The 72,089-nt window shown below is 45.8% G+C and overlaps 1 protein-coding gene across 1 annotated transcript; it reads left to right on the forward strand.

Annotated features, from left to right (window-relative positions):
* Positions 1 to 10,393: 10,393 nt before the first annotated feature.
* Positions 10,394 to 33,735, forward strand: RFK (riboflavin kinase). The gene is made up of 4 exons (XM_082245935.1): positions 10,394 to 10,843; positions 17,002 to 17,153; positions 21,674 to 21,776; positions 33,469 to 33,735. Exons 1-4 carry the CDS (start codon positions 10,576 to 10,578, stop codon positions 33,591 to 33,593), a joined length of 648 nt encoding a protein of 215 aa, XP_082102061.1. The 5' UTR covers positions 10,394 to 10,575; the 3' UTR covers positions 33,594 to 33,735.
* Positions 33,736 to 72,089: the final 38,354 nt, after the last annotated feature.

The raw sequence follows: 72,089 nt of genomic DNA on the forward strand, positions 1-72,089 counted from the left end.
GGTGAGTTTGATCCCTAAATATTTCAAAGAGTGTCATTCCCATTTATAGGGGCAGTTAGCTTTGGTGAGATCAATCATATGAGGGGGAAGAGTTAGATTCATAGCTTCTGATTTGGAATTATTGACCTTGAAGTTAGATAAGTACCGGTAATGATTAAATTGTAGGTTGAGATTAGGGATGGATATATGTGGTTGTGCAATAAAGAAGAGTAAATCGTCTGCATAGGCTGCTACTTTGTATTCTTTCTGTAAAACCTTGATGCCCTGAATGGAGGCATCTTGATTTATGGATCGAATGAGAGGTTCCAGGGAATAAAATAAAAAGAAGGGGGGAGAGGGGGCAGCCCTGTCTAGTGCTATTCAGTAACTCCAGTGGGTCCGAAAAAACTCCATTTACTTTTACTTTGGCCTTGGGTGATGAGTATAGTGCCTGAATCCAAGACATTACATTAGAGTCGAAACCAATGTGCTCGCATGTTGCGAAAAGAAAATCCCACGCAACTCGATCAAAGGCCTTCTCCGCGTCCGTAGACAGGAGAAGGCCCTCGAAACCGCCTTTACGGGCCCCGTGGATCAAATTGATAGCTTTAATTACGTTGTCCCTGGCTTCTCTGCCAGGCATAAAGCCCACCTGGTCAGGACCAATGATTTTTTCAAGTAGGGGTCTGATTCTGTCGGCTAATATTTTGGCTAGCAATTTAAGATCCGTATTGAGTAGTGAAATTGGTCTATAATTAGAACAAATGTTATTATCTTTATCTGGTTTGGGGATCACAGTTATGTGGGCTAGCAGGAAGTCATTTGAAGGTGGATGGTTATTCTTAATTGCATTTAAGGCTTTAGAAAGATTGGGTGCAAGAGTGTCAATGTATGTCTTGTAGTATTGTGAAGTGAAACCATCTGGGCCTGGGCTCTTCCCAGGTTTCAGCGATTTGACTGCCAACTTTACTTCATCGATGGAGATCTCACTTTCAAGGATATTGAGGCTCTCTGGTTCCAGTGTTGGTAGGCCACTTCTTATCAAATAGTCCTTTATAGCTTGTGATCTATGTGTTGTGACACCTGCAGGTTTATTCTGGGGTGGAATGTTGTAGAGCTTGGCATAGAAGTCTCGAAAGGTATTTGCAATTTCCCTAGAGTCTTGTATGAGGAGTCCCTGTGAATTTGTAATCCCAAAAATATTATTTGCGTATTGTGTGTCTTTTAGAGCTTTGGCTAGAATTTTCCCAGATTTGTCTCCCTGCTCGTAATAGAGAGATTTTTTTAAAGAAAAGAATACGCTTAGTATTTGTGTCTAGGAGATCGCGCAATTCTTTTCTCGATTTAAGCAATTCTTCTTCAACCTGTCGGGCTTGGGATTGTTTATGTTTTGTCTCCAAATCTTTGATCTTGGTAATTAGTTTTGTTCGAATCTCCTCTTTTTCTTTTTTCCTCTGCGCGCCTATACGGATTAGCTCCCCCCTGCTCACCGCCTTGTGGGCTTCCCACAGTTTTTTTTTCATGTAATGTAAAAAAGCTTATAAAATGCTACTACATGCCAACACAAAAAACACTATTATCTGCATTTTTCATCCAACATTGTTTAATAGTAATTTTTGAGCTTATACAAAACGCTAGTGTGCAAGGAGCCTAAAGCCCCGTACACACGTACCGATTGTCAACCGTAAATATTTGGCCAACGTCCGATCGGCCGATTGTCGGCTTGTTAGTATGATGCTTCCGACAACCGACTGTGACTTTTCGGCCGAACAAAATCTGGTGTGCAGGCTATAAAATTTTTGTTGGCCAACAAAGAACGGCCGATTGTTCGTCAGTCAGTACAGATTTCGGCTGACAAAAGCCAGATGAGCAAGACTGGGCATGCTCAGAGAAGAAAAAACACACGGAAAGTAGACCAGAACATGACATCACTTCTGCAGTTGGTTTTTGTTGGCCGACAAAATTCGTGTGCAGTCTAGAGCACATTTCAACCAACAAAACAACACTGGACAAAAGACGGCCGATCGTTCGGCTGACAATCGGTACGTGTGTACGGGGCTTTAGGCCTAATGCACACTTGGACTCCAAACTGTTGCTTTTACAGGTGCTTAAGCTTTTTATTTTGTCTCTAAATGCCCCTCCATGTTAGCCTATGTGTCCATGCACACATGGGGGTTTAGAGGCAGGAAAATTAACATCACTTCAGGAGAGAACCTTTCGAGCATAAGAAAATGAAAGTGCCTTAACGCGCATTGACACTAGGCGTGTTCACACATTAATGCATTCTAATGGGTAGAATTCCGGCTAATATAATGTATCGGTGACAAACGTAGGAACGTGCATAAATGCGCATGCAAAAGCGCAGCTTTTTACCATGTTTTTGCTGTAGCTAAACTATAGAAGAAAAAACAGAAGTTTTGTTACTCACTGTAAAATCACTTTCTCTGAGTTCATTGATGGACACAGCTCTTCTGATTCTTGACCATAGGCTTTATAGCACCACCTACAGGCGTAGGACACTAGGCAGAAAAAGAACACAGGACTGCCTATGGGCAGTCCTAGCTGGTATAAACCCCCTCTCTGCTATAGGCAAGCCAGTTAGTCATAAAGCAGTGTCAGAAGTATAAACTCCAAAAAATTAGGGTGAATGCTGTGTCTGTCAATGAACTTAACCACTTAAGCCCCGGAAGATTTTACCCCCTTCCTGACCAGGGCCAATTTTGCGATTCGGCACTGCGTGACTTTAACGGACCATTGCGCGGTCGTGCGACGCTGTACCTAAACGAATTTGGCGTCCTTTTTTTCCCACAAACAGAGCTTTCTTTTGGTGGTATTTGATCACCTGTGCGATTTTTTGATCATGCGCTATAAACAAAAAAAGAGCGTCAATTTTGCAAAAATAACAATATTTTTCACATTTTTTTATATGAAATTCCCCCCAAAAAAATGTAAAAATCAAAATTTTTAGGCCAATTTTTTTTACCATATGTTTGGTAAAAAAAATCGCAAAAAGCGTATTTTGATTGGTTTGCGCAAAAGTTATTGCGTTTACTAACAAAGGGAAAGATTTTTGTCATTTTTGTTGTTTTTTTTTTAAACGCGTAATGGCGGCGATCTGCGATTTTTTTTTGCGGGACTGCGACATTGGGGGGGACAGATCGGACCCTTGACTGACATTTTTGACACTTTTGGGGTTACCAGTGACATTACTACAGTAATCAGTGCTATACATATGCACTGTTACTGTAAAAATTACACTGGCAGTGAAGAAGTTAACTGTATTGGAAAGGGAGGGGTGAAGTGTGTCCTAGGGGCGTGTTTCTAACTGTGATTGGCTGTGGCTTGATGTGTAAGAACAATGATCAACGGTCCTACATAGTAGAACCGTTTGATCACCATTCTTACACAGGGAGAACTGACAGGCGGCTTTGTTTACACTAGCCACCTGCCTTTCTCCCGCTGTCACGGACGATCGCGAGTACCCGGCGGACATCGTGTCCACTGGGCACACGCGCAGGGGGGTCCGTGCCGAGCGGGAGCGCGCATCCGGCGGTGCGCGCGCGCTCCCAAAACCCTTACAGGCTAGCGACGTAGCCCTACGTCGCTCTGCCTGTGAGGGGCTGACTGCCGATGTAAATAGTCGTGCGGCAGTCGGCAAGTGGTTAAAGAAAGAGATTTCACGTTAACAAAAATCCCGTCCTTCATTGAAAGACACAGCTCTTCTGATTTTTGACCACAGGGATGTCCCAAAGCACTGTCTCGAGAAGGGGTGGGCAAACCAAAAACAAGAAATCTTAAACAGGAGCCTGCAGAACCTTGCAACTCAAACAAGCGTCTAAAAGCCCAGTAGGCACTAATCCCCCTGGTGGAGCATGCTGCAATGGGGAAAGGAGGAGCCCGATCCTTAATGGCGTACGCCAGAACAATCGACTGCCGAAGCCAGGCCTATTCTTGGACCGTCCATAAACACAAAGAGAGAAACAGGCTGTAGTAGGCAGGCATGTACAAACCTCCTGGACCACATCCAAGGAGGGTTTGCAACCTCCTTAGGATGTGACAGCCGTGGACACAAGCCGTGGACACAAGGAAGGCAGAACAATGTCCTCATTCAGGTGAAAATCCAACACCACCTTCGGAGGAAAGGAGGGGTACGGACAGCGAACCACCTTATCCTTATGCAAGACCAGAATCACTCGGACACCCCCTGCATGGAAGTGATGGCAACCAAGAAAGCATCCCTTGAAAAAAAGTAAGCAAGGAAATATATCAAATTCTCCCAAAAGGAGGCTTCTGGAGGACTGAAAGAGCCAAGTTTAACTGGGAACACACAGGAGGTTCTACCTGACAAACCCTTTGGATGAAAGTATGGATCAAAGAACGCATGGCCAAGGGATGCTGGAAAAAGACCGCAAGGGCAGAAACCTACCTTTAATGTCACTCGAAGCAAGCTGTTGTGCAACGCTCCATTGGAGAAAGGCCAAAACCCGAGCCACCGAAAAAGAACCTGGACAGACACCCAGAACCTTGCACCAGGCAATATAAGCCTTACAGGTGTGGACAGTAACCAGTTGTTTTTGTTATAGACTATATTGACCAGACAACGCACTGACATCTTTGCTGCCATTGTGCAATAGGCTAGATGTTCAGTGTGCCCCTGTGCCTTTAAGAAGGGGTGGGCTCCCTTCAGGTATATCTGTCCTACACCTGTCCATTAAATGCATGTGCTTCCATTGTTGTAGACTCTCAGAATTTAGAGTTAGGACCACAGATAATGGGGTGCCTTGACGGGGCTCTGTGGCTTACGCATGTATTTGCAAATGTGTGCAACTAAACCCCTGTTTTTAACGTGTACTGTTGGACAGGTCAATTTGGTTGTTTGCAGATTGGTCGGTAAGGAGAGCTTGGAAATTTTTTTGTCTTGTTATATGCAACGCCCTTCCAATGCTCCTTGCTGCAGAGACCAGTTACAGGTGTGGACAGTAACCAGTTGTTTTTGTTATAGACTATATTGACCAGGCAACGCACTGACATCTTTGCTGCCATTGTGCAATAGGCTGGATGTTCAGTGTGCCCCTGTGCCTTTAAGAAGGGGTGGGCTCCCTTCAGGTATATCTGTCCTACACCTGTCCATTAAATGCATGTGCTTCCATTGTTCTAGACTCTCAGAATTTAGAGTTAGGACCACAGATAATGGGGTGCCTTGACGGGGCTCTGTGGCTTACGCATGTATTTGCAAATGTGTGCAACTAAACCCCTGTTTTTAACGCGTACTGTTGGACAGGTCAATTCGGTTGGTCGCAGATTGGTCGGTAAGGAGAGCTTGGAAATCTTTTTGTCTTGTAATATAAGCCTTCCAGGTGCGACGATATAAGCCTTCCAGGTGCGACGATATATCTTTTGAGAGGAACTTGAGTGCCTTAAACATTGTAGGGATCACTGACCCCGTCAATCCCTTGTTCCTCAAAACCTGGCCTCAATAGCCATGCCGTTGAAAACCAGACACAGTAAAGCCGGGTGGGAGACAGGACCCTGGGACAGAAGGCCCTCCCAAAGAGGCAATGGCTAGGGCGCGTCCGTGACTAGCCACACCACGTCGGCATAGCACGGATAATGAGGCAATTCTGGAGCTATAGAAGGACTGGAATGCCTTCAGCCTCTATCCTGCACAGCAAGGGAGCAACTTGAAAGGAGTAAAGGCGTAAATGGTCACCAGTGCATTTGTTGCTTCCACCAAGGGGTTCCGTGCACTTGCCACAAACCTCGATACCTTTCTGTTGAGGTGGGACGCCAGAAGTTCAACATCCAGGTTCCCCCATCAAGAGCAGAATGGATGGTACATGTCCAGGTGTAGGGACCACTCCCCCTGATTCATTGTTTTAAAAAAAAAGGGTGAATTTAACGGCCAAGAATTGAGTAACTGACTTTGTCTAGAGCCATAGCATCTTGAACAACATTATCACACGAGCAAGCAAGATCATGACCATATGCCATTGAAAATCCAGGTTATTTTCCCACGCTTTGACCTCTTTTTTTGGTCTTTTTGAATCCAAGGTGTTTATTTGGCCAGGTTGGCCTTTGCCTTTACACCTGTAACTTTTATTGCAAAGAATGGTTACTTGCTGAGCAAACGAAAGGACATCATTGGTTTCTGTGTTTAATTGTTTTGAGTTGATTATTCAGGTTTTGTGATTCATATGATAAGATAAACACTATTCATACTTTGTACCCCTGAAAAAATGGGATTTTTTACTTACCGTAAAACCCATTTCTCTGAGTGCACCGACAGACGTAACTGCTGCTTTAAATACTAGACGGATGGGTAATAAGCCCCTTCCACTAGGAGTGACCAGGTAGAGCCAAAGGTTTTGACATGCCCAGGGGGGCGGGATCCCTGGGTTATTACCCCTGGCCTCCCCGTTGCATCTTCAGTTTAGTTGCAAGCAGTGAATAACAACCAAAACCCAACTCTTCAGAGAAAAGAGGGGTGGGAGCTACGTCCGTCGGTGGACTCAGAGAAATGGATTTTACGGTAAGTAAAAATTTCCATTTTCTCTTTCGTCCACCGACGGATTTAGCTGCTGCTTTAAATCATAGACGGATGGGACGTCCAAAAGCAGTAACCACTGAGGGGTGGGGAAAGGACAAACTTTAAAGAATACAATTCCCACGGCTAACAAAGCCAACTATATAACATGGAGCCCAACAAGCAACAACTGGGGCTCAATTGTAGCAAAACCACAAAGGAGAAGGAAAAGTAAATTGCTCCTTAGGTGGCGGCCTGCAAAACCTTGCAGCCAAAGGACGCATCCGAAGATGCTAACACATCCACTCTGTAAAACTTGGTGAACGTATGTACAGACAACAAAGTGGCCGCCTTGCAAACCTGCATCACTGACGCCTGATGGCGGAAAGCCCAAGAGGCACTTAACGCCCGCGTAGAGTGAGCCGTGACAGGGAAAGGAGGAACCTTGCCCTTAAGAGAATACCCCTTCACCACCGTCTGTCTGATCCATTGAGAGATGGTCGCCGCAGACACAGCCTGACCCTTACAGGGTCCATCCAGATTCACAAACAGAGAGTCCGACTTACGAAAAGGACTCAGTAGTCTCCAAATACACCCATATTGCCCGAACCACATCCAAACAATGCAACGCAGTTTCCTTAGGATGTGAAGGTTTCGGACAGAGTGACGGAAGCACTATGTCTTCCTTCAGATGGAAGTCTGAAACCACCTTAGGAAGAAATGACAGATTAGGCCATAACACTACCTACCTACCAAGATAGCGCCGCTAGTTCAGAAGCCCTGCGCGCAGAGGTGATAGCCACCAAAAAGGCAACTTTCTGCGACAAGGCGAGCAAGGAAATTTGTCTTATGTTCTCTAAAGGAGATTTCTGAAGAACCGATAGAACCAAATTAAGGTCCCAAGGAAGTAAGGAAGACCTCCTGGGGGGAGCCAAATTGTGAACCCCCTGAAGAAACGTACGAATCAAAGAGTGCGTAGCCAAAGGGTGTTGGAAGTACACAGCCAAGGCCGAGATCTGACACTTAAGAGTGCCCAACGCTGTAGAAAGGTCAGGATCCTGCTGATAGCAAAGGTTCTAGGATACAGCTTCAGCGATTCGCACCAAGCAATGTACGCTTTCCACATACGATGATAAATCTTCCAAGAAGTGGACTTCCTAGCCTTGAATAAGGTAGGGATCACAGAATCGAACAGACCCCTGTCCTCTAACACCTTGCTCTCAACAGCCAAGCCGTTAAAGCCAGCAACTGTAAAGCAGGATGGAAGATCGGACCCTGAAATAGAAGATCTTCCCGCAGAGGTGTCCACAGACCTGCGACCTTCAGCCAAATCACTTTGTTGTACCAGGATCTCCGGGGTCAATCGGGAGCCACCAGAATTACCGGAATCCCCTCCAACTCAACCCTGCGTAGCAGGCGAGATAAAAGTTTCAGCAGAGGAAACGCATAATTAGCCTGTACCGGCTCCAGGGAGCCACCAGGGCATCTACTGCATTGGCCAGAAGATCTCTGGACCGAGCCACAAACTTTGAAACTTTTCTGTTTTGTCTGGAGGTGAACAGGTCCACATTCAGGGTCCCCCACTGGAGACACAGCTGGTGGAATACTTGTGGATGCAGGGACCACTCTCCCTGATCCTGGGTTTGGCAACTCAGGTAGTCTGCCTGCCAATTGTCTACGCCAGGAATGTACACGGCGAATATGGGCTGGGACGTAGTCCTCTGCCCAGCGCAGGATGTCGGCTACCTCCAGAGCCGCCAGGGCACTCCTGGTGCCCCCTTGATGATTGACATATGCCACGGCCATTACATTGTCAGACTGGACTCGGACAGAACACCCCTTGAGATTGTCCATCCAGTGGAGCAGGCTCAACTTGATTGCTTTCAGTTCCAGAACGTTGATCGGGAGCTTGGACTCTTCCAATGTCCAGGTCCCTTAAACATTCAGGGTGCCCAGCACTCCCCCCCAACCGGTCAGACAGGCATCTGTCGTTACCACCATCCAGAATACTGGAAGGAAGGATTTCCCGTGGAGAAGATTCTGAGAGCTGAGCCACCAATTCAGGGAGTCCTTGGATCTCTGACTCAAACAAATCAGATTGTACAGGGATAGAGGGTCCTTGTCCCATTTGACAAGGATCTCCTGTTGCAAAAGTCTTGTGTGGGCCTGAGCATATGATATGACCTCGAAGGAGCATCAGCCCAAGCACCTGCATAGATGACCTGAGAGACACCATGTCGAAAGCCAGCAGCGACAGAATCGCTTCCCTTAACTTATGTAACTTCACAAGAGGTAGAAATACCTTTGTCGAAGCTAAATCTAGGATCATCCCTAGATGCTTTAGTCTGGTTGTTGGAACCAGGTCAGATTTCTGAAGGTTGAGATTCCAACCGAACTGCTTCAGAGTGTGAGAGGCATCTCTTATAACAAACATACATCCAATCTCCATGGCCCACACTGCGCGGAGCCGACAATGGGAAAATCCTATTCCCTACCCACACGCTCACGCCCACTGTCTCATTGTCGGGTCGGCGCAGTGTGGGGCATGGAGATCGGATTGTCGGGTCGGTGCAGTGTCGGCTTGGCGCAGTGTCGGGTCAGTGCAGTGTGGGCCATGGAGATCGGATGGATGTTTGTTATAAGAGATCCCGCTGTCCGACCCGTTGGTGCGCATGCGCCGGCGCATGGACACTAGGACTTTTGTCTGACCCCTTACGACGCTATCAAAATTCCCTAACTATTCTGCGCATGCCCAATATGACGTGTGACACAGCTACAGCTGGTGCATGATGAATCCACAGCTGATCTCAACCGTAAATGACGTAGGTAGGGAAATCTGATGGGGTAGAGAAATCTGATAGAACACCGGCACCAGCTGTACTAAGGGATGGATTGATTGGAGTCCACGCTCCGCCCCGCCTCCAGCAGCCCTTGCGAATCGCCTAGTGACGTAATCGCCTATAGACGGCCGGTGTTCTAAAATTTCGTCGGACCCATGAAAATTCTGGACCTCGTCACTTCCGGCTGGTGCGAGCCCCGGTGCGCATGCGCACAAGGTCCGAGGAAATTCTAAGACTTAGCGAACAGCTGATTGAGAGGAGGAGGGGCTGAGGTGGGACGCACACCGCCGCCGGAAAATTGCTGTCACGTGCGAACTAAAGCTGCTAGAGACCCCAAAATTGTATCGCAGGTAGCCAAGACACTCCCCTACAGCTGATAGAAATTTGGGGTCTCAGGGATGAAAGGGCGCGGAGCAGTGACTACCTGAGATACAATTTTGGGGTCTCTAGCAGCTTTGGTTCGCCCGTGACAGCAATTTTCCCGCGGCGGTGTGTGCGTCCCTCCTCAGCCCCTCCTCCTCTCAATCAGCTGTTCGCTAAGTCTTAGAATTTCCTCGGACCTTGTGCGCATGCGCACCGGGGCTCGCACCAGAAGTGACGAGGTCTGGAATTTTCATGGGTCCGACTAAATTTTAGAACACCGGACCCGGAAGTGCGGATGAATAAAGAAGAAAAAAAGGTATTTCCTTGCAAAAAAAAAAATAGTTTACATTGGTAAAAGCATTTTTAAAGGGGATTACGTACATCTAAACTTATTAAAATGGGTGGAACTCCACTTTAATAGGTCCAAAATAAATATTATTAATAATAATAATTAAAAAAATATTTCCAGTCACAAATCAGTAGCCCTGTTCCTGTAATTAGAGGGAGGAGACGCCTGAGTGCACACAGGGGCACTCTACGCCTTTATGATGAATCCACTTACACCGGAAACGCCCAGTGTTGCACAAGCATTGTGCGGAAACATCGCTCGTGACGTCACCCGGTTCCCCGGACATGAGGCGATCACGTGATTCACCCTAGCAAGGAGCCAGTCACTGTGACAGCAGCGGGCGAAGGTCTGTTTAGAACTGTGTGAAAGGGAAGCGCCGCCCTCGGAGCGTGACGTATGTCCTTAAGATCCTGGCACTGGAAGCCTACGGCAGGGGGATCTAGAGTCTTCTCGCGGTGTCACCGCCTTCTTACTAAACGTCTTGTGTTTGGAAACTCCCCCGGGCTGCGCTCAGCCTTGAGATGTCCCAAAGACATGCGTACAGTAGCCGGTTGGACTGTGGCTCTGGCTCAGCGGCAGGTGGAGGAGTTGCGGCGGCTTTGGTTCTGCCGGTGCCCTCTACGGACGGACTGCACTCTGTGGGGGGTCACCCTGTGGAAGTAGTACGGGACATCTTTCCTGTGGAGTCGGCTAAGAAGAAAGCGGCCATGGGCGCGCTGCCCTATTACTGTAGCGGGGAGGTGGTGAGAGGATTCGGCAGAGGGTCCAAGGAGCTCGGCATCCCCACAGGTGAGTCAGTCCTATACCTGCCTGCCTCAGTCAGGTGACCTGAGTACCTGTCCTTTACTTATTGGGTACCTTTTTACTTCTAGAATCTTCTCCCTCATTACTGTATTCTCATTTCTTTACTTTAACCACTTCAGCTTTGGAAGATTTACCCGACACCCCCCCATTTTAATTAATTTTTTTTTTTTTTTTTCTGAGATATGGCACTGTGTTACTTTAACTGACAGTTGTATGGTTGTAGGACACTGTGCCCAAATAAAATTAATTTTATTCCCCACAAATAGAGCTTTCTTTTAGTGGTATTTGATCACCTCTGTGCTTCCCCTTTTTTTTTTTTGCACTAGAAGCAAACAAGACTGGAAATTTTATACAAAAAAAAAACCCAAACATTTTTTACATACTGCTATAAAACCTAGCCAGTACAAAATTATATTTCTTCATCAATTTAGGCCAATACATAGTCTGCTACATTTTTTTTTTTTTTTTTAATAATCCCAATAAGAGCCCATTCACACTAGCGCGACTTGATCGCCTGACAAGTTGCGGTCCATTGAGTAGCACAGGACCTGTTCTAATAGGAGTGACACAAGTCGCTCCGACTTAGAAAAAGGGTCCTGTACTACTTTGGGGCGACCTGGAGGCGACTTGCATAGACTTCCATTATGTGAAGTCCCTGCAAGTCGCGCCGAAGTTGTGGTGCACGCGACTTCACAGGTCGCCCCCCGAAGTCGTGCCGCCTCAGTGCGAACCGGCTCTTAGTGAAGATTGATTGGTTTGTTTAGGCCCCTTTCACATGCTCGGACCGACAGGCGGACCTGATTGGGCCACCCATTCTCCTCTATGGAGAGGCCAGATGTCCGGGGAGATGTGTCTGCTGATACCTGTCTGTCGTCCGACCTGACAGGATCCACTTAACCACTTACCGACTGCCTAACGCCGATCTACGTCAGCAGTCAGCCCTTCACAGGCAAAGCGATGTAGGTCTACGTCGCTAGTCTGTGAGGCTCTGGGGAGCGAGCGCGCGCTGCCAGAGGCGCGCTTCCGCTTGCTCACGGACCCCGCGCTTGTGCCCGGCGGACCCGATGTCCGCCGGGCACTCACGATCGTCCGTTAGAGTGGGAGAAAGGCAGGTGGCTGATGTAAACACAGCCGCCTGTCATTCTCCCCTGTGTAAGAATGGAGATCATACGGTTCTACCATGTATCTCTGTTCTTACACAAGTAGTCACATCCAATCACAGTTAGAAGCACACCCCTAGGCAGGGCTTGACAAATTTCCTGAAATCTAGGAGCCAGCTAAAAAAGTTAGGAGCCAGTTTTTTTTTTTTTTTTTTAAACCACAACCAAGCTTTATTTCCAAAAAAATAACATACTAAATTTACACATAAAGACACATAAAGACGACTAGAACCCCACTCTGCTCTATAGCGAAATCGGATGGAAACAGACTGTCTGTCTGTTTCCATCCAATGCCATCTGATCCGATTCACGGGATGGATAGAAAATAGAACCACCATCCATCTGTTTTTGGCGGACAGGATCAGATGGCGGCAGATTACTGCTCCATAGAGGAGAATGAAGGGTCCGATCAGGTCTGCCTGAAAAACTGACAGGCATACCAGATCAGACAGCCCGTGTGAAAGGGGCCTTCGGCTGTGGCATGGCGATGAGGAAAAAAAAAATGATATATTATATAATTGAAAAAAAAAAAATAGAATACATTTTTTTTTTTTTTTTTTATAAGAAAAATAATTTAAAAAAATAAATAATAATAATAACCACACTCCCTGCCCACTTACCTTTTTAAGCAAAGTTAAGTGGACAGGGAGATGAAGCCTGCAAAAACTTCCCTCTCATCTCCTCTTGGGAAGGAGATGGGGGGGGGGGGGGGGCGCAAAAGGGACAGGACACCTCTTGTAGTGCACCCCAGGCGCCAGGTCGCTAATTCTAGTCGCCAATGTGACCTGGCGCCCGGGGTTTGTCGAGCCCTGTCCCTAGGGACACACTTAACCCCTCCCTCTCAAATAAAGTTAACCCCTTCCCTCCCTGTGTCATTTTTACAGTAATAGTGCATATGTATAGCACTGATTACTGTAGTAATGTCACTGGTGACCCCAAAAGTGTCAAAAATGTCAGTCAAGGGTCCAATCTGTCTGCCGCAATGTCGCAGTCCCGCAAAAAAAATCGCAGATCGCTGCCATTACTCGTTAAAAAAAAAAACAACAAAAATGACAAAAATCTTTCCCTTTAGTAAACGCAATAACTTTTGCGCAAACCAATCAAAATACGCTTTTTGCGATTTTTTTTTTTTTTTTTTTTTTTTTTTTTTTTTTTTTTTTTTACCAAACATATGTAGCATAAAACAAATTGGCCTAAAATGTTAAAAAAAAATTTGATTTTTACTTTTTTTTTTTTTGGGGGGGAATTTCATATAAAAAAAAATGTGAAAAATATTGTTTTGCAAAATTGACTTTTTTTTTTTTTTTATAGCGCATGATCAAAAAATCGCACATGTGATCAAATACCACCAAAAGAATGCTCTGTTTGTGGGAAAAAAAGGACGTGAAATTCGTTTAGGTACAGCGTCGCACGACCTCGCAATTGTCCGTTAAATCAACGCAGTGCCGTATAGGAAAATAGGCCCTGGTCAGGAAGGGGGTAAAATCTTCCGGGACTTAAGTGGTTAAAACAGATGGATGGTGATACGTTCGCCATCGGTCCAGCGGGTCGGATCGGATGAAAACAGACACGCTGTCCGTTTTCATCTAAGTCGCTCCGACTTAGAAAAAGGGTCCTGTACTACTTTGGGGCGACCTGGAGGCGTCTTGCATTGACTTCAATTATATGAAGTCCATGCATGTCACGCCGAGGTCGCGATGCACAGCGTGCACCGCAACTTCACAGGTCGCCCCAGCAAGTCGTGTCGCCCCTGTGTGAATGTGCGCTTACAGAATTTTTATTTATCTAATTTCTTTTTTTTTTTACACGTAATGGCGGAGATCAGTGACTTATAGCGGGACTGCGACATTGTGGCAGAAAAATTGGACACCTAACTGACACTTTTTGGGGACGAGTGATACTGGCTGGGAAGAGGTTAACGTCAGGGGCGATCAAGGGGTTAACTGTGTGCATAGGGAGTGCTTTCTGTGTCGGGGAGAGGTGCTTGTACTATGGTAAGGCGAAGATCCTGTAGGAACACAGGATCCATGCCTTCCCTTTTCACAGAATGGCAGACTGCTGCTCTGTCTGTATCCCGAGCGATCCGTGGGTCCCCGCAGACATCACGTCCGACGGACCCGCTAATTGGCTCCCGCTCTGTTGCCAGCGGCACGCGTGCACTCGCCAGACCTGAAAGTGCAAAATCGTATACAGGTACGTGATCTTGCGGCTGTGTATGTACAGTATATGATTGGCAAGCGGTTAAAGTGGCACTAAAGGCACCATTTTTTTTTTTTTTTTTTTTTTAATTTTGGTTGGAGTAAGGGAGGGCTATAACCCCTGTCAGTTTTCCTTTTTTTTTTTTTTTTTTTTTTGCCATTTGCATCTTGTAGGAGAAATTTACCTTCACTTCCTGTCATCTAGCCAAAACAGAAAGTCAGAGAAAATCCCCCCCCCCCCTTTCAAAGTGAGGGTACCCCTGGTTGTCATCAGGACAAGTGTCACCATTGGGAGATTTCTCCTCTATTCATATTCTGGTGATAACACTATATGTGGGATTTATTTTCACTTTCACTGGTAACTGTAAACAGGACAAAGAGAGGAAGAATCTCCCTAACAGGGAACACAGGCTGCAATAAAAACTGACAGCTGTTCTAATTCCTCTCCACGCTATCCAGAACTTAAAAAAAATATGCCTTTACTTACACTTTAACCGTTTTCCGCCTGCTGTATAGTCAAATGACAGCCAGACGGGCAGCTCTGGTTCTGGGTGGACGTCATCTGATGTCCTCCAATTCTTGTCACGTGCCCTCTGAGGCGTGCAGTGATCGGTGGTGAGATGTGTCCCCAGGACGCAGCACATCATCAATCTGGGTAAAGAGCCAGTGACCTGCCGCTCATTACCAAATCATCGGCTGTGTCCAATCGATGTTGACACAGGAGAGAGAGCCTTTAACTGGCTAGTGTGAAATGGAACATGTGCACTGATCATCAGTGTTATCAATGCAACCCCATCAGTGCAGCATCTTCAGCGCCCATCAGGGAAGGAGAGAAATAACCTGTTTGGAAAATTTTACAACAAACTAAGAAAAACATGTTTTTTTTTTTTTTTCCAAAACTTTTTGGTCTTTTTTGTTTGTTTAGCTAAAATAAAAAACCCATTGGTGATTAAATACCGCCAAAAGAAAGCTCTTTTTGTGTGGGGGGGAAAAAAGGTAAAAATGTAGTTTGGCTACAGCGTTTCATGACTGCGCAATTGTCATTCAAAGTGTGACAGCGCTGAAAATTGGCCTGGGCAGGAAGGGGGTGAAAGTGTCACGAGACAAGTGGTTAGAGCGGAACTAAGGCTCCGTTCACATTTGGTGTTTTGGGATCTTGGGCAGAATTGCTGGGAATGTGCCTGCAATCTCAAATCGCACTGCAATCACAAAACACATGCTTGGATGCTATTCATTTTCAGTGGCACCTAAAACGCGGTACAGCTTTCCTGCGATTATCGCAGCAAACCACAACACATGAAGCTTGTTGCCCCAAAAGGAGCAGGAGATTCTTTTGGGCGACAAGCTTTGCGCGTTGCAGTTTGCTGTGCAGTTTTTAACTGCACCGTGTTTTAGGTGCCTTTTGATATGAATGGCACATGCATTGTGCGATTTGAGATTGCGGGCAGATTCCAAAAGGCCCAATGATTCCAAAACGACCAATGTGTATGTGTAACCGTTTTTTTTTTTTTTTTCTGAATTATATCGGTTATTGTTGCCTGGGATAGGTGTATTTCACCTTATAATTCATTGTGGTTTTTTTTTTTATTTTTATTTCTGTGCTGCATGATATAATTTTAACATGATGAACTCTTAGATGGGCCCAAAGATTTGACGTATTTTTGGTTTTTGCAATTGCTAATTCCATGCTTGCATTGTTTGCTTTTCCTGGAGATGGAGACGAGGAATAGTCCCAGACCACACTTTTACTTTTTTTTCTATCTGCATCCATCTCCATGGAAATTTGAAAGACACTACTGAAATTGAATATAGGGTTAAAAAAAAAAAACAGGCTGGCTGGCACGCCGTGGTGGTGGGTGGCTGGCTGGCTGGCACTGGGCTGCTGTGGGTGGGTGTATGGCTTTGTTATACACTCCCGAGAGACTCCCAACTCCAGACGAGGCTGTCCAAGGCGAGGGAGGCGGCCTAAGAAGGCAGAAGGTTAAGCCCAGTGCGCAAAGGCGTGCAGCACAACGACGTCACGACAATATCGGTATCGGCAAGTTCCGGGGCCCATACCGATATATTGGGAAAAGTGAAATCCGCCCCTCCGATAGGCGGCTTTGATGATAATCAGTCGATCTTAATTCATTCCATCTATATTTTGTCCTGTTTTCCGAAACTGAAAGAAAAATCACATATTTTGAGTTGTCAGCAGAACAGGAATAGAGGGGAAATCTTCTAATGGGGACACTCGTTCTGCTGACCTCTGATTCCCTCACTTCCTGTTGTGGCTGTGGGGCAGGAAGTAAGGGGGAATCTCCCCGATGGCATCAAATCAGCAGAGGTTAAAGAGGATCTCCCAGTAATTTTTGTGTTTTAAAAGTCAGTAGCTACAAAAACTGTAACTGCTGACTTTACTCACCTGTCCCAGGATCCTGCAATGTCCTCACCTGAACAGTTTCTTCCTTCTGTCCCTGGCGCCGACATCTTCACTGTGGACACCCGGGTGGGACAGCTTGAGGCTTGACAGCCGGGTGCCCACTACAAATGCACAAGCCGCGCTGTGCATTGTGACTGTTTAGGGGTAGAGGAGAACTTTTACTTGGATTGCCTAGGTGATCTAAGCAGAAGTGGGTACCTATCAAAACCAGGTACCAGCTTTGGTGCACAAACATTTAAATCTGTTGTGACTACTGAGAAATACGTTTAAATGAGTCTTTGGGAATGGAGTTCAGCTTTAAATCTGCTTGTATTTAAAGATACTATTCTAGACTGCTGTAACCAATAAATGTTTCTGTTGCAGCTAATTTCCCTGAACATGTTGTGGACAATCTTCCTGCTGACCTAACTACTGGAATCTACTATGGATGGGGCTGTGTTGGTGATGGGGAGGTTCACAAAATGGTGATGAGTATTGGCTGGAATCCTTTCTACAAGAACACTAAAAAATCTGTGGTAAGACCCATTTTCTCAACAGCTTTTCTATAGAATTCCCATTTATAAGATAATCTGCACATTTTTTTTTTTTAACTGTTGGCAGTAACTTTATAGTTCCTCTTGCTTATCTTGAACGAGTATGACAGTTTACCCTGTATAGTTAAAATGTAGATTTTTTTTCAAACGCAAGGGTGGGCAGACTAGTGTAGAACATGGTAGGCATTTAGTTCAGTCTAGCCAGAGGACATGTGCTTACTTGATGGTAATCCAATTTTAATTTGTTTATGCATTATATGCTCATTTAAATTTTTCAGGTTCTGGCAGAGTTTGTATGGGCAAAATGTAACTATACTAGCTGTCTGTTGTATATCTTCCTCTCCTTATTCCATAACTCCTCCCTGTTTACTTTCCCAGAACTGCCTGCCCTCTGTACCAACTGCATTCAGTATCTTCCTTTTAATCTCATCTCCATAACTTCTTGTTTGTGTTCTCAGTACAGGCGTTCCCAGGGTTACAAACATCCTTCTTACAAACGGAGGAAGACAACAGGAAGTGATAGGAAATCTACGCCTAGGAAGGGAAATTCACTCCTGTAAGAGTTATCATGGGAAAAAATCCAATTGTCCTAGGGACAGAAAGTGAGGTGAAACCTTCTGAACAGGGGTACAGACAGCAAACCAAATGTTACAGGGGTGTTGACCCTTCCCTATGCTATCCAAAAAAACGTAAAAATAATTTTTGGCTGGAGCTATGCTTGATAAATGTACCTGTTCCGACTTTCAGACAAACCTACAGACCCTATCTTGTTTTAACCCGGGGACCACCTGTACCAGCTACCTGCTTCTCTCCCATCCAATGGCCAAATCCCCTCCTTTAACCACTTGCCTACTGTGCACTTAAACCCCCTTCCCATCCAGGCCAATTTTCAGCTTTCAGTGCTCTCACACTTTGAATGACAATTGCGCGGTCATGCTACACTGTACCCATATGAAATTTTTATCATTTTTTTTCCACACAAATAGAGCTTTCCTTTGGTGGTATGTAATCATCTCTGGGTTTTTTATTTTTTACAAAAAAAAGAAAAAAAGACAGAAAATTTTGAAAAAAAAAAAAAAGTTTTTCTTATTTTCTGCGAGTAAATTTTGAAAATAAATAAATTTTTCTCCTTCACTGATGTGTGCTGATGAGGCGGCACTGATAGGCTGCTCTGATGAGGTGGCACTTATGGGCACTGATGAGGTGGCACTGATGAGGAGGTACTAATATGCCGCACTGATGGGTGGCACTGCTGGGCACTGACGGGTGGCACTGCTGGGCACTGACGGGTGGCACTGCTGGGCAGCACCATCAGTGCCCACACTCAGTGCCCATAGTGCTGCCAGTCAGTGCTCATCATTGCCTAGATGAGCAGGCACTGATTGTGGGCACTGATGGGGGGCACTGTGGGCACTGAGTGTATGTTTTTTTTTACCTTGTTTAATCAGGGCACTGGTGATCGGTGCCCTGATTACATTCTTCTTTGTCCCCGGCGGCTGATCGGCTCTCCTCCTTCCTCACACTGCAGTCTCCGTGTGAGGAAGGAGCGCTAGCGATGAGAGATGATCTCATATGTTTACATATGAGATCATCTCTCATTGGACGGTCCGATCACGTGGTGAATGGCCGCTGTGATTGGCCATTCACCACGATCTGTGATCGGCTGTGTCCAAGGGACACGGCCGACACAGATTTTTCCTGATGCGGGAGCGCACGGGGAGACGTCTTTATACGGCCTCCCGAAAATGTGAGTCTGCGCTGCAGCCGTACATAGGCTGTAGCGCAGATGGGAGGTGGTTAACCGGTTCAGCTCTGGAAGGTGTACCCCCCCCCCCTTAGGTCCAGGCCATTTTTTTGCAATACGACACTGTGTTACTCTGACAATTGTCTAGTTGTGCGACACTTTGCCCTAATAAAATTGATGCAGTTTTTATTATAAAGCACAGCAAATTAAAAAAAAAAATAAAAATTGAAGAAATTCATATTTCCTCATATGTATTCTGCTACATGTTTTTGTTAAAAAAAAAAAAAAAAAAATCCCAATAAGCATATACTGCTTGGTTTGCGCAAAAGTTATAGCGTCTACAAACTATGGGATATTTTCATGGAATTTGTATTTTTTTTTTGTTGTTGACACTGGCAGGGAAGAGGTTAACGGGATCAAAGGGTTAAATGTGTTCTCTGGGAGTGCTTACTAACTTTGGGGGAGGTGCTTTGACTGTGGGAAGACAGAAATCCATCTTAAGCAAACCCAGGATCTCTGTCGTCCCTACTAATAGAACAGCAACCTGCCTTGTTAACATGGGCAAACCACCATTCTGCCTCTGTTGGGAACGATCGGCGGACACCAGGTCAGCCGGACACGCTGATTGGCTCCCGCTTTGTCCATTCACAGCGGGACACCGGCGGCGCGTGTGCGAGATGCAGACCCAGAAGTGCAAAATCGCATACCTGTATGTAATTTGTGCACAGAACACTCACCCCCCCCCCCCCCCCCTCCAGTTTTCTGCTTTTTTCTTCTTTACATTCTTAGTACTTCCCTCCTATACCTGCTGCCTCCTGTTTCTCTCCCTCTCCTGAAGCTGTGATAAGTTGTGGTCCTTTAGGTTAGCTTGGCATGAATAGGGCTTTCCTGGAGGATTTCAGTCCTTTGTAGTGTAACTGAAGCAAACAATCCACTATGGGTGGCAAGGCATTGTCAAAAGATTGCCGGGATAAAGTTGTGGACAGACACAAGTGAGGAGATGGGATACAAACAATTTCAAAGGCTTTATTAATGCCTAGAAACGTAGTGAAGTCTATTATTAAGAAGTGGAAGGTATTTAGTACAGCACAGATCCTCCCTGGATCAGGACTTCACTCCAAACTGCATGAAAGAGCCAGGAGAAAGCTAGTTGGAAAGGCTACCAAGAGACCTACAGCAACTCTAAAGCAGTTGCAGGAATTAATGACAAAGCATTGTCATTGTGTGCATGTGACAACAATATCACAAATTCTCCACAAAAGTGATTTGTATGGAAGGGTTGCGAGAAAAAAAGCCGCTCATCAAAGGTCACATGCAGTCACGACTGAGCTTTGCCAAAACGCACCTTGAAGATTCTGAGGCTACATGGAAAAAGGTGTTCTGTACAGATGAGCCTAAAATTGAATTATTTGGCCTCAACACCCAATGATATGTCTGGCAGAAATCCAGTACAGCTCACCATCCAAAGAGCACCATTCCAACAGTAAAGCATGGAGGTGGTAATATCCTGTAATGGGGTGTTTCTCTGCGGCAAGGACTGAGCACTTGTCAAATTCTTGAGGAAAATCTTTTGCCCTCTGCCAGAAATGTCAGTTGTAAGAAGGTTTACCTTGCAACTTGACAATGGCCCAAGGCACACAGCCTAAATAATTACACAGTGGTTGATGGAGGAAAAGGTGAATGTCCTTGTATGGCCTAGTTGGAGCCCACACTTCAACCCTATTAAAAATCTGTGGAATGACTTGAAGATTGCAGTCCACAGTCACCATCAAATTTAACTGAACTTGAGCAGTTCTGCAAAGGGTGGGCAAATATTGCAAAGTTAGTAGAGACCTATACCAACAGACTAAAGGCTGGAATTAAAGCAAAAAGTGATTCCACAAAATACTGACACAAGGGGGTGATTCTTCTTCCTTCTTTCGTGTTGGTGTTATATCTGTGTAATATGATAGTAAATGCAAAACGCGTGTAAAGCAAAAAAGACCATTTATATTTCTAGCTATAAAAGTGGGCAAATGTTGGAAAAACAAAAAAGTGTAGCAAAGCAACAGGGGCACTATAGCAGACATATAAATGCATACATTATCTATATAGCAAATGTCAGTGCCACTGCCACCCATTTTTCTATCAGGGGTCTCCAAGCGTTTCCATATGTGGGCCACATTTTAAAGTTTACAAATATTCAGGGGCCAAAAACAACCTTACATCGGGGGCCCTATCAGAGCCCCTTCCCACCGGTACCTCACAAACTTGCAGCATGACTGGGAGCCTGAAGACCACTGACCCTAGCTGCAGACCAGATATTCTTGCAGCAGGCCACAGTTTGGAGACCCCTGCTTTTATATGGAATGCTAGTTATCTAGCTTCAATACTCTTTAATATCGAACTCCTGATTTGGAGTTTTCCACACCAGTGATTTAGAAACTACTGAAGCTAGTGTATCCCTGATAGTCAAGCAGCTACCATTTTTAGGAGATCTCTGAAAATAGCCTACTTTTTTATTTCCTGACATGTTTACCATAGGGTGCATTGATACTTTGTTGTGGTATTTGTCCAGTCCTTCCATGGGGTGGTGTTGTTTTTTATTTTTTTGGGACATTGTCATGTTTTATGGTTTTAGCCTTTTGTAGCCCTGACTGTCCCGGGGGTATTTTCAGCTAAAAAATGTTTTTCAGGGTGGAACTCCGCTTTAATACATATATTCACTCCATTTATGAGATCACTGAACAAATTTCATTGTACGCTTGTTTTATTTCAGGAAACTCATATAATTCATCAGTTTGATGAAGACTTCTACGGTGAAATACTTAGCATAGTTATTGTGGGCTACATCAGGCCAGAAAAAAGTTTTGATTCATTAGGTGAGTACCTGGAAGCTACAAAATGGGTGTTGTCTCACTAGAAAAGAATTAAGCTCACTTAATCCATAAGCCTGTATATATGCTTTTATTCTATTGCTCATGGGGGGGGGGGGGGATAAAGCCATGTCTGTGTCTAGATAAATTAGCAAATTAATTGAAACAGTATAGGTTTCAAAATCTGTTCCTTTTAATCTTTGGAAGGATTCTGGCTCCAGGACCTCAACTCTTCAACGTCATGCACAGAGGGCGTTGAAAAAACAAGCTGTAAGGCCAGTTCTAACACCAGGAAAAAGCAGCTGTAAAAATGTGCTTTTAGAAGCATTTTGTTTTGGTTTAATGCACGTTTTAGCCACATTTAGCAGCGTTAGTGTTTAGCAGCCTTTCTCTGCCCTCTTCTATTTTTCCAACCTCAAATCCAAATACTACAGCGTAAAAATGTCTGACGTGGCCTAACGTATGCAGCCTTTAGCCTTACAACTTAAAAACTCCTATGTCACTTGCAGCTTCTAAAAGCCTGTGTGTGCATGAGGCCATAGAATAACATGGAGGGGCCTTTTTAAGCTGAAGTCTGACACTCCTAAAAGCAGCTGTAAAAATGCCTTGTGTGCATGAGGCCTTCAAGTCAAGATTAAACCCTGCCCCCTGTCATTTAGCTGTTAAATGCCACCTCCTTTTCTGGTCTGTAAGATTTTTTTTTTGACAGTTAAACAGAGGTGGGGCATATTATCAACTAGTGGGGGAGTCCATTCTCTGAATAAACAGTCAGCGTTGCTAATCTTATTTATTAACTGATGTGCCATACAGGTTCTAAGGTTAGTTTAAATTGAATCCATTTAATTGGCCACCAATCTTTTGTTGAGGGGCACAGCTTATGAAGAATAATGCCCCGTACACACGTGCAGATCGTCGGCCGTCTTTTGTCCCCGGTCTGTCGTGTCTGTTGAAAAGTGCAAAAGACTGCACAAGAATTTTGTCCGCTGACTACAGCCGACTGCAGAAGTGATGTCATGTGATGGTTAACTTTCCCTGTGTTTTTTTTTCTGAGCATGCCCAGTCTTGCAAATCTGCTGTCTGTTGGCCGAATTCTGTATTGACTGGCGAACAATCGTCGGCATACAAAAATTTTAATGCTTGCACGACAGATTCTGTTCGGCCGAAAGTGCGCTGTCGGAAGCATCATACTAACAAGCCTACAATCGGCCGATCGGTCGTCGGCCGAAGCTTTTCGGCCGACAATCTGCACGTGTGTACGGGCCTTAAGCAAGCAAGGGTTATATCGCCACATGCAGGGGAAGAGAACACTAAGCGGAGCAACTGAAAGCCAACTATTTTGAGGCCTTCCCACCTCGCCCCTGCCCAGTTATGCTTGATGTCCTTAACAACCTCCAATACCAGGCCAATTTTGACACTCCCCCATAACTTGGAACCCCTGAAACATTTAATAATTTAAGCAGAGGCCCTAGAGAGTAAAATCGTGGGTGTTGCAATTTTTTTTAATGTCACGCAGTTTTTCAAATGCAATTTTTTTGTAAATGATACACTAATGAATAAAAAAAAAAAAAAAAATATATATATATATACACTATGAAAATCTTTCGCAGGTTGCCAGTTCAGAGTTACACAGGAGGTCTGGTGCTACAATGATTGCTCTTGGCTGGCGTTCGCAGTGATTACATAGTTAGTCTGGTTGAAAAAAGACCATCTGGCTAAGCGCTTGGAGACCAGCTTGTAGGTGAAGAAAAGCCCAATAGCCAGTAATCACTGATTAATAGTGCAATGACAGCAAGAGGCCCCACGGTGGTTAACATAAAAATCCAGTCTTTATTAACCAAATGTAAACAGGAATAAAAACCACAATTCAAAACCTTTAGATGGCCGCCTTGCTGTTTCTCTGCGTCAAAAACAGAGAGGGATGACCACGGGTGCTGGTGGAGAGGCAGGGACCAGGCTGAAGCTCCGGGCAGGGGACACACTGGATAGAACAAGGGCGCCCCATCGGCAGATGGCCTGAAGCCGAAAGAGGAGATGAAAGCAGCGTTCTGGGCCCGTGGAACGCACTGGGCAACCGGATGTTGACAAAGCGACCGGCGATGACATCAATCACCGCGCTAGGAAGCCTGACTGCAGTCAGGAGCGAGCGTCTTGATAAGGCGCACGAAACATGTTGCCATAGTGACGGGACCAACTCGATTTGGCTTGCCCTCCACTGCTCGCTCTGACTGATTCCTGGCATGGTGATTGACGTCAACATCCGGTTGCCTAGTGCGTTCCACGGACCCGGAACGCTGCTTTCGTGTCCTATTCGGCTTCAGTCCATCTGCCGATCGGGCGCCCTTGATATATCCAGTGTGTCCCCTGGCCGGGACTCCATCCCGGTCCCTGCCTCTCCACCGGCACCCGTGGTCATCCCTCTCCTTTTTTTTTTTTTTTTTTTAAGACAGCCACAGTGAAACAGCAAGGCTTTGCATCCAGGCGGCCATCTAAAGGTTTTTAACTGTGGTTTTTATTCCTGTTTTTATTTGGTTAATAAAGACTGGATTTTTATGTTAACCACCATGGGGCCCTGCTGTCATTGCACTGTTGTTAGTGATTACTGGCCATTGGGCTTTTCTTCACCTACAAGCTTGTCTCTAAGCGCTCTTTTGTTCTGGGTGTTTATTGGCCGCAACATAGCCCCAGTGGATGGGGCTGGCTGGCTAGTTAAACACCTCTCAAGGACGCATAGCCCTGGTCACAATCCTAGTCATGACCTGAGTCACAGCATACGTCTGGCCCGCAGCACCCCCCCATGCCAATATGGTGGGTGATCTGCCTGGAGTGGTGTCTGCCCCTGGGTTGGTCGGACACCTGAGTGCCCTTCCTTCCCACTATTACACTCCCCCCCCCCCCCCCCAAATTTCGGGGTCCCTCTGCAGACCAATTCCCATTTACCCATACCTAGCTCCCCCCCCCGGACAGCCATCACACCGCTGGCAGCGCAAATGCGGCCTTTTTTAGGGGAGGGGGGTTGGTCCTGATGTGGGTAACTAGCAGGGGCTCCCCTTGCTGTCCATATGTACCTGGTGGTCCTTTGGAAGGTCCCGGGAGCCACGTGGGCACCAAGTGCAGCCGCCATTTTGTTGTTGTTAGCTGCTGTATCTATCGGCGGCCATGTTTGTGTAATCCGGTGGCCATTTTCTTGTAGTTTCCCATTTTTATCAATCGGCGGCCAAGTTTTTGGAGCTTATGGGAACGGGGATTCGGCAGTGGGCCTCTGGTGGCAGTTCTATGGACTCTCTGTTCATTGCACGACGTGCAGCCTGACACGCTGCATCCACATCTGAGAAGGGTGTGGTGAGTCACTACGGGTTATTTTGGCTCTGTCTTGCTGCTATAGCGATTTTAGTGCACTGGGACTTGTAGTACCACTGGTGCACCGATGGGTTGGTATTTTTCACCGCAATTTTACACATTTTGCTGGTGGTTCCAGGTTAACCCATGGAGTCCCTGGAGCACGTGTCACCTCCTGATCTAACCCCCCCCCCCGCCCCCTCTCGGAGTCCGCATTGGCTGCTATGACGGCGGTCCTGCAGTCACTGGTGTCTAAAGTAGGTTTGGCCCTCCAAAATAGGGCGAGTAAAAAAGCATCCTTCACCCGCATCCTCTGCCTCCTCAGATTCTGAGGAGGATTTGGCTGCCGCGGATGTGAGTCACCTTACTGGTTCTGTGTCCATGCACCCTGAGTGCTCTGATAGTGAGGATGATTCCCCTTCCACTACAGTCGCGCATGAAAAGGCGCTGGTGGATGCATTGATTGTATCGGTGTGGGAAACTTTAAAATTGGAGGAGGCAGCTACTACTGCGTTGGCTGCGATGATGCAGTTTGGTACCCGCAGAACCTCCAAGGCGGCAAAGGTATTCCCCTTTCCTGCCTATTATGACAACATTGTCGCAAGTCAGTGGGGTTCCCCCAAACACACTGTCAGGGTCCCTAAGAGCTTTGCTAGAAGGTATCGGTTTCAAGAGTCCCTGCTAAAGAAACTGACCGTACCACCCGTGGTGGACTCTGAGGTTTCCAGGTTAAATAAAGCCACCCTCCTTCCGGTGGAGTACTCTCCTTTTAAGGACCCCCTTTGACAAGAGTTTTTCACCATGGCCGGTTCCATTCTGCGGCCAGGGTTTGCCATAATCTTGGTTTCACAGACCTAAAACGGAATGGGCTACGCTCCTGCGCCAGGATTTGGAAGGTGGAAAACCTCCATCTGACCTGGCGGACCAGTTGGTCCAGAGGTTGCAGTATAATCTGTGATGCCTCTCTGGATGCGGCCCCCCTTAGCCTGCAGAGTGTCAGTGACTCTGCCTCGCATCATATGGCTCAAATACTGGTCTGCTGACCAGGCTTCCAAGAAGGTATGGACTGATCTCCCTTTTGTAGGAGACCGCTTGTTCGGCGCTTACATTGAGAACAAAAAGGAGAGTACTCTGCTTCTGCAGTCTGCCAGGAGTAAAGAGACTCGTTGCAAGCACGGTCCTTTCTTCTTGGACCATAAGAGGTCCTTTCGTCCTTTGGATCGAAGGACCAGGGATCAAAATCCACCCGCAGCAGGTTCCAAGAGGCCCTGGCCAGGTAAGTCCAGAGCGAGCCCCTCCCGGGACCGCAGACAAGCACGCTTCTGCCTGAAGGGGTGCTGTCACCTGGGGTGGGGGGACATCTTCACTTCTTTCTGGATCTGTGGACCTCCTGGATTCAAGACAAATGGGTCCATGAGCGGATTCTGGCCGGGTACAAGATCAAGTTTCGGCCCTTGCCTCCAGCAAGGTTCTTTCCTTCCAATCTGCATTTATCCCAGATCGTCTACAAGGTCTTCTTGGGGCGGTACAGGATCTACTCTCACAGGGGGTCATTGTACCGGTTCCAGAATTGGAACGCTTTCAGGGGTTTTATTCAAACCTGTTTACTGTTTCCGGGAAGGAAGGCAAGGTCCGTCCCATTCTGGATCTCAAGGCTTTGAACCGCTTTGTGTGGCTTCAGAAATTTCGAATGGAATCCATTCTTACAGTGGTGGCATCCCTTCATCAAGGGGATTTCCTGGTCCCTATCGATATCAAGGATGCTTACCTTCATATCCCAATATGTCAGGCATCAGCGTATCCTTTGCTTTGCCGTGGGCGAGGAGCCCTATCAATTCCTGGCATTACCCTTTGGTCTCGCCTTGGCTCCTCGGGTGTTTACAAAAGTGTTGGCCTTGGTGTTGGCTTTACTGAGGCAGAAGGGGATTGCGGTGCTGGAGTACCTGGATGATCTCCTTCTGCGAGCAGAGTCTCCAAATACCCTGAAAGACATTCTGGACATTTCGGTGTGAACGTTGCAAGAGTTTGGATGAAAACTGAATTTCCAAAAATCTGTTCTGGTTCCGTCCACAAAACTGAACTATCTGGGCCTGACCCTGGACACGACCTTAGCCCAGGTGTTTCTTCCTGAGGTGAAACTCAAGAAGTTTCAGGATGCGACATGGCTCCTGCTGTCCAACCAGCGATCATCCCTCAGGATTTGCATGCAAGTGCTGGGCCTGATGTTCTCCACCTTCAAGGCGGTTCTGTTGGCTCAGTTCCATACCAGGTCTCTACAGAAGGAGATCCTTGTCAAATGGAACAAGAACCCACAGGCTCTATAAAATCTGACCCTGTTGAACCGGAGTAGGAGGGGATCCCTGATCTGGTGGCTCTGCTCTCTGGTGCTTCAACATGGAATATCCTTTCTTCTCCCTGTACTGGATGGTGGTCACAGCAGATGCCAGCCTCTCCGGATGGGGAGGTGTCTTGGGTACGGATCCGGCTCAGGGGGTTTGGACTCTGGAGGGGTCCAGTCTGCCGATCAATATCCTGGCAATTCAGGCATGGACATTTAGGCAATCAGGCTTTGCCTAATTCATTGAACGTATCGGCTGCAGGGGTGCCCAGTGAGGATTCAATCGGACAATGCCACAGCCATGGCATATGTTAATCAAGGGGGCAGCAAAAGTGCCTTAGCAGCCCGGGAAGTAGCAGTATTCTAAGATTGACAGAACTCTTTGTTCCAGCCTTCTTTGCCGTACATATTCCAGGGGTGGAAAATTAGCAGACAGATTACCTCAGTTGGCAGAAGTTGGATCAGGGAGACTGGTTTATCCACCAGGAGGTGTTTCATCAACTGTGCCTCAGGTGGGGGACTCCTGATGTGGACCTGTTGGCCTCTCGTCTCAACAAGAAGGTGCAGAGGTTTGTAGCAAGGTCTTGGGATCCTCTGGCCAACGCCACGGACGCTCTTGTAGCTCCTTGGAGCCAATATCGTCTAATGTAAGCATTTTCTCTGCTGACTCTTCTGCTAAGACTTCTGCAAAGGATCGAGGCAGAAGGGATTCCGGTCATCCTAATGGGAAACGAACTGGCCTTACAGGCCTGGTTCACAGACCTAGTACAGCTGGTCGCCAATGTCCCTTGGAGACTCCCTCTCAGAAAAGATTGGTTAACTCAAGGACCGATCTTCCATCCTGCTTTACAGTCTCTGGCTTTGACAGCCTGGCTATTGAAAGCCAGGTGTTTGAAGGATAGAGGGTTGTCTGAATCGGTGATTCCTATGCTGTTAAAAGCTAGAAAATCTACTCCTAATAAGATTTATCATTTAATCTGGGGGATATTCATTACATGGTGTGAGTCTTGGGAGGGGGGTTTCCCCTGGTTCCTTCTCGGTGTATTGAGTTTCTCCAAAGAGGTGTAGATCAGCGTTTTGGCCTTGGGTACCATCAAAGGCCAGATATCAGCCCTGGCAATTTTTTCTTTCAACACCCGTTGGCCACAAATTCCTGTGGGCATGCCACCTGGCTCCACCTGTGAGGTCTCCGTTGCCTCCGTGGGGCCTTAATTTTGTTTGTGCTATCGGTTCTGCAGAAACCACTCTTGAAAATATTCGTGAGATTCCTCTGCTCACTTTGACACTGAAGGTAGCTTTCTTGGTGGCTATTATTTCTGCGTGATGGGTGTCGGAGCTGGCTGCCTTGTCCTGTACACCTTACCTGGTGGTTCACAGAGACAAGGTGGTGCTTCATACCTGTCAGTCGTTCCTTCCTAAAGTTGTCTCTGGTTTCTATTTGAATGAAGACATTGTGTTGCCTTCTCTGTGTCCTAAGCATCCTAAAGTGATTGCCTTACATTCTTTGGATGTGGTTCGGGATTGTACCTGGTGGCGACTGAGTCGTTCTGAAAATCAGATTTTGTCCTTATGGATGCACCCCTAAGGGAATGGCCATCTGTAAGGATGGATCAGACAGGCGGTGGTGCAGGCCTATTCCATTAAGGGTCAGGATCCTCCTTTCCCTGTTGAGGCGCATTCTACGAGGGCGCTTAGTGCCTCCCGGGCCTTCCGTCATCAGGCGTCTGTGATGCAGGTATGCAAGGCTGCCACATGGTCGTCTGTGCACACTTTCACAAAATTTTATGAGGTGAATGTGTTGGCATCTGCGGATGCTTCTTTAAGCCGCAAGGTTTTGCAGGCCGCTGTTGGAGAGGTTTCATTTTCTTTGAGGGTGTATTTGTTATTTTTGTCAGGTGAGTTGTTCCTGGTTGTGCTCTTGTTTTGCCTGGTTGGCTATGTTTTAGCCTTTTGGGAAGTGTTGTGTGTTTTTTTTTGTTTTTTTTCTTGCTGTTATTCCCATCCTTCCATTTTGACACTGCTTTTGGACGTCCCATCGGTCAAGAAGATATGGAGTTGTGTCTGTCAATGAGCGAGAGAGAAAACTGGATTATGTCTTACAATAAAATCCTTTCCTCTGATGTTCATTAATGGACATAGCACCTGCCCCTCTATTGAATTGGGGTTTATGTTCTTCTGACACTGCTTGTTACAAAACTGAAGTCCTATAGAAGTAAGGGGGAGTATACCCCCTGGGACTGCCCTATAGCTGTGGTCACATTTTTTTTTTTCCACCTAGTGTCCTACTCCTATGGAGAGCAGCATAAACCCATCAGTCAAGAAGATAATGGAGCTGTGTCCATCAATAAACATCAGAAAAAATAATTTTACAAAAATCCAGTTTGACGGCAATAGCAATGACAGGTACTCTTTATGGAGTGATCGGGGGTCTATTAGACCTGCCATTTCTCCTTTTGGAATCCAGTGCAGCCAATCAGACACAGATCGGTTTGATCGGCTTCTTCACTGGCTGCTAAAGAGCCGGAACCGAAAGTGACAAAATAATCGTCGCTTGCTGGTTCTGACATCATGCAGTGGTAGGAACAGTGCCTCCTTTTGCCATTTTTAAATCCACTGCACTAGAGCAGTGAGTAACCTTTTCAACTTTTCATCATCGGGTTTCTGTGACTCATCTGTAAGGCTGCGACCCGTTTTACATATTTTCTATGTTTTACAAAGTCCGTGTTATCTACCTTTGCAGATTCTAGTTACAGCGAAAATGTTCTGCAATCAGCTGTTTTAATGCCTTTTTTGTTTTTCATTTTTTTTTTCTCTTATTAGGCTGATTTGCAAGTGTTTATTTTGGTGTGCCAGCTCTTCTGGACAAATTTTGGAAGTCCCTTGGCTGCTTATTCTTTAAGCTTTGTCGCTTTAATGGACAATAGTGAGTTAGGGTTTTGTATACACCATCTAATTATTTGCCCTGAGTCCATTAAGGGAAATGCCCCCCTTCCCTTCATCTGCCATTTTTCTCCACGAGGCTGGCCTTCAATTTCTATGTGCCCGTTGCTCCTGTAGGTGACAGTATCTCTTGTTTGCTTATCCTTGATGAGGCCTCATGCACAGACGTTTAGAGGCTCAAAAGTGCTCAAGTGTAAGGCTCAATTCACCTATGTCCAGCCATGGTTTCAACAAGGTTTTTAAAAGGAGTCCCGTGCAGTTTTGTTCACTGGTTTAGGTGCAAATTTTTACTTGAAATACACCTGAACCAGTCTGAAAAACGAACTGGACTTTTTTTTTTTTTTTTTCTTAAACGGACCTCGGCCGTCTCGCATACGGGAACTGGCTTAATTGAAACCGTTCAGTTCACATTTTATGCAAATAGGATGTGGCTCAAAACAAATCCGATTTGCATATATGTAATTGCCTGAATAGCCTATGTAAAGGTTTACAAAAGGAAATTCTCAAAATAGTTGCTGTTCAAGGGCAAAATCTGTGTATTTAAGTTTGTGTACCCCCCCCCCCCCCCCTCACTTCTCCTAAATTATTTACACTTAGCTAGTTTTTGTGTTCATACATTGCATAGAGATCCAAAGCTCCTATTAGTTTGTATTCTATATTCAGGGCTATTTTTCAGCTGGAACTTGGTGGAACTCAGTTCCACCACCTCTGGCTCAGGCCCTCTGTTCCCTGCCCACCCCTATCACTTTGTAACTATAGAAGTCGGGCTTCTATGCTTACAGGTGATAACTTGGCTCCCACAGATCTTATCCCCTGAGCGGCTCCCACTAAGTGCAGGATGGGGACAAGGTAGATGCAGGTGCCCGGGGTGCAGTGCAGATCCTGACTCCCCTCCCCACTGGATGATCTTTCTGCAAGTAAGAGAGGCAGAGCCACCTACAGTGTGCAGAGAGGTACTAGAGCCAGCTGGGTCCTTCAGTTTATTACAGAAACACAAGTAAGACGTGGAAGATAGTGGAGCTTTTGAGGGAGGGAGAGAGAAGATGGGACAGTGGAGGGGGGGTTGCATGCAGAGGAAGAGAGGTGAAATGTGAGATGTGAATAGGGGATGCAGAGGTAAGCAGCTGTGGAAGAAGGCTGAACTCTGCGCTCTGTATGCAGCGCACTCTGAACTCTGCACTATGTATGTAGCGCCCCTCAACTCTGCAGTCTGTATGCAGCACACCCCTGAACTCTGCACCATGTATGTAGCACATCCTTGAACTCTGCACTCTGTGTGTAACACATCCTCTGCCCCCCCCCCCCCCCCAACTCTACGTAATGCCCTTTAAAACCCTTCCACTGTTGGAGAAATCTGACCGCACCCACTATTTGATGCAATTTGTGTGGTTGGGGGGGGGGGGGTGGGGGGATTGGATTTGGAGGATCGTAGTTGAGTTCCTGCACCTATTTTCTGAGAAAAAAACGCCCTGTCTATATTAGACATAGACATGTAGCCTTTTATCCATCTTCACAAAGTAGTGATGAAGATTAGAGGTAGATTAGTTTTGTTTACCTTACCAAGAAAGCAAAGTCTATTGGCCACCTTACCAACACAGGTTAGACATGTAGCTTACAAAAGTAGCACATTGAGAACATCCATAGGCGCATACCACAGCTAATTTACACAGGAGCCAATTAACCTATCAGCAGGTCTTGGGTGTGAGGGAGGAAACCCACAAAAGCATAGGAAGAACATGCAAACTTCATACAGATAGGGTCCTGGCCAGAGGATGCTATTGCTACAAGGCAGAAATGCTAATCACTAAGGCCTCTTACACACGATACACCTGTTTGAGCATCTCCCTTTTCAGCCGTAAATTTGTCTTATTGAAATGCGCGCATTTTCGCGCACATGCGTTCCTGCAAATTTGCATCTTTCGGCAAATGTATTCTCGCGTTTTTAAATATGCAAATTAGCATTTTTCAGATCAACAGTATGTTCGTGTGTGTTCATTTGTGCGCATTTGCGCATATTAGGTGTAAATTACTGTCCAAAAATGCAGATTTTTCTATTTTGTTCTTTCTGAAGAATACATGGCGCTCATTTATGCGCCTGTGTGCATAGGCACATTACAATGAATGGGCTGTATTTTAGCTCAGAAAAAAAAAGCTGTACTGATCATTTTTTAAGCTGCAGTGTGCAAGAGGCCTAAGCCATAGGCTAATATGTATGCATGTAAAATGGGGACTCTAGAGTGTATATTCTTTGGGGACAAGAACTGATGTGAATGTACAATATGTAAAGTGCTGTATAAATGCCTGAAATAAACAGTTTTTGTTCTGTAGGTTGGAAGTAGAATGCATCACTGTATATGGCCGTAATAAGCTATGATATCCATTACCAAGTATAATCGGTTATATATGTTTCAGCTTTCAATAAAATATTTTAGAAATGACACTGTTGATTTATTTATTTATATATATATATATATATATATATATATATATATATATATATATATATATATATATATATATATATATATAATATAAATATTTATCGTTACCTGCAACAAAGTCCCACATTTTGCCTTGGGGGTTCTCTTTTTTTTGTATCTTTTGTAACCAATGTCTAGGGATTATGGTAACACAAACACAACTCCCTTTAGTTGTCTACACACTTTTTACACTGAATGCATCACTGTATTCTTCAATCAGGGGATTGTCTAGTTGGGCTGTGCAGACACTTTTTTTTTTTTTTTTTTTTTTTTTTTTTTTTATATTAATAAGATTGCTTTAACTTTTTAGGAAATGTATGCTGCAAGGGTCGATTTTAGACATGCATCGGAATGTCCCTTTCCTCTGAGGCCCAATCCTATTCAGATTGCACTCACAGGGACTACTGACAGATGCAGAGGAAGCGATGTGGTGCCTCTTCCCTGCCTGTTTTAACCCCATTTTTGCCGACAAACACCACACCTCCACACGCACATTTAAATGTAGCCTAAAGCTTATCTCTGATGTACATAAACACCTGCACCAATCTCACTTTCTCTTTATTACATGAAAACCATTTTGACTGACACGTGTTTTTCTTAACAGATGCTCTTATTGCCGCAATTCACAGCGATATTGAAGAAGCCAAAAATCAGCTGGACCTGCCAGAATTCAGAACGCTGAAAGACAAATATTTCAACAACTCTCATAAAATGATGAATGGCCATTGATGCTGGCCTCTCTTAATCCATAAATTGCACAGCATTGCACTGTTAGTTTTTGGTCAAGTTAGCATTCGACCAACTCTTTCTCATGAAGGCTTGTTGTAAATTTATTATTTTAAAATATATCAAGAACAGTTTTAAAAGTGATAAAACGGTCATCTTCGTAATGCACTATTAAGCCTGGTTCACACCTGTGCATTTTCAGTTTTTCAGAGACATACTACAGTCCTTTTCACATGGTTTCCTATGGGCCACGCTCACATCTGTGCATTTTATGTAAAGGGGGAAGGGACTTTTTTCTGGCTTTGGGTTTCATAGACTTCAATGGTTTTAAAAGCGTGTATTAAAACGCAAAATGCACCCAGAATATGAAAATTGCAACCTGCATAGGTGTGAACCAGGCTTACTCCCTTTTTTAATTTGATCATGGTTAAAAAAAAAAAAAAAAAAAAAAAATCTGAAACCACTGTGACAGTCTGCTAGATTGAACACATATTGACTAAGACCTCTTTCACACGGTCCACATTCCGTTGCGGACCGTGCTCTGCTCATCCGCTGAGCCGGCGGATGACAGCTCTGTCTCCGCACACAGTGCGGAGATGGAGGTGTCAGAGCCCCGCTGCGCTCTATGGGGAATCAGATGAGAGCGGACCGCTTGTCCGCTCTCATCCGAATGGAAAATAGGGTTTCCATCCGTCCGGATTTCACGGACAGGATCGGATGCGGGTGTCAGTGGACATGTCTCCGCTGACACCCTCTGCTCCATAGGGCTGAATGGGGCATCTGATCAGATCCGCCTAAAAAAACTGACAGGCGGATCTGATCGGAACGCCCGTGTGAAAGAGCCCTATATTGGGAAAGTGTACGTTAACATTTATGTTACCCAATGATTCTACAGTTGTAGAAGCTTTACATATTTATGGTGAGGTTTTGTAATATAATGTTACAAAAAGATACAGGAGCACACTAAATCTCTTTAATGTGGACATATATATTAAATATGTAGCTAAATTATTTTACATACAGCTACCTATGTAAGTTATTTATTTGTTTTGTTAGCCGTGTAAACCTCCATTAATCTTTCCATACAGCTTGCAAGACGGCCAGTATAATGGATTATTTTGAATATTGTTTCCTACCTATAACTACCGCAGAAAAAAAAACGAATCCGTATATTCTGTGCACCATTCTACTGCTAATATTTGTTGCTTCTTGGTTTATAATAAAACCAATATCAAACTGAATACTCCCTAGCAAGTATCACTTTTTACTTCATGCTAAAGGGAACTATGAACCCTGAATACTAATCTAAAGCTTGTTTAGGTCATCTTTTTCTAATGCAGTAGTAAAAAGGGCATGTAAGTTGTAGCTGTGGTCAGATAAATATTTTCTTGTTGGCTACACAGTAGTGCCCTGGAAAACCCACAACCTGGAGTATGTTACTAAACAAATGTCAAATATCCTACCCCACCAACTGCATTTAACCTTTTGGTCATCACTGTGATGGTTGGACTAGCTGGCCTATGATGGGGTAAGAGAAGGTGGGCAATGCAGTTGACAACAGAAGATGATTAAGATTTGTGTATTGGAGCAACCTGGAATGCTTGTGAAGGTCCCTGCTGTGACATGTAAGGGCAGTTTAGTAATATTCATGACCAGTTTTTTTTTTTTTTTTTTTTTTTTTTTAAATCCAAAAGCCAAACGGGTCAAAATTTGCCAAATCTTACTGATTAGTGTATAGTGTCTTTTCAAATTGTTTTAAGGATGTTATGTAAGAAACCTGTTAGAATATGTTTACTATCCAGCATGCTTTAAATATTTTATACTTTATCTGTACATTTTTTATGAACTCCTCTACAATTATTGAAAACCGTTTTACCATTTAAAATGTATCTGGATTTCTGCATGAAAAGCTGCTAATAATGGTAAAAATTTTCTTGTATGAACAACGCACATCTTTTACATTCCAATAGAATTATTAAAGCGGTTGTAAACCTTAAAAAAAAAAAAAAAAAAAACCCTGCAAGACAAAGGCATAATGAGCTAGTATGCATTGCATACTAGCTCATTATGTATTACCTTAGAACGAAGCCCCGACACGGACCCCCAGACACCGCTGTGGGAGCTGACATGATCCCTCGGCGTCTCTTCTGGGTTCGGCGGCTCCGGTGCTGTGATTGGCCGGAGCCGCGATGACTTCACTCCCGCGCATGCGCGCGGAAGTAATTTTCCGGCAAGCTCCCGGCATGGAAAGCTGAAGGTCGGCCAGACCTTCAGAGCGCATGAGCGGCTGCATGCAGTGCAAATATCTCCTAAACCGTGCCGGTTTAGGAGATATTAATTGTACCTACAGGTAAGCCTTATTATAGGCTTACCTGTAGTTAAAAGTGGAAAAAAGCGGGATACTACCGCTTTAAGCGTATGGTTTAAACTGTTTGAAGTCCTTGGTGGTTACATTTGAACAATTTTAAGGGCTTGATAATCATACAAGCATGGCACAAAATGGATGTTGTAAGGTGAACAATAAAAAGTAGTTTAGGCATTTCTCAGTTATGCATGAGTTTTCCGATACATTGTGTTCATTAATGTCTGTTTTCTAACCAATGCAATCCAAATGCCTACACTTTAAGTGTTCTGTTAAAATATGTATTATGGGTGTTTCTCATAGAAATGCAAATGGTAGTTTTGGGTATTCTTGCTTGGGGAGGGTGGAATGTTTTTAAAGCTTGTGCTTTTTGAAATTCATACTGTCATTAGGTTGCATCCCACCCCCCCCCCCCCTTTTAAATTCATCTTGCATTTAAAGAGAAAGCAGTAAATACTCCACTTTCCAGGTGCCCATAATGGCCAACCCTGCTCAAGTCCCTGAGGGCAGCAGGGGCCCCAGATGGTCAACACACTTCGAAGTGTTGGTTTTTCCAGCAGACTTCGGGGGACCGTTTCAAAGGATCAGAGGGACGGGTTCTTTGGTAGCGGCACTTAGATGTAACAACACGAGTTTTTAAGAGTTTTTTTTTTTTTTTTCCATTTGCAAAAATAAAAATATGCCACATTTATTTCCCACCGTGGAGCTGAACCTCACTTCCTGAATCCTTCCTGAATTTATAAAAATAGGACCTTCTGCATTAGTGCTAAACGCATATTCTATGGTGAACACTGTCTGCTCTAAAGTATGTATAGCCAAATTCTTTAATTTTTAATTGAGTAGGAAAGGGTTAAAAGCTCTGCTAGTTTGTTTTGCAGTCTGTGGAAATTTTTCCTTCACTTTCTATCCCAGAGTTGCAACAGAATGTTGGAGAAAATCTTCCAAAGTGAGGGGAATCGCCCGCTTAGATGGCTGTCTCCTATAGGAAGATTTCCTCTTTCTTTGGGGACAAACTCTAAAACGCTCTCCGGGACGATAGATTTGTCAAACAGGATTGGTGAATCCCCCCCAGTGCTCTAACCCCCTTCTAGTCTATCTAAATAAAACAAAAAATAAACATAAGATTGCCTAGAAATACACTTGCGTATATCTTAAATTCATTACAAAAATCTTATAAAGCTGCTAATGTCATTTCAAAAGTCTTTTTTCATAGATGCAGATTTTTTTTAGGTAATACCTGGTGATTCTAATATGAATGTCCTTGTTGGTAGCACTGCCAGTTATGTGATGACAACTGTCTCCCAGTTTTATTCCTGTGTTGCCACTGTCACATACACCACTGATTGAAACTGCAGTTGGCTATGCTGCCACACATTGGCACACAAGGCACTGTTGTCACTACTATGAAGGTGGTTCAGAGCAATGATTTGTGGCTGATACTGGAGTAAGTGCATTTAGACAGGAAGTGGTTGCAAGAGGCTAGAGATTAGTAGCCCTGATCTGCAAAAAGCTTGTTGGGGGTGGGGGGTGGGGGGGGGGGGGGGAGTATTCTGAAAAAAATGGCAGTCTGATACACAATGTTTAAGCAAATTAGAAGTCCAGCGGTTGTACTGGAAAACATGAAGGCTGCCAAACATGTAGATCAGGAAAGACATGGTTGGAATGCTTAACACACTCTCCAAATTAGTGAAAGTACCAAAACTAATGAATCCATGTCAGCCAAGGGGTAAATATTAAAGCTGGATACACACTATACAACTTTTGTTAGATTTCCTTTAGATTTACCTTCAACTATGTAGTGCAAGGGCCTGTCTGACTGCATACAAATTGAAAGTGTTTAGATTTGACTTCATATTATATGGTTTTGGAAAATCTAAAGACAATTGTATAGTGTGTATGGCCCATAACAGTCATGTCAGTTCTATATTTCCTCAGTATAGGTTTACTTTAAAACAAAATGCATTGCCATGTCGTCATAAGGTCAAACACAAATCTAAAAACAAGGGGGTTTAAACCATACTTTATTATGATTGATACCATAGGACTCATTTTTATTTAGCACCGCAGCCATCTATGTATAGTAAGTAATCATCAGGTTTGTTTTAACCACTTGCCGACTGCCTATCGACGATTTACGTCGGCAGTCAGCCCCTCACAGGAAAAGCGACGTAGGTCTACGTCGCTAGCCTGTGAGGCTCTGGGGAGCGAGCGCGCGCCGCTGGAGCCGCGCTCCCGTTCGCTCATGGTCTCCCCCCACGCGTGTGCCCGCCGGACCCGATGTCCGCCGGGCACTCACGATCGTCCGTTAGAGCAGGAGAAAGGCAGGCGGCTAATGTAAACACAGCCGCCTGTCATTCTCCCCTGTGTAAGAATGAAGATCAGATGGTTCTACTATGTAGGACCGTAGATCTCTGTTCTTACACAAGTAGCCACATCCAATCACAGTTAGAAGCACGCCCCTAGGGACACACTTAACCCCTCCCTCTCAAATTAAGGTAACTCTTTCCCTGCCAGTGTCAGTTTTACAGTAACAGTGCATATGTATAGCACTGATTACTGTAGTAATGTCACTGGTAACCCCAAAAGTGTCAAAAATGTCAGTTAAGGGTCCGACCTGTCAACCGCAATGATTGATTTTAAATTTTTTTTTTTTTTTTTTTTTGGGGGGAATTTCATATTAAAAAACAAATTAGAAAAATGTTATCTTTGCAAAATTTACGCTTTTTTTTTTTTTTTTTTTTTGTTTGTTTATAGCGCATGATCAAAAAATTGCACAGGGTGATCAAATACCACCAAAAGAAAGCTCTGTTTGTGGGAAAAAAAGGACGTCAAATTTGTTTAGGTACAGCGTTGCACGGCCGCGCAATTGTCTTGTTAAAGTCACGCAGTGCCGAATCGCAAAATAGGCCCTGGTCAGGAAGGGGGTAAAATCTTCCGGGGCTTAAGTGTTTAAGGAAAGTAGCTTATGCGTGGCTCACTAAAGGAGTATGTAATGTCAGAGCTGTTTTTATCCCTTTTTAATATAACCATTTAATCTCTACTTATGTAGCTGAAATTGAATTCTTTTCTCCAGATTAGCTTCTTTCCAAAACAAAACATCCAGAACAGTTTTATTAGGCCGGGTGTGTATATATATATATATATATATATATATATATATATATATATATATATATATATATATATATATATATATATATATATATATATATATATATATATATATATATATATATATATATATATAAAAAGCATGTGTTTTTTTTTTTTCACACATGTCCAGGGCGGGTGCAGTGCGGTTTTGCAAAGTGTCCTGTGCGAATTCTGGAAAAAAATTTGGCCCTGAATAGCACCTGAATCAGTAAACCCAAATGCACCGGACTCCACACGTTAACCCGCAGCTGGACATATGTGAATCCAGCCTCACTCTTCAGGGCCCATTCATACCTCCCCATTATGCGAATGCATATAACCAGTGTCACAGTGCCTTTCGTGTGTTTTGGCATCCGATTGCATCTGTATTGTAGCTTGCCACAATTCATAGTAGTGCGTTGCATCATGTACTTTTTTTTTTTTTTTTTTAAGCATGTTAGGGCTGTGTTGGCAGCTCATTCTTTTTAAATATGCTGCCTTTTTAACAGAATGTTCAAAATAGGACATTTTAACATACAGCAAATCAGTAAATAGACCCTCAATTCCTCATATATCATTGGAAGTTAGTGAGGGCTGTATTATGCCTGTCCCTACAATTAATAGTTATGCTGTGCAGTGAGTGATCCCTCTCTAAATATTTTTTATATTCTTCCATATTTATAATTGTTAGACTCCTCAGGATATCATAAATAGTGTGTTTTCAAAGTAATAGCTACTTTTCTGCAACTGTATCAAAGCTGTGTAGTTCTTTAACGTGGCCCTGAAAAGCGATGGTATCATTTTTCTTGCACTTCAAATCCAACAGAGAGCTTGACATTTAGCTTTCTCACAAAACGTCTTGCTCTGAGTTCACTGTATTATAAACATCCTCTTTCCCTTGTTAATTGTTATCTGTGGTAATGGCCTTTGTTACTTTGCTGTTTTGTTTCATAGATATCATATTTTGGCATTATGTGTGAACAAAAAGTGCAGAACAACTTTAAGAATAGTCGGTATGTGGAGCCATAGGTTGACAGATATCACTGCTTTGTGTTTTTTTGAGCTATGCTTGTATAATTCCTATGGCTGATGAGTCTATAATGATGACCTCTGTCTAAAACTAAGCATTTTCTTTGCGTGGGAGGCTGTTTAATACTACAATGTGAAGATCCAGCTGTTGTTCTTTTCCATACTACCACTACCTGTCCTAATATGAGAAGACCTCCCATTGAGTCAATAGAACTGAAAGCAGAACTAAACCCTCCTATCCCTCACAGCCAAGAAAGGTGCTATCCTGGTTCTCCTGTTTAGATCTGCCGTTGCCAAGGTGATATGCTATGATACCAGCTGTTTTTTAAGGGCTTCAAAGGTCAGCTGAGAGCTAACCTAAGCACACTAGCCACTTAAGTTAAGACCGCTACCACCAGAGGTGATTGAATGTAACTGTTTTGGGAAACCTAAACTGGTGGGTTTAGTTTTGCTTGAAATTCCAAAATGCATGCATGTATACTAAAAGGAGAAGGTTTGCAGAGTACACACACATACTCCAATAAAAAGTGCATCATCCTCTGCTAAAAATAACTGCTTTAGATAGCGATCACTTTTAAATGTTTTTTGTTTTTTGTGGGGTTTTTTTTTTTTTATTTTTTTTATTGCATCACATGAAGTAATGTCATTCTTCAAACAGATCTTATGTGCATTTAGTAAACTAAACATTGTCAAAGCAGCACTGAAGGAAAATGTTCTGGTTCAAATGATTGTAAATTCCATTAAATTACTATTTTAATAAAATATGAATTTATAGTTTGATTCTTTTGTTCTTTACGTGTCTCCTCTGGAAATATGCTCATCAAGTTTTAATTTTTCTCTGTAATAAAGTTTTTTTTTTTTTTTTTTTTTCTCTTACATCCTCCGACAGTCGCCACCTCTTCATATTCGTCACAATGGGGTAATTGACCTTTCTCCGTAGGAGTAGCTAGGCAACAGAATATGTCAATATTAAAGCTTTTAAAATATCCCACCCCCAGGGGGTGGTCCCCTCAGTCAATACCCTCCTGCTTCCTGTTCCATACCTCAGTTTCATTGACTAGCTGTTAGGAGTTAGCTGGCTGTTTCTGTGCTGGGGCATTTTGTCTCAGCCTTTATCTTCTTTTTGATTTTATTTGAGTTTTTTCTCTCTCTCTTTACTTAGCTGTTACTTTTGTCAGCATTAGTTAGTTCTTCTGATGAAGAGGATCATGCGGGCTGGGTCTCGGGCTGGCCCCCCTGGTCGCAGGTTGTGGGCCAGTGGCTTCCCAGCCTGCCATCGAGCGTTCAGTCAGGTATTTTTTCCTGGCATTGGTGAACGACCCATCCCTGTTCGCTGCTCCGGACTCCGGACGAAGTAGCGAGGAGACATCACTGGGAGTGGCAGCAGAGGAGGTGACTTGCAGGTGGGGCACATTCCAAGGTTGGGATCGTGGCTGGAGGAGACATACCCGAAGGTGGAAGTCTAACCCGCAGTGGATGCAAAGACCCAGGGAGAGCTATCCGAACCGGGAAGGATCTCGTATTAAGCACAGATGGTTCTAATGTCGTAAGACATATAGAACCCACAGCATCTGGTGAGTGGGCATTTCATTTATTTCTCACGGTGAAGGAAGCACCAAGAAATCAAGCAACAAGCACCAGCACTTTAGTCATCTTAATCTTTTTGGACTTTTTTGATTTAATATTTTTTTTTTTTTGGCACATTGAAAGTTTTTTTTATCACTGCACACTGTGAAGGACAATATTTATAAGTGGTTTATTCATTTATCTGCTTATTTATCTACTACCTATTTATTAGTGTATTTATTTGAGAGCATCATACACATATATATACAAGTTTAGCACTATTGTAAGTTATTTTTCCCACTAGGGGTACTGCAAGCGCTATAGTTATCACTATTGTGATCCCTTCCTTTTCTTCATGCTGTGGTACATGTTTGGTGCAACATGCTGCGGCCGCTGCTGTGGTCCGCCATTTTAATGTTAACTACAGGCTTATGAGGGCTTCTATTTGCTGGGAGCGGCGGTTTTGGTGCCAAACGCCGCCATTTTGGCGGCGATCGCTCCGGCCTCATGTAGTACTGCATTTACCTCCTCCCGCGGCGGCCATTTTCTTGTAGCCTTCTATAGGCTTTATAGGAGCGGCTTCTGGTACATCACTTCCTTTTCCCTGGGCACGCCGATCGATACAGCAGCAGCAGTGATCTCTCCAGGTTTTTATCCTCCTTAATCCTGTGTCCTTGCCTAAGTTTGTAGTTTTCCCTGTGGGGGTCGACTTGTGCAGGTGTGTGTGAGCGGTGGGCTGCGCTCGCCGCGCTTTTAAAGGGGCAGTTACCCTTTTTTCTCCTACACACTTTTGGGGGCATGGATTCTCAGGAAAGCAAATTTCCTCCCCCTTTACTGGGTGGTCAAGGGGCTGCTGCTGTTTCCCCTGAGGGGGGCGATTTGGCCACAGTTGTGGCTAACCTGGCTGCTCAGGTGCAAATGCTTGTGGCTGCTCAATCCACTAAACGGCCCAGAGTTTCTATATCCTCTGATTCAGAGGGCGAGGGTGATGGGGCTGCTATGGCTGGGGTCCCCTTATCGGGGTCCCGTTCGTCCCTGGACTTTGCAGGGTCGGAGGGGGATGCAGAGGTTGAGGGGGTTGATGATTCTCCCCCGGGCTCGTCTGAAGAGCTTGCAATCATGGATGAATTGGTTGCTTCTATCAAACAAACGCTGCATTTGCAGGATGAACCGTGTCCACCTGCCGTTCTGGCTTCTTATGGGACACAGCGAAGGCGCAAAATATCGCAGGTTTTTCCTTGTACTGAGGATTTTCAGCGCGCTGTTAGTGAACAATGGCGCAATCTCTAAAGAAACCTTTTGCTGTGCCAAGTAGGTTCAAGCTGCGTTATCCCTTCACACCCGCCACTGATGAACGTTGGTGTGTGCCGCCTCCGGTGGATCACGCGGTGGCGGTTTTGAATAAATCTACTGCGATTCCGGCAGAGGATACCCGGTGTTCCGGGACCCTACGGACAGGAGACTGGAATCTCTGGCCCGTCATACTTACTCGGTTACCGGTTCCATGCTAAAAGCTATTTTTGCTTCCCTTATGGCAGCTCAGGCTGTCGCGGATTGAACGCAAGTACTCAGGCGCGTCCTGGTGGCTGATTCTGCCCCACCGACGACTTTGGCAATGGTGGATCAGATCCATCAGGGGGTCATGTATTTGTGTGATGCGGAATTGGATGTAATTCCTTTGGCTGCACGTGTGCACAGCGTGGCGGTGTTGACACGCCGTTTGATTTGGCTAAAATGTTGGTCTGTGGACCAATCGTCTCGCAAGACTTTGGCTAATTTGCCCTATTCGGGATCTCGTCTTTTTGGCGATTCGCTGGATACGCTGATTAAGGGGATCTCTGGGGGTAAGAGAACGCTCTTGCCCCAATCTCACAAGGCTAAGGGCGCTCAAGGTAAGAAGCACGCTTCGTTTAGGCCCCCTCAGGGGTCCTTTCTTGCCTTTCGGTCGCACTATAAGGGCAAACCCTTCAAGGGTCAAGGCTCCCAAAAGAAACCGTGGGCAGGTAAGCAGAAGTCCGGCCAGTCCGGTTCCGCTGCCCATAACAACGCGGCCTGAAGGGACGCCCTCACCCAGTTCTGGGGTGGGGGGACGTTTGCTCGGTTTTCTTCAACCCTGGCTGGCCCGCGTTCGGTTCAGGAGATCGTTCGATCAGGGTACAAGATCGAGTTCCTGTCTCGGCCGGCGAACAGGTTTTTTCCCTCAAACCTTCAACTGTCTCCGGAGCGTTTGCGGGATCTGCACCTGGCGGTGCAGGACCTACGGGCTCAAGGAGTGGTGGTTCCGGTGCCTCATCGGGACAGATTTCGGGGGTTTTGTTCAAATCTGTTCACTGTGCCCAGAAAGGAGGGCAAGGTACGTCCAATTCTGGACTTGAAAGCTCTGAACCGCTTTGTGCGGGTTCGCAAGTTCCGCATGGAATCCCTGCGCTCGGTGGTGGCTGCTCTGGTTCCAGGAGAATTCATGGCCTCCATCGACTTGAAGGCTGCGTACCTACACATCCCCATTTTCGAGGGTCACCAAAGGTACCTTCGTTTTGCCATTGCGGAGGATCATTATCAATTCGTGGCGTTACCCTTCGGTCTCGCTTTGGCTCCGCGGGTTTTCACCAAGGTGCTTGCACCGGTTCTGGCCTTACTGAGAGCCCAGGGTATCTCAATCCTGGGGTATCTGGACGGCATTCTGGTTCGGTCTGCGACCAGTCAGGGTCTGGTGAAAGACCTGTCCGTCACGATGCAAACTCTGCAGGAGTTTGGTTGGACGATAAACTTTCCAAAATTGACGCTGTGCCCGTCGGTTCATCTTCCCTATCTGGGTATGATTCTGGATTCGGTTCAGGCAAGAGTCTTCCTACCAAGCTCAAAACGCTTCAGGACAAAGTCAGATCCCTTCGGGAAATTTCGTGCTCATCCCTTCGGACGGGCATGAGGTGTTTAGGTTTGATGGTCTCGGCTTTCGAGGCGATTCCATTTGCCCAGTTTCACACGAGGGATCTCCAGGCGGAGATCCTGTCCAGGTGGGACGGGCGCCCACAATCTCTGGATCTTCAGATATCGTTGAGTCCTCGCACGAGAAGCAATCTTCTGTGGTGGCTGCAGTCCCCGGCGGTGTCGGGGGGCAAGTCCTTTCGTCCGTTTTCGTGGACGGTGATCACCACGGATGCCAGCCTGTCGGGCTGGGGTGGTGGTCTGGGCGTTCTATCTGCCCAGGGTACTTGGTCGGAGGAGGAATCTTCCCTTCCGATCAACATTCTGGAGTTGCGGGCGATAAATCTTTGCCTTCAACGCTGGACGGACAAGCTTCAGGGCTGTCCGGTTCGGGTTCAGACGGACAATGCCACAGCGGTGGCCTACATCAACCACCAAGGGGGCACCAGGAGTGCTCGAGCGGCTCGGGAAGTGGCCGACATTCTGTCTTGGGCCGAGACGCACGTCCCGGCGATAACGGCAGTTCACATTCCAGGGGTGGACAACTGGCAGGCGGATTATCTGAGCCGCCAGACTCTGGACCAGGGGGAATGGTCGCTCCACCCGGAGGTCTTCCAGATGTTGTGCGTGAAGTGGGGTCTGCCGGATGTGGACCTGTTCGCGTCTCGTCTGAACAACAAGGTGGGAAGGTTCGTGGCAAGGATGCGCGATCCTCGGGCAGACGCGTTAGTGGCTCAGTGGCATCAGTATCGGCTGGTGTATGCATTCCCACCAATTCAGTTGCTGTCCTGGTTCCTTCGCAGGTTGTCCTCGGAACCGAAAACGGTGATTCTGGTGGCGCCAGACTGGCCTCGCCGGTCTTGGTACGCGGATCTCGTGAATCTGGCGGTCGACGCTCCATGGCGTCTGCCTCTTCGGGAAGATCTTCTGTCTCAAGGACCGATATTCCATCCTGCTTTACAGTCGCTGCCTTTGACGGCCTGGCTGTTGAGACCGAGGTCCTGAAGGATAGGGGTCTCTCTCCGGAGGTCATTCATACTTTGATCAATGCTAGAAAGGCCTCTTCGGGGAAAATATACTACCGTACTTGGAAGGCCTATTTTGCCTGGTGTGAGTCCAGGGGGTATTCCCCTCGCTCATACTCGGTTTCGAGAGTGTTGGCTTTTCTTCAAACGGGCGTGGACCAGCGTTTGGCGTTGGGCACGATTAAGGGTCAGATTTCTGCTCTGGCCATTCTTTTTCAACGCCCTGTGGCGTCAAATTCTCTGGTTGGCACCTTTTGTTCAAGGGGTGCGACACCTGGTCCCTCCTAAGAGGGAGCCTTTGCCTCCATGGGACTTGAACCTTGTTCTGTCCGTGTTACAACATGCTCCTTTTGAAAAAATCAGGGAGATCTCGTTGCCTCTGTTGTCCAAGAAGGTCGCTTTTTTGGTGGCGATCACTTCGGCTCGCAGAGTTTCGGAGCTGGCGGCTTTGTCCTGCAGGTCTCCGTATCTGGTACTCCACTTGGATAAGGTGGTCTTGCGACCTAATCCTTTTCTTCCGAAAAGGATTTCGGAATTTCACCTCAATGAGGACATTGTCTTGCCTTCGCTTTGCGCGGAGCCTAAGCATCTGAAGGAGGTGGCCTTACATTCTTTGGATGTTGTTAGGGCGATCAGGGTTTACCTGAATTCGACAAAATCCTTCCGCAAGACGGATTCTCTCTTTGTCCTTCCTGAGGGACCTCGGAAGGGCATGGCGGCGTCGGCTTCTACCATCGCCAAATGGATCAGACAGACCATTGAGCAGGCATATGCTTTGAAGGGGAAAGTTCCTCCTATGCCTGTGAAGGCGCACTCTACTAGATCTCGGAGTACGTCTTGGGCCTGTCATCATCGGGCTTCTGTGGCCCAGGTGTGTAAGGCGGAGACTTGGTCGTCCGTTCACACCTTCTCAAAGTTTTACAAAGTGGATGTTCAGGCATCGGCGGATGCTTCCTTTGGCCGCAAGGTTCTTAGTGCGGCAGTACCTTTTAAGGTCCCTTGTTTTTTGGGCCCTTGGCTGTTTGGGATGTTTTTATCCCTAGGTTATTTGTTCTTCCTGGGTTGTTGCTCCTGTTGAGCAAAGTTTTTTTTCATGCTGCCCAGCTGGTTTCCTTCCTTTGGTAAGGTTACTTTCTCTGATGTGGAGACTGCGTTGCCTTAGGCGCGGCTGCGTTTCCCACCCCTCATGTTTGCACTGCTTTGGGACGTCCCCATTGTGACGAATCTGAAGAGGCGGCGACTGTCGGAGGACGTAAGAGAAAACTGAATTTTTGTAAAATCTTACCTGTAAAATTCCTTTCTCTGAGTCCTCCGACAGTCGCCGCCCCCGCCCCTCTTTTGGGGTTTGTTTATGTACTCTACTGCTATTCTACTGAAACTGAGGTATGGAACAGGAAGCAGGAGGGTATTGACTGAGGGGACCACCCCCTGGGGGTGGGATATGTTAAAAGCTTTAATATTGACATATTCTGTTGCCTAGCTACTCCTACGGAGAAAGGTCAATTACCCCATTGTAACGAATATGAAGAGGCGGCGACTGTCGGAGGACTCAGAGAAAGGAATTTTACAGGTAAGATTTTACAAAAATTCCGTTTTTTTTTTTTGGTTTTTTTTTTTTCTTTCATGTAGGCTGGTTTCTCATGTTCAATTGCAGTTGTGCACATATCAAACTTCTAATATTGCTAGAGAGTTTAACACAAATGCCTGGCTCACATGGGTGGTAAAAAGTGGCTGGTGATCTGTTTTTACCACCCACTAGCAAGTTAACATGGCCAGCAAACATGGTTGTGCACATTGCCGTGGCGTGAGAAATGTTATTCTTGCTGCTTTTGAAACATGGTACTGCTGCCAAAAGCACCCAATTCGGGTTTATAGGATAGCACCTCTACCACATACAGTGCATGTAGTTGTGGTTGAGCCGGACTTTGCCCCAAAAAAACAGGCATCCAAAAGACTGCATCTCGCCTCCGAGCCAGCTGTCAACCAGCTCTAAAAAGCAATCTACCAGCCAGCCCATGTGAAGATTGCCTGAAACCATATATATTAGTTTTCAAAAAAGTGTCTGTGACCATTAAGGCAAAGAGAAATAATTTCTGCACTTTTTTCATCTTTCAATGTGACCTATAAACTGTAAAACTCGTTTGAACAACAAACTGAAATCTTTTAGGTGAAAGGAAGTAAAAAAAAAAAAAAAAAAATAACTAAAATATATAATCTGTAACATGATAAAGAAAACACAGTAAAAGTTTCAATTAAAAAAAAAAAACCTAAAATATATGGCTGCAAAAGTGTGCACACCGTTAACCTAATACTTTGTTAAGGGGTATACAATGTGTGGTTAACAGTAGACACACACACACACATCATAGGTTGAACTGGATGGACTGATGTCTTTTTTCAACCTCACTAACTATATAACTAGATTTGTTGAAGCACCTTTTTGATTTTATTACAGCACTCAGTCTTTTTGGGTATGAGTCTATCAGCATGGCACACCTTGACCTGGTAATATTTGCCTACTGTTCTTTGCAAAAACTCTCCAAATCTGTCATTGCGAGGGCATCTCCTGTGCACAGCCCTCTTCAGATCACACCACAGATTTTCAATTGGATTCAGGGCTGGGCCATTCCAAAATTTTGTTTTTTTTTTCCTGGTGAAGCCATTCCTTTGTTGATATGGATGTATGCTTTGGGTTGTTGTCATGCTGAAAACTGAAGTTCCTCTTCATGTTCAGCTTTCTAGCAGAAGCCTGAAGGTTTTGTACCAATATTGACTGGTATTTGGAACTGTTCATAATTCTCTCTACCTTGACTAAGGCCCCGGTTCCAGCTGAAGAAATACAGCCCCCAAGCATGATGCTGCCACCACCAAACTCACTGTGGGTATGGTGTTCTTTTGGTAATGTGCAGTGTTGTTGTTTTGGCGCCAAACCTATCTTTTGGAATTTATGGCCAAAAAGTTCAACCTTGGCTTCATCAGACCAGAACACATTTTCCCACATGCTTTTGGGAGACTTCAGATGTGTTTGCAAAATTTAACCGGGCTTGGATGTTTTTCTTCTTAAGAAAATGCTACTGTCTTGCCACTCTACCCCATAGCCTAGACATATGAAGAATACAGGAGATTTTCCCATGTACCACACAGCCAGTACTTGCCAGATACAGTGCCTTGCAAAAGTATTCGGCCCCCTTGAACTTTGCGACCTTTTGCCACATAGTTACATAGTTAGTGAGGCTGAAAAAAGACACAAGTCCATCCAGTTCAACCTATGATGTGTGTGTGTGTTTGCTTTTAACCGTACATTGTATACCCCTGTATGTTGTGGTCTTTAAGGTGTCCATCCAATAGTTTTTTGAAACTATCAATGCTCCCCGCTGATACGACTGCTTGCGGAAGAGAATTCCACATCCTTACCGCTCTTACAGTGAAGAACCCCTTACGCACTTTAAGGTTAAACCGCCTTTCCTCAAGTTTTAGTGAGTGGCCACGTGTCTTATTGTATCTCCTTTCTCTGAATAGTTTGTTCCTTATGCTAGGGTCGCCAGTACAGTATTTGTACATTGATATCATATCCCCCCTCAATCGTCTCTTCTCCAGAGAGAATAAGTTCAGTGCTTGTAGTCTTTCCTCATAGCTGATGTCCTCCATTCCCCTAATTATTTTTGTTGCCCTTCTCTGGACTTTCTCCAGTTCCAGCACATCCTTCCTGAGGACCGGTGCCCAGAACTGGACAGCATACTCCAGATGTGGCCGGACCAGAGTCTTGTAGAGTGGAAGAATAATCTCTTTATTTCTGGAGTGAATCCCCTTTTTTATACAACCCAGTATTCTGTTGGCTTTGCTTGCGGCGGCTTGGCATTGCATGCCACTTCCAAGCCTGTTGTCTACCAGTACCCCCAGGTCCCTTTCCATCCTAGACTCACCCAGAGGTTCCCCCCCTAGTGAGTAGCTTGCTTTCTGGTTTCTGGCCCCCAAGTGCATTACTTTACATTTTTCTACATTAAATCTCATCTGCCATGTAGTTGCCCACCCCGTTATTTTGTTCAGGTCTGCTTGCAAGATTTCCACATCCTGCATAGAAGATATTGGCATGCCTAATTTAGTATCATCTGCAAATACTGAGATTGTACTAGATATCCCCTCCTCTAGATCATTTATGAATAAATTAAACAGGATTGGTCCCAGGACAGAACCCTGGGGGACCCCACTTTCCACACCCGCCCAATCAGAGTACTCCCCATTAATCACCACCCTCTGGACTCTCCCCTGGAGCCAGTTCTCTATCCAGGTACTCACCTTATGGTCCATACCTATCTTCCTTAGTTTGTACAGTAAGCGTTTGTGGGGAACGGTGTCAAAGGCCTTTGCAAAGTCCTGATACACCACATCCACAGGCTTACCTTTATCTAAGTGGCAGCTCACTTCATCGTAGAAGGTTAATAGATTGGTTTGGCATGAACGATTTTTCATGAATCCATGCTGATTACTACTTATAATACCGTTTTCATTACTAAAGTCTTGTATGTGGTCCCTTATCATCCCCTCCAAAATTTTGCAGACTACTGATGTTAGGCTGACCGGCCTATAGTTACCCGGGATATATCTCGGCCCCTTTTTAAATATTGGTACCACGTTGGCTTTTTTCCAATCAGCTGGCACCATACCTGTGTGTAAACTATCCTTAAAGATCAAGAATAATGGTCTGGCAATCACCTGGCTGAGCTCATTAAGAACCCTTGGGTGCAAGCCATCCGGTCCCGGGGATTTATTTATGTTAAGTTTCTCTAGTTTAGCTCGAAGTCTATCCTCTGTTAGCCATGGCGGCACTTCCTGAGGTGTATTATTTAGTTCGGCCTTACAAGCGGGGTTCGTGTAGCCCCCCGATTCCTTTGTGAAGACTGAAGAAAAGAAATTATTTAACACTTCCGCCTTTTCTCTGTCCTCAGTGGCCATTTTTCCTTTATCATCTTTTATGGGGCCAATGTGTTCTGGCCTCGCTTTCTTACTGTTTATATACTTAAAGAACTTCTTGGGGTTTCTTTTTACTCTCCTCCGCTATATGTCTCTCGTGTTCTATTTTAGCCGCCCTGATTTCGTCTTTACATTTCTTATTACACTCTTTGTAGTGCTTAAATGCTGCCAATGACCCCTCAGTCTTGTATTTTTTGAAGGCCTTTTCTTTAGCTCTAATATACATTTTTATGTTGGAGTTTAGCCACCCAGGGTTTAGTTTTGCTCTTTTAAATGTATTTCCCTGTGGAATGCACTGGCCCACCCCCTTGCTAAGTATGCTCTTGAAGCACTCCCATTTTTCCTCCGTGTTCTTTGTTCCCAGGGTTCTATCCCATTTGATATTTTCTAGCAGCGAGCGCAGTTTAGGGAAATTGGCTCTTTTGAAATTCAGTGTCCTTATATTACCCTTGTGTTTCCTATTACTGTAATTAATACTGAAACCAATTGACCTATGGTCACTGTTCCCTAAGTTGTCCCGTATTTCTATATCCGTGAGCAGGTCTGTATTGTTGGTAATCAGTAGGTCAAGTACCGCATTGTTTCTTGTCGGTGCATTCACCATCTGACCCATGAAATTGTCCTGCAAAACATTTAGGAACTGCCGAGCCTTGGCTGAATGCGCGGTTCCTTCTGCCCAGTCTATATCAGGATAATTAAAGTCCCCCATTATAATGACATTTCCCATCCTTGCTGCCAATCCTATCTGTAACATGAGGTCCGCCTCACCCTCCTCCCTCTGGTTTGGGGGCCTATAGCATACGCCCAATAGTACCTTCCCCACCGTGCCTTTCCTTTGAAGCTCTACCCATAGGGATTCTGCCTCGTCCATAGCTCCATTATTAATATCATCCCTCATATTTACCTGTATACTGTTCTTAATATACAAACATACCCCTCCCCCTTTTTTACCCTCTCTATCTCTGCGATAAAGGGAATACCCCTGAATGGTCGCCATCCAGTCATGAGAGCTGTCAAACCAAGTCTCAGTTATCCCCACAAAATCTAAGTCCTCTTCAAACATCAGCAGCTCCAGCTCTCCCATCTTGTTGGCCAGGCTTCTGGCATTGGTATATAAGCCTCGTAATTTTGATGTTTTTAGGCTGCTCTCTTGATTTTTCCCCGTACCCACCCTGGGTATAGGAGCTCCGAACACCCTACCGCTAATGCCCCCATTTCTGCCCTCTGAAACTTGCTTTCCACTGGCTAATTCTACATCTGTACCCTCCCCCCCATTCCCCCCACATTTCAGGCTTCAAACATAAAGATATAAAACTGTAATTTTTTGTGAAGAATCAACAATAAGTGGGACACAATCATGAAGTGGAACGAAATTTATTGGATATTTCAAACTTTTTTAACAAAAAACTGAAAAATTGGGCGTGCAAAATTATTCAGCCCCCTTAAGTTAATGCTTTGTAGCGCCACCTTTTGCTGCGATTACAGCTGTAAGTCACTTGGGGTATGTCTCTATCAGTTTTGCACATCGAGAGACTGACATTTTTGCCCATTACTCCTTGCAAAACAGCTCGAGCTCAGTGAGGTTGGATGGAGAGCGTTTGTGAACAGCAGTTTTCAGTTCTTACCACAGACTCTAGATTTGGATTCAGGTCTGGACTTTGACTTGGCCATTCTAACACCTGGATATGTTGGTTTGTGAACCATTCCATTGTAGATTTTGCTTTGTTTTGGATCATTGTCTTGTTGGAAGACAAATCTCCTCCCTCCCAGTCTCAGGTCTTTTGCAGACTCCATCAGGTTTTCTTCCAGAATGGTCCTGTATTTGGCTCCATCCATCTTCCCATCAATTTTAACCTTCTTCCCTGTCCCTGCTGAAGAAAAGCAGGCCAAAACCATGATGCTGCCACCACCATGTTTGACAGTGGGGATGGTGTGTTCAGGGTGATGAGCTGTGTTGCTTTTACGCTAAACATAACGTTTTGCATTGTTGCCAAAAAGTTTGATTTTGGTTTCATCTGACCAGAGCACCTTCTTCCACATGTTTGGTGTGTCTCCCAGGTGGCTTGTGGCAAACTTTAAACGACACTTTTTATAGATATCTTTAAGAAATGGCTTTCTTCTTGCCACTCTTCCATAAAGGCCAGATTTATGCAGTATACGACTGATTGTTGTCCTATGGACAGAGTCTCCCACCTCAGCTGTAGATCTCTGCAGTTCATCCAGAGTGATGATTGTACTCTTGGCTGCATCTCTGATCAGTCTTCTCCTTGTATGAGCTGAAAGTTTAGAGGGACGGTCAGGTCTTCGTAGATTTGCAGTGGTCTGATACTCCTTCCATTTCAATATTATCGCTGGCACAGTGCTCCTTGGGATGTTTAAAGCTTGGGAAATCTTTTTGTATCCAAATCCGACTTTAAACTTCTCCAACAGTATCTCGGACCTGCCTGGTGTGTTCCTTGTTCTTCATGATGCTCTCTGTGCTTTAAACGGACCTCTGAGACTATCACAGTGCAGGTGCATTTTACGGAGACTTGATTACACACAGGTGGATTCTATTTATCATCATTAGTCATTTAGGTAAACATTGGATCATTCAGAGATCCTCACTGAACCTCTGGAGAGAGTTTGCACTGAAAGTAAAGGGGCTGAATAATTTTGCACGCCCAATTTTTCAGTTTTTTTATTTGTTAAAGTTTGAAATATCCAATAAATTTCGTTCCACTTCATGATTGTGTCCCACTTGTTGTTTCTTCACAAAAAATTACAGTTTTATATCTTTATGTTTGAAGCCTGAAATGTGGCAAAAGGTTGCAAAGTTCAAGGGGGCCGAATATTTTCGCAAGGCACTGTGTGTGTGTGTGTATGTATATGTATATGTATATGTATGTATATGTGTGTATATATATATATATATATATATATATATATATATATATATATATATATATATATATATATATATATATATATATATATATATATATATATATATATATATATATATAAATAATAATGTAAAAGTTCACAGGTCTGGAGTAAACTGCAGAGTTCCTATCCACACTTTTCTATCTTCCCTTCACATAATTACTTTCTGCATTTTGCTGTGCGAGACCAACACTTTTAATTATTAGCACCACCGTTTGGGCTCTCTTCTGAATTCTGAGTGTTCACAATGGTGCTTTGACAACCTCCTACTAAAGGACTCCTATTCACAACCTTTTCTTCAAATCTTAAAAGGACAATTAAGGTCCTTTGAAGATTTGGCTGAATAATCAACTGTCCAAAGTCTCTTCTCCAGCCATCACACTGTCTGGATTATGTGGGTCATTTTTTGGGCACAGCCCAAGCCAGAATTGGCCTTAGGAGAAAGTTGCTTACCTGAAGCTCTACATAAGGGATTAAGTCCAAATTGCACCCCTCGGGTTGCTTCTGAATGAGAGTTCTGGGCTTAATGGTTGCCCAGGTTTACTCCAGACCTCTTCAAGCCGACATATACTTGACATTGAACAAGCAATTTCAATCTTTGGATTCTGTGCAGCCAGCCAAAGCTCTTACTGGCCTGCTGGATCCCCAGGTTTGGGCAAAGTTTATAAATTCCTGACTGTCTAGGGGGCCTGGTCCCCACAAAAGGTAAAAATTCCCATAAACAATTTGGAACAGAGAGCCATTAGATTATCTTTCCATTACTGGATCTCCATTCTGCAAGGTCCTCCTGTCAAGGTACAGTGGGACAATGCCACCCCAGTGGCCTACCTAAACTATCTATGGGGCACCAGAAGTCAGCTGCCTTTTAAGAAACAAGTCTGATACTCTCCTGGGCGAACATTCAAATTTCAGTTCAGCGTGGACAATTGACAGACATACAGACTTCCTAAGCCATCAACCCCTAGACCCAAGGGAGTAGTCACTGCACCCAGCGGTCTTTCAGAATCTTTGTCAAAGGTGAACCAGATGCGGATATTCTGGTCTCCAGGTTCAACAGTAAGCTGAACAAATTTGTAGACCAGACCAGGGATCCTCCAGCCTTGCCAGTAAATGCTTTTTGGTAAATTGTTGTCAATTCAAGCTGTTGTATGACTTCCTTCTGAGGATCTCTACCCTCTCAAAATGCTACGCAGGATAAAGGAGGAAAGGGTCCAGGTGATTTTCATCAAACCAAATGTGCTAAGAACAGTATGGTAGGTGGTGTGGCTCGGACATGGTGGTGTGAGGAAGCTTTTACTCGGTGCTCCTGCTTTCTTGTTCTCCCTTCTCTGCAAATATATCGTACTTCTAGCTGCTATGAGCGTCCACAGGAAGAAGAAGACCAAATCCTCATCTGCATCGTCTTCCAAGACGACTTCGGCCACCCCTATCCACTCCTTTTTCCCCGGAATCTGCGAGCCCAACACCCGCGGCCTTGTCCCTGACTCCGCGTGGCGGCCTGGGACCCACAGCCGCCCCCTTGCTGGGACAGAGCTCCTCTCCTGTGCCTCCCGCCCACACTATGACCACCGCTGACGCGATACCTGCCTCGAGGCCCTCTCCTGCTGTACAGATGGGGGACAATACTGAACTATGGGCTCTCCTCCGGGCTCTACCCACCAGAGCGGACATGGAGGCCATTGTAGCTCAGGTGGCGGAGCAACACAAGAGGGACTATCAGCAACTCAGCGGTGAGTGACATTCAGACTAGGGTGCTGGCTCTGGAGAGAACCCAATCCTCACATAGCGAGACGCTCGCCTCCCACCAGTTCAGGATGGAAGACTTTGAGAATCGGAGCCGCCGTAATAATCTGGCATCCCGGAGGCTACTGGCTCTAAGGACTTAGTCGAGACGGTGCGGGCTATCCTCTCTTTGGTTTGCACACCGGATCCGCAGGCCCCCTACGAATTTGACAGGGTTCATCGAGCCCTGGGTGCCCGGCCCTCTGACCCCTCCAGACCTAGGGACGTGATCTGCTGACTCCACCGGTATGCAGTGAAGGAGAAAGTGCTTCAAGATGCCTGGGCTAAGGGTCCGGTGGACTTCGATGGAGTGACGGTTCAGATCTTCCCAGACATTGCCCGTGGCACTTTGCAGCGTCGGTCGATGCTAAAGCCCTTGTTGGAGCAGCTTAGACACCCGGAGATCACTTATCGCTGGGGATTCCCCCTGCAGCTCACAATGCGGAAAGCTGGATCTTCCTTTATTCTTCGCAGGCACGCTGACCTTCCGGCCCTTTTTGCCTTCTTGGATATGCCCCCAGTGGACCTCCCACCCTGGATGGCGCTGCTCCCGGATCGTGACCCCGGCCGAGGCACCTGATGATTCAGCCGCTCTCTGCCGTGGAGACAGCGTCGGATGATTCAGCGCTCGAGAGAGAGCTCCCACGGGCCGGTGATCGAGGCCCCTGAATCTTGATCCCATAATGGACGTGGTCTGAGTATGGCCCCATACTTGACTCTCCTCTCCTCTTCCCTTCCTCCCCTTCCCCCCCCCTCTTCTCCCTCCCTTCCCATCCCTCTCCCCTTCCATCTCCCACCCCCTTCCCCTTCACCCCTTTCCCCCCCCTCCCCCTCTCCTTTCCCTTCCACCATCCTCCTCTCCACATTCTCTCACCCTTTTTGCAGGGCCATCCCTGCTGATCAGACCTGTTACATGATATCTGCTGGACTCCCCTCGGGGCCTCACGGGTCCGCGGGCCCGCTGACTGGTGGGGTCTTCGGGGGATGCGGACAGCCGGAGACAACCCTCTGAGGCTTTTGAGTGGCACAACCTCTGTTGGTCATTCTATTTTCAACATTCTCTCAAGTTATGATGATATTGGACGCTCTTGTTTCTTTATGTTGACAACCTTCCTTTTGGTTTTCTACATCACCTTTTGGTTTATTGCACATCTGTTGGGTGCGACGGAGAGCGGCCACCACTCCCCTCCTCTGTTGGTGACCTTCCCCGTACCCCCTATAGGGTTTTTTTCGCCCGGGCTCCCCACGCTCCACCCAGATTAAGGGTGGTGGGTCTGGCACCTCGGGTGACTTGAGACTTGGTTCTCATAGTGCCAGTTGGCACTGTGGCTTCTTACCTCCTCCCCTCCCTTTCGCTTCTTTTTCTCCGTTTCTCACTTTCTCTCTCCTTCGGTTCCCTTCCCTCTCCCCACTCTCTCTCCCCCCCCCTTTTTTTTTCCCTCTCTCCCTGTATCCTGGGCAGAGGTGGCCACCCCCCGGGTCGAACCAATCCGTTTGGTGACTCTTAAAGTCAAGGGACTTAACACTCCAAAAAAATGTTCCATCATTTTGACTGACCTTCACCGTCTTCGAGCCCATGTTGGCTTCTTGCAGGAAACTCATTTCACGGCCGCCAAGCTCCCGAAGTTGGGTAATCAGCGGTTCCCTACTGTCTATCATAGCTGTTCGCCTGATTCCAGATCGAGAGGGGTTAGCATATTGATCGGTAACCACGCTCCATGGACGTTCCTGGATTCGTAGAGTGACGGGCTGGGCCGGGCACTCTTTGTGAAGGGCCGTCTAGGCTCTGTCCCGGTCACCCTCGCCAATTTCTACTTAGCGAACACAGAGCAGATCTCCTGCCTCGAACCTCTTCTGTCTCAGCTCCATGAGGCGCCTCCCACATCTCGTATGCTGCTCTCAAACGACTTAAAAAAAGCTTTCATGCCTTCCACCTTGTGGACGTCTGGCGGGTCTTTCAGCCGAAGTCCCGGGATTATACCTTCTACTCTTCTCCACATGACTCCTACACGCGTATCGACTACTTCCTGATCCCACAGGCCTTGTTGGGGCGTGTCATCTCATCTTCCATCAGACCTATCACTGTCTCTGATCATGCCCCGGTGATTCTTGAGCTAGACTTCCGATCCCCAGAGCCTCGGCAGTGGCCGTGGCGACTGAATGACAGTCTCCTCCAGGACCCTAAAGTGCTGGAGGAGCTTCAGGTTGAGCTGGGGCGGTTCTTTTCCTCCAATGCCCTTCCGGACAGTCCCCCTTTGATGGTCTGGGAAGCATAAGAGCTATATGCGAGGGGTGTTGATTAAGATAGACTCTCAACTCAGGCGAGAAAGAACCCGCCAGATGCACGATCTTCTTACGCACTTAGAGTCTCTGGAAGCCACCCATAAGAGGTCCTTGGCCCAATCTGTCCTTCAGGAGCTGACAGTTCTTCCTGAACAGTTCCGCTCTCTGACCCTTTTTAGAGCAAAGGCTTAGTTTGCTAAATGTAGATGGGTCTTTTATGAACACTGGGATAAATGTGGCAAAATTTTAGCACGCGCACTGCGACAGCAGAGGGTGCAGACATTCATCCCAGAAATACTTTTCTCTCCGACCCAGAAGGTTCAAGCAACGGATCGTATAGCTGAAGTCTTCCGCCGATATTATGCCTCCCTGTACAACCTGACCTCTGACACGACTGAGCCCGCGCAGGAAGCACTTTGCTCAAGGATTCAAGAGTATATCTGTGCTTCGGGTCTCCCCAGCCTCCCGAAGGATGCCTTGGAGCACTTGGAGGAGCCACTTCACCCCGATGAGCTTTCGTGCGCATTGGCGGGTTCTCAGAGGGGCAAGGCCCCTGGGCCTGACGGCTATTCTTTGACTTACTATAAATGTTTTCAGGATATCCTGTCTCCGCACTTTCTTGCTGCCTACAATGCGACGGGCTTGGGAGCGGAGTTCCCGGCGGATTCGCTTCCAGCGAATATTGCTGTGATTAGCTAAGGAGGGCAAGGACCCCCTCCTCTGCCAGAGCTACAGACCCATCTCGCTCCTTAATGTGGATCTGAAACTGTTTATACCAAAATATTGGCCTCTCGCCTGGCCCCTCTGCTCCCGCAGTTGATCCATGACGACCAGGTGGGCTTTGTGCCCTCCAGGGAGGCCAGGGACAACACTACGAAGGCTCTGGATTTGTTACATTTGGCTTGTACGCGGAGGACTCCTATGCTGCTTCTCTCGACGGACGCTGAAAAGGCATTCGACCGGGTGAACTGGGATTTCCTCCTAGGGACTATGGAGCGTATAGGCCTTGGGCAGTGTATGTTGTCCTGGATCCGCGCGATCTACTCCCGCCCTTCGACTTGTGTTAAGATCAATGGCCTGCTTTCCAGCCCATTAGAGATCACAAACGGGACCCGGCAGGGTTGCCCCCTGTCGCCCCTGATTTTTGTTTTGACGCTAGAGCCCTTTTTGCGCTCGATTCAGGCCAACGCTGACATAAATGGGTTGCACGTCTCCCCACTACTCGCCCCAAAGGTAGCGGCCTACGCTGATTACCTCCTTTTTCCTTACTAACCCTCTTATATCCTTGCCCAATCTTGTCAGAGTTCCATGCCTACGAAGCCCTATCATCTTATAAGATTAATCATCAGAAGTCTGAAGCCCTGCCGGTGGCGATGCTCCCGGATTTATTGAACCTCCTCAGGTTGGACTTCCCTTTTAAGTGGAGCTCCTCCCATATAAAATACCTAAGGATTTTCCTCCCCAACTGTCCTGACCACATCTTTGAATGTACCTTCCCTCCTCTCCTCTCCTCTCCTCTCCCGTGTACGAAAGGATGTGGAGGGGTGGCAGAAGGGAATATTCTCCTGGTTTGGGCGTTGTAACATTATCAAAATGAATGTCATGCCTCAACTGCTCTACGTGCTGCAGGCCCTTCCAATTGCTGTTCTCCGGTCTCCCTGCGCAAAATAAACAAAACCTTCCGTAAGTTTCTTTTGTTGAGAGGACCCCCCCGCCTTGCACTGAAGGTTCTCCGCGTGCCCAAGCTCTGTGGAGGCATGGCCTTCCCGGATGTGACGATGTATTATGCAGCCTGTCACCCTACTAGGATTGTCGACTGGCACGTTCATGGCCACCTGAAACAGTGGATCCAGATTGAACGGAATCCTGGGGAGCCTCCACCCGAATTCCTCTTCTGGGGCGCATCCGACCTACCGAAACATGTGTCAGACTACCCGACTATGGGGGCCACCCTGAGTTTGGGTCATAGGATATGCGGAGGGGGCCTGATTGCCGCTCTCCCTTCTCCTTTGTTCCCGGTGCTTGAAAACCAGAACTTCTCCCCAGGACGGACAGATCAAGGTTTCCGCACCTTGAAGTCCAGAGGATTCCACCAAGCCAGACACTTCATCGTTCGGGGAAGGTGGGTTCTGCGACAGACTCTCTTTTCCAGTGGCTCCTTTGCTGCTTTGTCTTTCTGGCAGAAAGTGCAATTGGCTCACTTCTTACAGTCCCTTCCACCTGCGTCCTCCTTTGATAGACGCCTGCTGCCTTTCGAGGAACTCTGCGTATCAGCCTCTCCGTTACGACATACCATCTCTTTGATCTATCGCCTTCTTCGCCAGGGGGGCCTGAGCCTTCCTCCCGACCCCTGTATCTCACCCGCTGGGAGCGAGACCTGGGCCTCTCTTTCTCGGACCACCAGGTTGATCGTATTTTCTTTTTCACTTATAAAACATCCACCTGTTCCAAATATCAGGAAGCGGGTTACAAGTTATTGACCAGGTGGTACTACACCCCGGTCAGCTTACACAAAATGTTCCCTTCCTGCTCTGACCTCTGCTGGAGATGTGGAGAGGAGGTGGGCTTCTGGTCCTGTGGCCACTTGCAGCCTTTTTGGGCTGAAGTCTTGCGCATTGCGCAAAAGTTCACAGACCATGCTCTTACTTTGGATCCTGCTCTCGTCCTCCTTCACCATAACAGTTTCCCACGAGCGTCCTACAGAAAATCCATCCTGCCGCTTCTCTTCACGGCAGCTAAAAGCTGTATCCCTCTTCTCTGGAAGCAGTCACAACCTCCCACGGTGGCTATGTGGCTGCGGAAAGTAGCAAGTATCAACGAAATGGAAGATCTTGTGGCTGTCGAACGGGGCACGAGGGAGAGGTTCCTCAAAAGATGGTACTACTGGCATGAGTTCAGCTTTTCCGCAGAATACAAAGACCTGGTGGTCTAGCTTGATATGTGCGGACTGGGTGGCCATCTCTCTCTCTCTCCCCCCCCAGTCCCCTCCTTCTTTCTCTACTGCTTCCCCCCTCCACTGTCCTTACCTTCTTCCCTTTCACCCTGTGGGCTCGTCCCACCTTCTCAATTAAAAAGAAAAGGGAGAGGAGGGAGAATAGAAATTACTACACTTTTTCTTTTGTTTTTCTTTCTCTTCCCATGGGCATACACACTTGGGTTCCCCCTGGTCGACTGCGGGGGTTGGGTCTGCTGGGGTGGTTCCTCTCCGCCTCCGTACCCCGGCCATATGAAGGATGCCGGGGGGGGTGTGAGACCTCTCCGGGGGCCTAGCTTCCGGTAGCACTTTGATCTGTGTCTTCTACGACTACCCTCCTGTTCTGACGCTGTATATAATGTGATTGCCAGTACTCGTTTTTAAGTTGAGTTATGTCTGGAACTGTGTATATGGTCCTGTACTGTTGATCTTGACTCCATTGTATGCCTTTTCCTCTCCTAATAAACATTGAATTTGAAAAAGAACAGTATGGTATACAGACTTCTAGTGGATGAGCCTTGTCTCGTCCAGAAAGACCAGACTTACTGGCTCAAGGCCCTTATTTAATCCTGCTTCTCAGTTGCTGGGTTTAATGGCATGGCTGTTACTATCATTTTACTTTTATTTCTATTTTACCTTACAGCAAGAAAATCCAGCTCCCGCAAAATGTACCATGACGCATGGAAAGCTTGCGTTGTCTGGTGTGAGGACATGAAACTGAGTCCCAGGGAAGATTCAATCAATTTTTGGCCTTTCTTCAGTGTGGTCTTGACTGGAATATGGTTCTGAGTACCCTTAAGGGAAAGATTTCTGCCCTATTCAATTTCAGAAACCTCTTGCCTTGCTGTCCCTAATCAGGACTTTTCTTTAGGGAACTGCTCGTATAAGTTCCCTAATTCAACCTCCTTTATCACCTTGAGATATTAACCTTTTGCTCCCTGTTCTTCAGCGACCCCCCTCTGAATTAATTAGAGACTCTCCATTTGAAGACCTCACTTATAAGGTGGCCAATAACTTCTGTTAGGTAGGTTTCCACGTTTGCCATGCTTTCTTGTGAAGAAACTTTTCTTGTTTCTGAGACCAAAACCTTTTTTTTTTTTTCTTTTCTTTCCACCTCAGTAAAGCCATCTCTTATTCTCTTTGTCCTACCCTAAAACATGAAAAGGACGTTGCCCTACATTGCCTGGATGTGGTCAAAGTTGTCAGGGTGTCCCTGGCAGCTACAGCCTCTGTTCAGAGGACTTTGTTCTACCTGTGGATCCTCGTTAAGGACATCCTGCTTCTAACTCCATTTCCAATTGGATCAGGAAAGTTATCTCTAGGGCCTATGCATTAAAGGAAAAGAACTGCTCTTTTCCTTATAATAGCCCATTACACCAGAGCGTTTGTATTTGGGCTTTTAAGCATCAAGCATCCTGTCCTAAGATTTGCAAGGCCACTTCCTGCTCTACTGTTCACTCATTCTCCAAGTTCTACCAGGTGGATACATAGGCCTCAGCTGATACGAGCTTCAGCTACAAGCTGTTGTCAGTGTTTTGTTCCGGTTCTTTAACCCTTGTTTTTTTGCATAGGCCTGTTGGCAGCTCTGTTTGCTTTGGTGTCGCCGATCCCTCATTTTATTGCTTTGGCACATCCATGGTCCATGGATACAAGTCCTGTGTCCTGTACTGTATGATTAAGTTATTGCGAAATCTGACTTACATGTAAATTCTTTGACTACAGTACATGACACAGGCCCCTCACCTCTGTTGTTTTGTATCTTGTTAAAAAAACTGGAGTCTCATGGCATGGGTGTGGTTTTTTAGGTGCATTCTAGGGGCTCCTCCTAGCAAGTTTTTTTCCCAGTGTTCAGTCACCAGAAGGTAGTCTGTATATACTCCATGGGCTATGAATACAAGTCCGATGCCCTGTTACGTACCCCAAGGTAGGATTTTTAGCTTGCCTATAAATTCCTTATTTTCTCTATCGTTCATTGACAGACACAGCTCCATATTCTTCTTGACCATTGGGTTACCCCCTACAGGAGTAGGACACTAGGCAGGAAAAATCTTTACTACGCCTATTGGGCAGTCCCTGCAGGCATACACCCACTCACTCTGCTAAAGGATCCAGTTTGTTTCTGCCTAGTTTAGAAGTAGGACCTAGTTTCCAGCTGGGACTTCAGTCTTAGCTTGTCTTTTTTATGGGAACATTTTCTTAAAAAAATTTATTTCTTAGCTAGTTATGTTCCTGAGAGAACAGCAATCAACAGCCAGCTGGGCTTCGAACTGGATATCCTAGATCCTTAAGGTCTCCCAGCCTGGCCAGCGAGCTTGTGCAGGTTATAGCCCAGCGCTAGGCTTCGCCACGACAGAGCCCCAAGGGACGGGGACTGGCCCGCGAGTGAAACACCTCGCCGAGATGCGCACGACCTGGTTCGGCCAGAGTCGCATCGTGCCCCTTGGCCGTCAGCACCCCCATCCCGAGTGGAGAGTTAGTCTGTCTGAAGTGGCATCCACCCGATGTCGTTGGTATAGGGAATACTGTGTGCCCCCCACCACCTATAGCGCTGGCAGTCTCCGTGCGGTCGTGGGCCTCTCCCTGGGAAGGTTGGACCCTTGAGTACTCCTCACTTCCCCTTACCTCTTGGTATGTACCAGGCTCGCCCCCAAGACCTCCCTCCCCACCATCAAGAAGGTCCCTACCTCAGTCAGGGACAGGGGGGGATGCGCTGATGATGCTATAGCGGTCAGCTGGGGGGGGTAATCCTGGTGGGGGTCCTCGCAGGGACCCCCCGCTGCTACTAATAGTTTGGACCCCTTAGGTGGTCCTGAAGACCGCATGGCGTGCCGGGGGACCCGCCATTTTGCTGTAGAATTGTTCAGCCTCCATTTGCAAAAATTCCCATTAAAATGCATGGGTGGCCATGTTTTTGTGGTTTTCCCATAAGAATGCATTGGACGGCCATTTTCTCAGTCCGTGAATGCTGAACAGAGAGCAGCAAGGCCTTTACTCTAGTGAATGACCCATGTACTTTCTCTTCCTGTGGAGCTCGTTTTTCTACACAGCAGACCGATCCTGTTCTCCTCCATATCGAATAGTGGTATGTCTGTTGGGGTCCCTGTAGGTCTCCCTCACTCGCCCTGCTATCGGCAGTGCTAGTGGCTGGGACTTGTAGTATCGCTGGTGCAGCGGTGGGGGTCAGTTTTTTGCAGTTTTCTTAAAGTGACACTGTGTTGTGCCAGGGTTCATATGGAGTCCCAGGAACAAATTTCACCTACAGATCCCCTCCTTACGGTTGCGGGGACTGCAACCCCTGTCTGCTTTAATGGGGCGGTTTTGGAAAACCTTGTGTCAAAAGTGGATTTGGTTTTGGTTTTAAAAAAATGCCAGTAGTAAAAAGAGCCCTATGCCCTCTCCTGTATCCTCAGATTCTGAAGTAGATATGGCGCTACCCATTCACGGATGCGGTATATGCAAGATGGACCATTCCATCGAAGGTGGACCATCCGGTCTCTAGACTGAACAAATCTACTGTGGTCCCAGTGGAGGAGTCCCCAATTTTCACAGACCCCGTGAATAGACGGATCGAGACTCTGTCCTGCCACTTACACGTGATAGCAGGCTCAATACTTAAACCGATCTTTGTGATCACTCTGGTGTCCCACACCATAATGGAATGGGCAAAGTTACTGAGAAATTACCAAGAAACAGAACGGCTCCCTCTGGGCCTAGCAGAGCAAACGGACCAATGGTCTCTACTATTTATATTTGACGCAGCCCCTCTTGTAGCCAGAGTATCTGCTGTGGAGGTAGCTATTAGATGCATGGTGTGGCTAAAAAGTTGGTCTGCGGATCAGGCTTCAAAAAAGATTCTATCAGATCTCCAGATCTCTCTTACAGGAGACCGTTTTGTTTGGATCCTCATTGGACAAATTAATCAAAGGACTCACAGGCGGGAAGAGTACTCTTCTTCCTCAATCCGCCAAGGGCAAGTCACTGCGTCATAGATGGGGGGGCCTTTTTTTACAGCCCACAGGCGGCCCTTTCGTGCCTCTGGCATGCAGGAAAAAGGATCTAATGCCCCGTACACACGTGCAGATTATCTGAAGACTTTTGTCTGTAGACTTACCAAAACCATATAATATGAGGTCAAACCTAAACACTTTCAATTTGTATGCAATCCGGCAGGCCCTTGCACTACATAGAAAAGGTAAATCTGAAGACAAAAGTCTTCAGATAATCTGCATGTGTGTACGGGGCATTAGCCATTTAGGTCTTCTGGGGGTTCCAAGAAGACATGGTCGGGTAAGCCAAGAGCCGGCCAATCCAGACCTGTAGACAAATCCCCGTCTGCAGGAAGGGACGCCCTCACCCTTAACTGGTTTCCAGAACCATGGACTTCCTTGATTGAGGACAAATGGGTCCACAAACTGATCCGATCGGGTTACAAGATCGAATTTAGTTCTCGACCGTCAGACAGGTTCTTTCCGTCCAATCTACGCCTATCTCCAGATCGGTTAAGGCAGGGGTGTTCAAACTACGGCCCTCCAGCTGTTGTGGAACTACATGTCCCATGAGGCATTGTAAGGTTCTGACATTTACAGACCTAACTAGGCATGATGGGAATTTTAGTTCCTGAACAACTGGAGGGTCATAGTTTGGACACCCCTGGGTTAAGGGATGTACGTGAAGCGGTACAAGATCTGCTGTCGAAAGGGGTTATTGTGCCGGTTCCCTCTCGGGAACGCTTTCAGGGGTTCTATTCAAATCTGTTCACTGTGCCCAGGAAAAAGGCAAATGCATCCAATCCTGGACCTCAAGGCTCTGAACCACTTGGTGTGGGTACAGAAACTTTAAATGGAGTCCATTCCACACGGTAGTGGCGTCCCTACACCAAAAAAAATGTTTGGCCTCCATCGATTTCAAGGACGCATATCTACACATCCCTATTTACGCTGGACACCAGTGTTTTCTTCGCTCCTCTGTAGGAGAGGAGCGTTATCAATTTGTGGCGTTACCCTTTGGTCTCGCTTACGCCCCAGGGTCTTCACCAAGGTGTTGGCTCTGGTATTGGCATTACTGTGACAACGGGGGATTGCGGTACTGGGGTACATGGACGATCTCCTCTTAAAAGCAGACTCACATCCAGTCCTGTTGGGTGACTTGCAAATCACTGTACGGTCACGGACTATGCAAGAGTTCAGTTGGAACATCAATTTAAAATCTGCTCTGGTACCATCCTCAACTGGATTATCTGGGCCTGACTCTGGATTCCGCTTCGGTGAGGGGTTTTCTTCCCCTGGCAAAGTTGCAAAAGTTGCAGGGGGAGATTCGTTTGCTGTTATCCAGAAATCTGGCCTCTGCGGAGTTGCATGCGAGCCTTGGGTCTGTTGGAGTCGACCTTCGAGGCAGTTCCATTTGCTCAGTTCCACACGAGACCCTTACAAAGGGAAATTCTTGTCAAATGGAGCAAAGATCCAAAATCCTTGGACACTATGATTTGGATGAGTCACAACACTAAGACTGCTCTTCTACGGTGGCTTCGCTCGTTAGCCCTACACAAGGGCAAGTCCTTCCTCCCATTGTATTGGACTGTGTTAACCATGAATGCCAGCCTGTCCGGCTAGGGAGGAGTGCTGGGGAAGCTGTGAAGAGTCCAGACTTCCGATCAATCTTCTGGAACTCACAGCGATAAAGCTTTGCCTGAGTCACTGGACAAATCGTTTGCAGGGTTGTCCAGTCCAGATTCAATCAGACAATGCCATGGCCGTGGCTTACATCAATCATCAAGGGGGCACCAAGAGTGTTTTGGCAGCCCGGGAGGTGGCTGAGATCCTGAAATGGGCAGACATTTTTTTCCAGCCCTTGCCGTCGTGCATATCCCAGGAGTGGAGAACTGGCAGGCGGATTACCTGAGTCGTCAGGTGTTGGATCAGGGGGAATGGTCCCTGCACCCGGAGGTGTTTCACGTTCTGTGTGTCCAGTGGGGGACACCCAATTTAGATCTGTTAGCCTCTCGACTCAACAAGAAGGTTCAGAGGTTTGTAGCCAGGTCTCGTGATCCTCTGGCCGATGCCACAGACGCACTGGTGGCTCCTGGGGGTCCGTATCGGCTGATCTATGCATTCCCTCCGCTTAAACTCCTGCCGAGGCTTTTGTGCAGAATAGAGGTGGAAGGGATTCCGGTCCTTCTGGTTGCCCCAGACTGGCCTCGTTGGTCTTGATACACAGATCTGGTAAGGTTGGTCGCCAATGCTCCTTGGAGATTTCCTCTCAGGGAAGATCGGCTGTCTCAAAGGCCGATCTTCCATTCTTCTTTACAGTCGCTGCCTTTAATGGCTTGGCTATTGAAAGCCAGGTATTGAAGGATATGGGTCTTTCTGACTCTGTGATTCCTACGCTGTTGAAGGCCAGAAAATCTACTTCCAGGAAGATCTATCATTGTACCTGGAAATCGTACATCTCATGGTGTGAATTGCTGAAGGTGCATCCTCGCCTTTTCAGTGGCTAGGATTTTGACCCTTCTTCAAAAAGGTTGAACAGCGGTTGGCCTTGGGCACTATAAAAGGCCAAGTGTCGACTTTGGCTGTGTTTTTCCAACGTCCTTTTAGCACGCATTCCTTGATTCATACTTTTATACAAGGGGTTTGCCATATGGCTTCTCCGAGGTGATTCCCATTACCTCCGTGGGATCTTAACTTGGTACTGTCTATTCTTCAAAAACCTCCTTTTGAGAACATTAGGAAGATTCCTCTGCTTACAAAAAGAATGTTGCCTTTTTGGTGGCTATTACTTCTGCTCGCAGAGTATCTGAATTGGCGGCACTATCCTACCGTTCACCTTATGTGGAGATCCACAGAGTGGTACTTCGACCTGATCAGTCATTTCTTCACTCTGTCCTAAGCCCAAGCATCCCAAGGAAATTGCCTTGCATTCTTTGAATGTGGTGAGGGCAATTAGGGTTTAGCTGGCGGCTACTGAATCTTTCCGGAAATCAGACTCTTTGTCTTCACGGAAGGACCTCAAAAGGGATTGGCTGCGTTTGTCGTGACCATATCGGGATGAATCAGGCAGACGGTGATACAGGCTTATTCACAGAAGGGCTAAGTTTAGCCCTTTTGGGAATTACGTACTTTTCTACGTTGTTTTCCCACCCCTCATGCAGATACTACTTTGGGACATCCCAATGGTCAAGAAGAATATGGAGCTGCACCTGTCAATAAATGATAGAGAAAACTGGATTTTTGACTTAATGTAAAATCCTTTTCTCTGACTTTCATTGACAGACGCAGCACCCGCCTCTCTATTTCTGAGCGGGATAGGGTTTTTTCTTTTAAACACTGCTTGCAACAAAACTGAATCCTCTGGCAGAGTGAGTGGGTGTATGCCTGCAGAGACTGCCCCATAGGCGTGGTAAAGATTTTTCCCGCCTAATGTCCTACTCCTGTAGGGGGCATCATAACCCAATGGTCAAGAAGAATATGGAGCTGCGTCTGTCAATGAACTTCAGAGAAAAGGATTTTACGGTAAGTCAAAAATCCAGTTTTTCTCATTTTTCTTTTTCTTTGGTTCTTAGTGTAAAGTGTAAAATTGGGGAAAAAACCTCTATTTCATTTGTAAATAACTTTGCATTGCTTCGTATCAGAATTGTAATTTAAGTGTTGTCATAAATGGAACAAATTCCAATTTTATTTTTTAACCGTAACACTATATACACTGGAGATTACAGTATTTCTGAAAAAAAAAAAATCAAGTGTTCATTAATTGTTTTCTAATTTTAATCTCTGTTTCTCAACTTCTGATGGAATTTTTGTTGTGGCTATACCATGCTAATAGAACAGTTTTCAAAATAACCATGGCACTTCAACAACAAAACCTTTATTTTGTAGAAAATGCTATCAAAATTAGAGAACAGCAATGACTGTAGCACAGAGATTACAACTAATATTTCTGAAGGTTACAACAATCAGCAATTTAGTAGGAAGTGTACAAGCCCTTGCTTTGAATGACTTCGCACATCTGTGGCCACAGGACATTACTAGTCTCTCCTACTGCGCTGGTGTGATTTTTTTTTTCCACTCTTCTTCCAGTCTCTTCCACAGTTCGATGAGGAGGTTGTTTTTTTCATGTGGGGTGGCTTTTTTGTCCGCTCCCCCTGCAAAGTGCCGCCCTAGACCTGGGCCTTGTTGGCCTAGGCCAAAATACAGCATTGGGCATGGTCGTGCATGAAACTTGCTGGCTGATTGGGTGATGAATCCAGGGAAGAAACCGCATGTTGAAAGGTGCTAGAATTAAAATAGTTAAAGACCTAATCTGTGAACCATGTGCCCAAGGTGTAAGCAGGCGACAAAGAGAAAGTCACCAGTATTGCTTGTAGGCTCCAAGCAGCTGATTTTTTTTCCCAAGTATTGTTTTCTAATAAAGGAAAACGCTTTGCTTACTCATGTCAGAGCTTTTTCCTGTAATAACTGGTGATCTGATGTCTAGCCAAGAAATGTTCGAGAAGAAGCAGAGGAGGTGCAGCTACAGAATGAATCAAGCAAAAGCAGAGTGAGCCTATTACTGCAACTCCTCAGGTACAACTTTTTCTCCAGTGAGAACTGTAAGCAGCACATCAACAAATCTCACTGTAAATCCTGCAGACTAGCAGTTAGGGGCACTGGTGTCTAAGATGTGCTTCAGAAATACAGCTATTATACAGCTATTATGTTCAAGACATAAAAGTTTATAGGCACAGTAAATGCACTGGTAACCAGGTGCAGTTAGCTAGTCTGCCACTTGGTGGCTCTGTACCAAATAGTGTGGGAAATGGAAATTATGTAAATAGGTGTTTGGGCGTCTTGGACAAAGCCATCCCATAGTAAATAGAGGGAGTTAGTGCCCATATGCCAGGAGCGAAGAGACTGAGTGCGACAGGGCATTGTTCCCAAACACCCCACAACCATGTGGATGTAGTCCTCTACTGCCAAGAGCCCTTTACTGGGCTGGTCCCTGGGTCAATACCCACTAGAACCAGCTGTAGTCGCTCTGACTCAAATAATGGTCTAAGTGGTCTGTGAGCGGGAATCAAAAGCCCTTTTAGGCCAGGCTACATGTTCCCTGACATGAGTACCAGTACACCTGGGAGTGAGAGTAACATTTGGGCAGACTTGTATAAAGTACTCTAAATTTCTACTTGAGTAAAAGTACAAGTGCTCGATCAAAAAGTGACTTGAGTAGAAGTGGAAGTGCTCGCAGAAAAAGTTACTTAAGTAGAAGTACTAAAGTATTCAACATTTTTTATACTTAAGTATTGCAAGTAGTTTTTTCAAAAAATTTGCTACTTAAGTACTAAAAGTAAAAAGTACCAGTAGTTTTGAAAAAAATTTTCTACTCAAGTACTGAAAGTAGAAGTACAAGTACTGTGTTATGTAGTTATTAAAGAAAGAAGTCAAAAGTTTGAACATCATATTGTTTTTTATTATTTCAAATGATTTATTCAAATGATTAACCTGTGTTTGTTAGTAGTTTCTTGATGCACTTTAAGCGCTGTAGCATCATTTATTTGTTTGTTTCATATTTTCTTTTTATTGGAAAGATTTGGTATAGCAGCTTTTATTATACACAGCCTTTATTTTCGTATGCGCTGATTTACAAATGACATTATACACATTTTTTTGAGCTTTATGCAACCTGCCATCTACTGTTCTGGCAGTGGTAATTTTTTTAAAAGTAACGAGTAACTATGCAGCACAAAAAAAAAATACTTGAGTAGAAGTATCGAAATCATCAAAAAAATGTAGTGAAGTAAAAGTAGAAGTAGGAGAAAAAAATTCTACTCTAGGAAAGTACAGATACCGCATTTCGGTACTTAAGTACAGTACTTAAGTAGTTCTACTTCGTTACTATACATCTCTGCATTTGGGGGTGTGCAAGGGGACGTGTGTGTTTTGGTGCCAATATCTGGCCAATCGCGAGCCCCCTTACACCCTGCTATTTTTCAGAGGAATTCAAGAAAAAAGGGAAATATTGCAGCATACTACACCCTTATGTTCTATATCCTCAAAGAAAAGTGGCCCGTATATCATAACTTAAAGTGGAGTTCCACCCAAAAGTGGAACTTCCACTTTAAGCACTCCTGACCCCCTGACATGCCACATTTGGCATGTCATTTTTTTTTTTTTTGGGGGGGGTACCTAGTTTTGACAGGTACCCACTTCCGCTCGGGCCGCCTAGGTTCTCCTCTCCCTCTCCCTCCCTGCAACATCACAGGTCCCAGAAGATTGCCCTGCCATTCAGGATGTGCAGCGTGCATTCGGGTGTGAAGCCGCAAGCGGTGCCCACACTAGTGATGCTGCTGTCGCAGAGAGGAGGGGAAGAGGAGTGAGGGTTTGGGCGGCCGCATCGCTGGATCGTGGGACAGGTGAGTGTGTGTTTATTAAAAGTCAGCAGCTACACTTTTTGTAGCTGCTGACTTTTAATAAACACAGAAATGGCTGAAACTCCGCTTTAATCCTTATCTTAATTATGATATATGGTCAGTTGAAACCTCCAAAATTAAATGTATTTGTTAACACAACATTGTCCATGAGAAACAAAGGTGTAAAATGTCCCCTACCCAAAAAAAAAATGAAAGGAAAAAGTATAAACCTGCTCAACCTTGACCATCTTAGTCCAGAGGGAGAGACTCCATTTGCTAACGTGTTTCAATTGCTAAGGTGTTTTAATCAGTATACTGGAACTATAACACTGCTCACAACTCAATATAGCAATATAATAGCAATGTGGCATTTAGCAGCAGAAACCTCTAGTTTTCTCCAACCAGCAGGCAGTCTCTCAATTCCAGCAGCATGATCTACTGGCAATAAAACCGCCCTATAGCAGCCACCTGCACAGCTCTCTCTTGCTGCAGAATCAATCTGCACAGTCCCACAGTCTGTGCAGGCATTCTTGAAATTAGGGGTCTTGTCCTCTGGCTCTCAGTGCATGCACATTGTTAGCCTTGAGTCTTAAAGTGTTACTAAACCCGAGGACCCTGCATTCATTATATTTGGTCTCCCACGGTACACAAAACATGGAAATGCAATTATTTTAGTAAATATAAACTGCTAAATACCTTTTCTCATCAGCAGTATATAGCAGTCTTGTGACTTCTATGATTGTCTTGTTAAAGCTTGTAGGAGGAATTTTCAGTCTCCTCTGACTGTCCTATGAGCTTGCATGACCCCTGACCCTCTGTTTGGACAGTGCTCATTTGCCTTGTGCTAATCACATGCCCCCTCCAGGGGAAAAAAAAAATCTCTAGCAATATACACCAAACTGAGCATGTGCAGAGTGACTCCAAAGGCTCTGTCTTATCAGGAGATCAATTAGGGACAGTGGCAGAAGGATCAGAGAAGACAGGATCAAACAGCCCTTTTACACAGTGCCGAGGGTTAACCTCTTAGGTTCCACAGTGAACCGGCTCCCATTGTTGTCAATCAAAGTCAGTGAGCCAATGAGGAGAGAGAGGGGGCAGAGCCAAACCACGGCTCCATGTTTGAATGGACACACTGAGCTGCGGC

Source organism: Pelophylax lessonae, assembly GCF_965119305.1.
Source record: "Pelophylax lessonae genome assembly, chromosome: 1".
Taxonomy (NCBI): domain Eukaryota; kingdom Metazoa; phylum Chordata; class Amphibia; order Anura; family Ranidae; genus Pelophylax; species Pelophylax lessonae.

Bases quoted from the DNA above. Each gene is read 5' to 3' on its own strand.
- RFK (XM_082245935.1), top strand. From the start codon at position 10,576: ATGTCCCAAAGACATGCGTACAGTAGCCGGTTGGACTGTGGCTCTGGC. The intron at 17,154-21,673 runs GTAAGACCCATT...GTTTTATTTCAG, and splicing joins AGAACACTAAAAAATCTGTG to GAAACTCATATAATTCATCA. The intron at 21,777-33,468 runs GTGAGTACCTGG...TTTTCTTAACAG, and splicing joins AAAAAGTTTTGATTCATTAG to ATGCTCTTATTGCCGCAATT.